General features: G+C 38.9%; 1 protein-coding gene, 1 long non-coding RNA gene and 1 pseudogene across 5 annotated transcripts; 2 read left to right on the plus strand and 1 right to left on the minus strand.

Annotated features, from left to right (window-relative positions):
- Window positions 1–10127: 10127 nt before the first annotated feature.
- LOC102972299 lies at window positions 10128–10858 on the plus strand (annotated as a pseudogene).
- Window positions 10859–24468: 13610 nt separating this feature from the next.
- On the minus strand, window positions 24469–33384 carry LOC122235442. Of its 3 annotated transcripts, XR_006213521.1 has the most exons (5): window positions 32584–32812; window positions 31124–31213; window positions 28207–28313; window positions 27161–27458; window positions 24469–25684 (listed from the first exon to the last, which is right to left on the minus strand). It is a non-coding gene; the product is annotated as an uncharacterized LOC122235442 (long non-coding RNA). The 3 variants fall into 3 exon arrangements; XR_006213522.1 differs by lacking the exons at window positions 24469–25684; window positions 32584–32812 and adding an exon at window positions 33212–33384 and having other exon boundaries at window positions 25696–27458; XR_006213520.1 differs by lacking the exon at window positions 24469–25684 and having other exon boundaries at window positions 25696–27458.
- Window positions 33201–39172, plus strand: NUDT11 (nudix hydrolase 11). 2 transcript variants are annotated; one of them, XR_006213519.1, is made up of 2 exons: window positions 33201–34084; window positions 38459–39172. XR_006213519.1 is itself a non-coding variant. In XM_042974941.1 (2 exons), coding segments are annotated over exons 1-2 (495 nt in total). In that variant the 5' UTR covers window positions 33203–33350; the 3' UTR covers window positions 38460–39172. The 2 variants fall into 2 exon arrangements, 1 of the variants encoding a protein (XP_042830875.1); XM_042974941.1 differs by having other exon boundaries at window positions 33203–33844.
- Window positions 39173–72089: the final 32917 nt, after the last annotated feature.

Here is a 72089-nt window from a genome sequence, read left to right on the forward strand (position 1 = left end):
GATATTAATAGACATTTCTCCAAAGGAGACATCCATATGGCCAATAAACACGAAATGATGCTCATCATCACTTATCATCAAGGAAATACAAATCGAAACCTCACATGAGTTAAAATGGCTAAAATAAAAAAAAAACCACAGGAAACAACAGGTGTTGGTGAGGACGGGAAGAAAAAGGAATCCTTGTACACTGTCAGCCATAAAAAAGAATGAAATCTTGGGGCACCTGGATGGTTCAGTCAGTTAAGCATCTGACTCTTGATTTCAGCTCAGGTCATGGTCTTGTGGTTCATGAGATCGAGCCCCACATCGGGCTCTGTGCTCTCTCTCCTTTCTCCCTCTCTCTGCCTCCCTCTCAAAAGAAAGAAAGAAAGAAGACAGAAAAAGAATTTTAAAAAAGAACGAGGGGTGCCTGGGTGGCTCAGTCAATTAAGCGTCAATATGGCTCAGGTCATGATCTCAAGGCTCATGAGTTTGAGTCCCGGGTCAGGCTTTGTGCTGACAGCTCAGAGCCTGGAGCCTGCTTTAGATTCTGTGTCTCGCTCTTTCTGCGCCCCCACCCCCACTCACACTCTGTTTCTCTCTCTCTCTCAAAAATAAACATTAAAAAAGTTTTAATAAATAAAAATTAGAAAGGAATGAAATCTTGCCATTTGCAATGACATGGATGAAGCTGGAGAGTATAATGCTAAGTGAAATAAGCCAGAGAAAGACAAATGCCTTATGATTGCACTCATATGTGGCATTTGAGAAACAAAACAAACAAGCAAAAGGGGAAAAAATGAGAGAGCTAAAGCTGGAAACAGACAATTATAGAGAACAAACTGATGGTTACCAGAATGGAGGTGGGGTGGGGATGGGTAAAATAGGTGATAGGAATTAAGGAGTACACTTGTTGTGATGAGAACTGGGTGATGTATACAATCATTGAATCATTAGATTGTACACCTCAAACTAATATAACAATTTATGTTAACTAACTGGAATTAAAATAAAACTTTTAAAAAATTAAAAATATCTATCAGCTTCATGAGCAGAAGAGTTACTTTTTCCTCACTATTTTCTAAGATATCCAGCGGTGACTGACCAAGTAGTTGCTTAATAGATATGTCCTGAATCAATTAATACTCCAAAAGCAAAATGGTGCAATAACTATGACACACTGTGGAATACTCTGCCATGAAGGGAGTAAACAAAATGAGGTAGTTTTATTTGTATTTGAGAGTGATAAACCCCAAACTGTACTGTTGAGTAAACAAAATCAAATTATTCCAGAATCATAAGTGTAATTTTGGAAGGAAAAACACTCTCTCATTTCCTGCCCCTAAAGTTTTAAGAGTTCTGTATATAGGGGATTTTGACGTTTTGTCATTATTTATGTTGCTAATATATTTTCCAGGTTAATTTTAACTTTATTTATTATGGGTTTTTTTTTGCCATGCAGAAATTGTATTTAAAAATTTTTTTATGTAGTCAAATTTCATTCACCCTTATTTGCCTCTGGCACTGCATGGTATTTGTTTACATTTAAATTACTGATCTATTTGAAGTTTATTCTATATGGTGTGAAGCATTTAATTTTATCTTTTCTTTTTTTTCCTCACATGGCTATCCAGTTGTCCAAGCACCATTTATTTTAAAAGTCCACATTTGTACTAGAGTATTGACATCCCACCTTTATCATATACCAAATTCTATTCCATTTTTATCTAGGTCTATGTCTGGATATTCTATTCTATTTCACTGGTGTGTCTATTCATAAGCTAGTTCCACATCGTTTTAATTATAGAGGCTCTACGGTGTTTTTTTTTTTTTTTTTTTTTTTTTATTTTTTAATATATGAAATTTACTGTCAAATTGGTTTCCATACAACACCCAGTGCTCATCCCAAAAGGTGCCCTCCTCAATACCCATCACCCACCCTGCAACGGTGTGTTTTAATATATAGTGGGGCTAGCATCCGGTTTTAGCTTTCCTTTTTTAGTGTTTTCTTGGAGATGCTTGAATGTTTATTTTTCCAGATGAAGTTTAGTATCAATTTGTCTAATTCCATAAAGCATGTTGGTATTTTTATTGATATGGCATTAAATTTAAAAATTAACTTAGGGTGAACTGACTTTTTTAAATGTTTATTTTTGAGAGAGACAGAGAGACAGTGAGTGGGGGAGGGGCAGAGAGACAGGGAGACACAGAATATGAAACAGGTTCCAGACTCTGAGCTGTCAGCACAGAGCCTGACGCAGGGCTCCAACTCACAGACTGTTCATGGACTGTGAGATCATGACCTGAACCGAAGCCGGGCGCCCAACTGAGCCACCCAAGCACCCCAGGGTGAACTGACATCTTTATGATGAGTCTTACTATCACAAAGGATGTCTTTCTATTTGTTAGAGTCTCAGTGCCTTTTTTTTAAACATTTATTTATTTTTGAGGGAGACAGAGCATGAGGAGGGGAAGAACGGAGAGAGAGGAAGGCACAAAATCCGAAGCAGGCTGAGACTCTGAGCTGTCAGCACAGAGTCTGATGCGGGGCTCGAACTCACAGACCGTGAGATCATGACCTGAGCTGAAATCCAGTCAGATGCTTAACCCACTGAACCACCTAGGTGCCCCTCAGTGCCTTTTATGAGGGTTCGAAAGCTTATCTCATATAAGTTTTACACATTTTTTGTTAAATGTATTTCTAAGTATTTTATTTTGCTACTTTTGTTAATGAAGTTTTCTCTACCATGGTATATCCTCTAATTATTTGTGTAAATTAAGGCTATTGACATACATATGTCAATTTTATAGCCTGTTCCTCTAATGAAATGTTATTATTTGAATTATTTTTACCATTGGCTCTCTATAGAGTTTTCCAGGTACGTTTGTTTTTTAGGTGTACTTTCATATTATCTGCAAATAGAAATATTATATCATCTTTTCTAATCTATAAGCCATTAATAAATTTCTCTTGTCACTGCATTGGCTAATACTTCTGGTAAAATTTTGAATGACAGAGAAGAGTGTTAACAACCTTAACTTGTTACTAATATTAGTGGAAGTGCATCTAGATTTTCTTCCATTGAAAAACTATTTACGAATTTCTATTATATCAAGAATGGGTGTTGAATCATACTGTTTTCATCAGGGTTAAATATTAAAGTTAGACTTGCTTTATCTAAAAAACTAAGCAGCTTTCCTTAGTTTTAAATACTATGAAATACTGTAAAACAATTATACATCAATAGAACAGTCTGGTCTTTGAAAGTTTGGTAGAATTCCCCTGTGAGGCCATCTGTACCTTGAGTTTTTTTGATGGAATAGCTGATAACTTTATCTTTCTTCTAAGAAAATTGACATGTTTAGGCATTATATCACTAATAGTGCAAATTTTGTTAACAAGATTTCCCTAGGAAATTTTTCATCTCATAAAGTTTTAAAGTGTACTTTCATAGAAGTCTGCAAAGTAGAATGAATGATTTTTTTAACATGCTAATTTAATAGTTATTTCCCCCCTTGTAATTTCTTGTTTTGTATTGTCTTTGTTTTCTCCTTTTTTTCTTTATTTTATTTTATTTTATTTAAAAAATTTTTTTTTCAATATATGAAATTTATTGTCAAATTGGTTTCCATACAACACCCAGTGCTCATCCCAAAAGGTGCCCTCCTCAATACCCATCACCCACTCTCCCCTCACTCCCACCCCCCATCAACCCTCAGTTTGTTCTCAGTTTTTAAGAGTCTCTTATGCTTTGGCTCTCTCCCACTCTAACCTCTTTTTTTTTCCTTCCCCTCCCCCATGGTCTTCTGTTAAGTTTCTCAGGATCCACATAAGAGTGAAAACATATGGTATCTGTCTTTCTCTGTATGGCTTATTTCACTTAGCATCACACTCTCCAGTTCCATCCACGTTGCTACAAAGGGCCATATTTCGTTCTTTCTCATTGCCATGTAGTACTCCATTGTGTATATAAACCACAATTTCTTTATCCATTCATCAGTTGATGGACATTTAGGCTCTTTCCATAATTTGGCTATTGTTGAGAGTGCTGCTATAAACATTGGGGTACAAGTGCCCCTATGCATCAGTACTCCTGTATCCCTTGGGTAAATTCCTAGCAGTTCTATCGCTGGGTCATAGGGTAGGTCTATTTTTAATTTTCTGAGGAACCTCCACACTGTTTTCCAGAGTGGCTGCATCAATTTGCATTCCCACCAACAGTGCAAGAGGGTTCCCGTTTCTCCACATCCTCTCCAGCATCTATAGTCTCCTGATTTGTTCATTTTGGGCACTCTGACTGGTGTGAGGTGATATCTGAGTGTGGTTTTGATTTGTATTTCCCTGATAAGGAGGGATGTTGAGCATCTTTTCATGTGCCTGTTGGCCATCTGGATGTCTTCTTTAGAGAAGTGTCTGTTGCATCCATATTCATCAGGGATATTGGCCTGTAGTTCTCTTTTTTTACTGGGTCTCTGTCTGGTTTAGGAATCAAAGTAATATGGGCTTCATTGAATGAGTCTGGAAGTTTTCCTTCCCTTTCTATTTCTTGGAATAGCTTGAGAAGGATAGGTATTATCTCTGCTTTAAACGTCTGGTAGAACTCCCCTGGAAAGCCATCTGGTCCTGGACTCTTATTTGTCAGGCGATTTTTGATAACCGATTCAATTTCTTTGTTGGTTATGGGTCTGTTCAAGCTTTCTATTTCCTCCTGATTGAGTTTTGGAAGAGTGTGGGTATTTAGGAATTTGTCCATTTCTTCCAGGTTGTCCAGTTTGTTGGCATATAATTTTTCATAGTATTCCCTGATAATTGTTTGTATCTCTGAGGGATTGGTTGTAATAATTCCATTTTCATTCATGATTTTATCTGTTTGGGTCATCTCCCTTTTCTTTTTGAGAAGCCTGGCTACAGGTTTGTCAATTTTGTTTATTTTTTCAAAAAACCAATTCTTGGTTTCGTTGATCTGCTCTACCGTTTTTTTTAGATTCTATATTGTTTATTTCTGCTCTGATCTTTATTATTTCTTTTCTTCTGCTGGGTTTAGGCTGCCTTTGTTGTTCTGCTTCTATTTCCTTTAGGTGTGATGTTAGATTTTGTATTTGGGATTTTTCTTGTTTCTGGAGATAGGCCTGGATTGCAATGTATTTTCCTCTCAGGACTGCCTTTGCTGCATCCCAAAACATTTGGATTGTTGTATTTTCATTTTCATTTGTTTCCATATATTTTTTCATTTCTTCTCTAATTGCCTGGTTGACTCATTCATTCTTTAGTAGGGTGTTCTTTAACCTCCATGTTTTTGGAGGTTTTCCAGACTTTTTCCTGTGGTTGATTTCAAGCTTCATAGCATTGTGGTCTGAAAGTATGCATGGTATGATTTCAATTCTTGTGAACTTATGAAGGGCTGTTTTGTGACCCAGTATATGATCTATCTTGGAGAATGCTCCATGTGCACTCGAGAAGAAAGTATATTGTGTTGCTTTGGGATGCAGAGTTCTAAATATATCTGTCAAGTCCATCTGATCCAATGTATCATTCAGGGCCCTTGTTTCTTTATTGACCGTGTGTCTAGATGATCTATCCATTTCTGTAAGTGGGGTGTTAAAGTCCCCTGCAATGACCACATTCTTATCAATAAGGTTGCTTATGTTTATGAGTAATTGTTTTATATATCTGGGGGCTCCGGTATTCGGCACATAGACATTTATAATTGTTAGCTCTTCCTGATGGAGAGACCCTGTAATTATTATATAATGCCCTTCTTCATCCCTTGTTACAGCCTTTAATTTAAAGTCTAGTTTGTCTGATATAAGTATGGCTACTCCAGCTTTCTTTTGGCTTCCAGTAGCATGATAAATAGTTCTCCATCCCCTGACTCTCAATCTAAAGGTGTCCTCAGATCTAAAATGAGTCTCTTATAGACAGCAAATAGATGGGTCTTGTGTTTTTATCTATTCTGATACCCTATGTCTTTTGGTTGGCGCATTTAATCCATTTACATTCAGTGTTATTATAGAAAGATACGGGTTTAGAGTCATTGTGATGTCTGTATGTTTTATGCTTGTAGCGATGTCTCTAGTACTTTGTCTCACAGGATCCCCCTTAGGATCTCTTGTAGAGCTGGTTTAGTGGTGACAAATTCCTTCAGTTTTTGTTTGTTTGGGAAGACCTTTATCTCTCCTTCTATTCTAAATGACAGACTTGCTGGATAAAGGATTCTCGGCTGCATATCTTTTCTGTTCAACACATTGAAGATCTCGTGCCAATCCTTTCTGGCCTGCCAAGTTTCAAAAGAGAGATCAGTCACGAGTCCTATAGGTCTCCCTTTATAAGTTAGGGCACGTTTATCCCTTGCTGCTTTCAGAATTTTCTCTTTATCCTTGTATTTTGCCAGTTTGACTATGATATGTCGTGCAGAAGATCGATTCAAGTTACGTCTGAAGGGAGTTCTCTGTGCCTCTTGGATTTCAATGCCTTTTTCCTTCCCCAGTTCAGGGAAGTTCTCAGCTATTATTTCTTCAAGTACACCTTCAGCACCTTTCCCCTCTCTTCCTCCTCTGGGATACCAATTATGTGTATATTATTTCTTTTTAGTGTATCACTTAGTTCTCTAATTTTCCCCTCATACTCCTGGATATTTTTATCTCTCTTTCTCTCGGCTTCCTCTTTTTCCATAACTTTATCTTCTAGTTCACCTATTCTCTCCTCTGCCTCTTCAATCCGAGCCGTCGTTTCCATTTGATTTTGCATCTCGTTTAAAGCGTTTTTCAGCTCCTCCTGACTGTTCCTTAGTCCCTTGATCTCTGTAGCAAGAGATTCTCTGCTGTCCTCTATACTGTTTTCAAGCCCAGCGATTAATTTTATGACTATTATTCTAAATTCACTTTCTGTTATATTATTTAAATCCTTTTTGATCAGTTCATTGGCTGTTGTTATTTCCTGGAGATTCTTTTGAGGGAAATTCTTCCATTTGGTCATTTTGGATAGTCCCTGGAGTGGTGGGGACATGCAGGGCACTTCCCCTGTGCTGTGGTGTATAACTGGAGTTGGTGGGTGGAGTCGCAGTCAGACCTAAAGTCCCACCGCTGGGGCTACAGTCAGACTGGTGTGTGCCTTCTCTTTCCCTCACCTGGGGGCGGGATTCACTGTGGGGTGGCGTGGCCCGTCTGGGCTACTTGCACACTGCCAGGCTTGTGGTGCTGGGGATCTGGTGTATTAGCTGGGGTGGGTAGGTAAGGTGCACGGGGGCAGGAGGGGCAAGCTTAGCTGGCTTCTCCTTAGGTGATCCACTTCAGGAGGGGCCCTGTGGCAGCGGGAGGGAGTCAGACCCGCTGCTGGAGGGTTGGCTCCACAGAAGCACTGCGTTGGGTGTTTGCACGGAGCAAGCAAGTTCCCTGGCAGGAACTGGTTCCCTTTGGGATTTTGGCTGGGGGATGGGTGAGGGAGATGGCGCTGGCGAGCGTCTTTGTTCCCTGCCAAGCTGAGCTCTGTCCTCCAGGGGCTCAGCAACTCTCCCTCCCTTTGTCCTCCAGCCTTCCCGCTTTCTGAGCAGAGCTGTTAACTTATGACCTCCCAGATGCTAAGTCGTGATTGCTGTCGGAACACACTCCGTCAGGCCCCTCCGCTTTTGCCAGCCAGATTTGGGGGCTCTGCTTGGCCGGCAGGCTGCCCCTCCTCCCCGGCTGCCTCCCGCCAGTCCGTGGAGCGCGCCCCACCTCTCCGCCCTTCCTACCCTCTTCCGTGGGCCTCTCGTCTGTGCTTGGCTCTGGAGACTCCGTTCTGCTAGTCTTCTGGCGGTTTTCTGGGTTAGTTAGGCAGGTGTAGGTAGAATCTAAGTGATCAGCAGGATGCGCGGTGAGCCCAGCGTCCTCCTAAGCCGCCATCTTCCCTCCCTCCCCTCTCCTTTTTTTTTTGACTGTGTTAGCTAGTGGTATGCCTATTAATATTTTTCAATAAACCAGGAAAAACAATGTTTTTCTCTTTTACATATCATTACTACTTTATACTTCCTTATTTTATATTTATTATGTTCTTCCTTGTAGTTTTTAATTTTACCTTACTGTTTTCTTAACTTTTTGAGATATAAAATTAATTCACTTCTTATTACTGTTTGTTATTGATAAAAGAGTAAGACTGAATTCTCCTCTGACCATGGTTTTCATGTATGACAAAGATTCTGATAGATATATACTAATTTCACTATATCTCTTTTTAAATTCCATAATTAGCATTGTAGTCTCCCCATACCCAAGTGTTGTTTAGTAGGTAGTCAATTAATTTTTAGGAGTAATGCCATTTAAAAGAAAACAGAGGCTTGGAGATAATATCGAAGGCCTAATATTCATGTCATTGGAGTCCCAGAAATAGAGGAAAGAGTACAGTGTTGAAAGATTATTAGATAAACTAATGGCTGAAAACTTCTTCAAATTGGTAACAATAACAAACCAACTAATTTAAGAAATCAGGGAATACATGCCCATACCCACAATAATTAAACTGCTGAAACACAGCACAAATAAAACATATTAAAGCACACAGAACAAAAATGACACACTACCTATAAGAGAATGGCTAAACTCAAAAATACAAGAAACAAGTATTGGTAAGGATGTGGAGAACAAGGAACCCTCTTGAACTGTTGGTTGGAATGCAAACTGGTGCAGCTGCTCTGAAAAACAGTATGGAGGTTCCTCAAAACTTTAAAAATAGAACTACCCTACTATTCAGTAACTGCACTACTGGGTATTTATCCAAAAAATACAAAAACACTAACTCAGAAGGATACATGCACTTCTATGTTTATTGCAGCATTATTTACATTAGCCAAATTATGGAAACAGCCCAAGTGTCTATCGATGGATGAATGGATAAAGAAGATGTGAGATACACACACACACACACACACACACACACACACACACACACACACAAAATGATTAGTTTTTAACATAGCTCCTTAAGTAGTTTTTACTTTTTTGCTATAAGAACCAGTTGAATGTGTCTGATAATTACATTATTTTATCTCAAAGTGTAAAGATATATTTTACTCAAGTTTATACTCACAGAATCAAGAATATGATTTCAAAGATGAATGTAATAGTCACGTACAAGTGAATACATCAACCTCAGCAAGGAACAGACAGCTCTCTGGCTCCGATTTACATTTTGGGATATTCCTGCTCTGTGCATTTCTGTGGTCCACTTCCCCTGTGCCCCTCCATAGTATTCCCACTATAGTCCCATTTTCATTTCAGAGCCTACAGGTTGTTTTTTGTCTTTGTTATTTTCAAAATTTTATTTATATACTAGTTAGTTGACATATAGTGTAATATTGGTTTCAGGAGAATTTAGTGACCCATTACTTACATATAACACAAAATGTTCATCATAACTAGTGCCCTCCTTAATACCCATCACACATGTAGCCCATTCCCCACCCACCTCCCTCCATCAAGCCTCCATTTGTTCTCTATTGTTAAAGTCTCTTGTCGTTTGTTTCTCTCTCTCTTTTTTTCCCCTTTCCATGTGTTCATCTGTTTTGTTTCTTAAATTCTACGTATGAGTTTGGTTTTATTTGTCTGCTTCCAACATGAAGTTGTGAAATCCATGATTATGACAAAAAATGTTTCTTTCATCTGGGCATATCCAGGGTCCAGAACACCTATGGAAATATGGTAGGCAGAAATAATTTCTCTCATAATAAATTAATATTTTATAGATGAGACAGATCGGGAAAATGTGCACTTGCAATAGGACTTAATATAGTGGGTGATATTTTTGTAGGTATAGTTTCTTCTCAAGCAAACTTGTAGGGTACTGTGAGGCTTTCTGGGATAATCTCATTAACCAAAAAAATTTTTTTAGCAGCACCACCTGCTATCTAGTAAAGCTCTCATTATAAAGCCTGACTTAGAACAGTGTTTTCCCAACACCTCAATCATTCATGTGATATAAATTTAGTACTTAAAAGATATACTCAAATCCATATTAGTATTTCTTAATACTTTCATTTATATTCTATCTATCATCTTTTAGTCAAACTCAATGTAAAGGAAATTTTATATCACTACTGAAAATACAAAACATGCATTATATGCTATGGTAAATATGTTCAGAAATTAATTCCATGAGAGACAGGGGCCAAACTATGGTGGAGAAGGATGCAAAGACAGTGAAATTTGCTCTTGGAGCAGTTGTGTGTGTAGAAAGTGAAATGTGGGTGATGTAACTATAGGACCTAGGACAGTGATCCACTCTAAAGCACAAATTATTGCAGAAGCCAGGCCAATAGGTATTGGTGAGGGTTACCTAATAGAAGAACAGGTAGGTGCTTATCATAAATGCTCGACCTGATAATATCACCCCTAATGCTGAAGATCTGGAACTAAAATATCTATGATCATTGACACTAATAATGTGTTTGAAATTGGCTGCTATTCCCAAGCCATGAAAATGGAAGACAATAATGTTATTGAATCAAAAGCCAGTGTGGGCAGAAAGGTAATATTGAGAAGCGGTTGCATCATTGGGACTTGTTGCAACCTGAATACATTTGAGGTCATCCTTGAGAATACAGTGATCTGTGGTGCAGATTGCCTTCACGGGGTGCAGACTGAGCAACCACAGCCCCAGATACCACAGCTGGATTTCCTGAAGATAACCTTGCCAACCTACCACAACCTAAAGAAGACTATGAAAGGAAGGTCAACACCAGTAATGTGTGAAGACAACAGTGAGATACCTCCTAAAGACTTGGTAATAAGATACCCCCAGAGAGTTAAACTACTTAAGTCAACATGTGGCAAGGTAGTATCAGTTTATCTATCAAGACTTACAGTACCTCAAGACTCACCACTTTTGGTTCAATTGCAAGCTTAACTGAACCACCTTCTGATTTGCTAATATGGCCTCCAAGCTATCATTCAGAGAAAGGAGGAACTCTGGATGAGAGCACCAGAATTCTACTCTGCACATAGTAAATTTAGAGAAGCTTTCTTATTTATACATTAGTCTAATATGAATATGGTTTGTATAGTTTGGCCCCCAAGTCTGCCAATTGTCTATGAGTTCTAAATATTCTGATAAAATAGTTTCTGACTCTTTAGGACAAAGAACCAATCAAAGTCCAGACAGTGTATTGTGCAGACATCACTCTTTGGGGCTTCTCCACAGCCAGACTAACAGCCTTCTCTTACCAACTATCTCACTGAAACTGAACTCAAACTTCATCACAGACATTCTAGGCAATTATGCTAAGCGGTAGGACAGACCCTGACATGCTTGTGACATAAAAAGCAGCAACTGGCAGGAAGATAGAAATGATTTTATCAATAGCGACTTAACTGCAATGTGGCCATAGCTCTTGCGTCAAGATAACAGACTTTCACCAGGTGAATAGTATCAAGTCTAGAAAGGGTACTTCACACTGTTCTCTTATTCATCCATGAACACACAGTATAGTAGTTATCTATGCTGTGTAGAAAATTACCCCCAAAATGTAGAAGCTTATTATCTTTTGAGCATTTACTATCTTACACAGTTTCTGCAGATCAAATATCTAGGAATGGCTCAGCTGGCAGTTCTGGCTCAGTGTGCCTCATGAGGTTTCTTTCAAGAAGTCAGTCAGACCGGTGGTCATCTGAGGACTTGAGTGGGGCTGGATGGTCCACTTACAACATGACTGCCTCACAGGGCTGTTGGCAGGAGGCCTCAGTTCCATACCAGGTGAGCCTCTCCACAGGGCTGGTGGGTATCCTCATGACATGGCAGTTGGCTTCCCTCAGCTTCCTTCAGATCCAAGTGAGGAAGGACTCAATCCCTAAAGTTGCACACCATCACTTCCACTTCATTTTATTTCTTAGAAGCAAGTCACTAAGTCCATCTCACAGTCAAGAGGGAGGGGATTAAGCTCCACCTTTTCTACCTTTAGAAGGGAGGAGAATCTAAGAATTCATGTTCATATACTAAAACCACCATCACAAACACACATATCCATTTATACCTGGTATTCTCACTAGTGCACAATCAGCACCTCTCAAGGGTTTCCACATTGAGGAAGATGGGTTCAGGAAGGACTTCTCTTTATTAATGGGAATGGTACATGACATCATCCGAGGTCTTCACCCTATAACGTTCTGTAAATACCACCATCTTAGACATTTAAATTTTTGTCCCAAAATATACCATATATTTCATTAAGCATAATTTAACTTCTCTAGACTTAACAGAAATTATTATAAATAAAATCATGAGGGATAAAAAATTTAACTCCATGAAATAAAAATTATAAAAGTTTAAAATTAAGAATGAAATATAAATAATACATGTAACTGATTTCCCTTTTACTAAGCATTCTGTAAATGCTGTGTCATTTAATCTTCCTAATAGCCATTTTGTGTACCACTCAATTGTTCTTGGTTTCCACCTCTTGCCTGAGTGCCACTTTTAGAAAATAGAAAAGGGCGCCTGGGTGGCTCAGTTGGTTGAGCGTCCAATTCTCGGTTTCAGCTCAGGTCGAGATCTCACATTTCATAAGTTCAAGCCCCACATCAGGTTCTAAGCTGACATCATGGAGCCTGCTTGGGTATCTCTCTCCCTCTCTCGCTGCCCCTCACTGGCATGTGCTGTCTCTGTCTTTCTCAAATTAAATAAACTTATATAGATATAGATATAGATATAGATATAGATATAGATATATAGATATATAGATATATAGATATATAGATATATAGATATATAGATATATAGATATAAAGAAAATAGAAAAAAGAATGCTCAAACAAAAGAACAAGCTCTTTGAAATTAGACAGGATTTAATCCTAATACCTGCCATCTACTGCTATCCAACATTGTAAAGTATGAAAATCCCCACTACTGTTCCTCATAGAGGAATAAATAAATATGTAAAACAACTAGCACAGTGCCTAACAAATAGCAACACTCAAAACTACCAGCTATAATTATTGTCATTATTGTTTAAAAACAGAAAAGAACATTAATGATTTTAGATTGGAGCTTTACACATTTGTCACACATTTTCTCAGATGTTTAAAACCCTCTTTTCTTGTCAAAACCACTAGGCCCAGAGAAGTTAAGTGATATTTTCTTGTGGATTCTACTTTCTAATTTCCTTCCTGAACCCTCAGCCTGTATCCTACTCTACTTCCAGCCATTACAAACTACTCCAAGTTCCCTGAAACCAGCAAGTTCTCACCTCCACATTCACTCTTTCTTCTGTACACACACATGCTGGATGATTCTCTATTTGTTAATCAAGCTTTAATTTCTCCACCATTCTAAATTTTATGAGTCCCTTTGTTCATTGTCTCTCCCCCTAGAACCAAATATTGATGAAAGCAGGGGATCTGACTATTGTGCTCTCAGCTGTACCCCCAAACCCTGAAAGACCTATAGTAAATGACCACCCATAAATATTTAATGAATTAATTATCTGTCCCTTGAACCAGTCTAGGATACACAGTTTGGTGCATATGGGGCTTCCACTTGAACTCTGGGAAACATGGAAACTGGGGAGGGTTATCTTTCTGGGAACGCCTATCATCCAAAGAGGCAATACAACTAAGGCTTCAGGCTTCTAGGCTCAGACCAGTATGGAATAGGTCAGCCTTTATCTCCTCCTCTTGTTAGTTATCATGACGAGCTATTAGAAACTGCTCAACACATTCATTCATTCATTTATTTATTCATTTATTCAGCACACACTTCTTGGATGTCTCCTATACTGATAGGCACTGATTTAGGGGTCAAGGATAAGTCATAAACAAGTTACTTCTATGAGGCCACAGGTGAATGAACGGGCAGACAAATACCTGTCTGCTTATAACACGGTGCTGTTAGGACCATGACAAGGAAAGTACTGGGTTCTAGTATCAGGTTCTAGGAGTGGTTGATGTTCTTCATTTCATGTTGTTTGTCTCTAATACTGAAGCCTCAGTCATCAAGTCCTGAGGCATCCTTCTGGAATATTCTTCATGTTTCTATTCTTGCAGGCTCTGCAATGCTTGATCTGGCCTGGATTTCACAAGACAAATACTGGAATCCTGAGGTTTTTTGCCAGAGGTGGATCTTATCAACATCCAGAGTATTTGATAATAATAATTAAAAAAATAATGATAATATCAGCTACCGCTTATTTTCAAATATACTTATAGATTCTTATTTTATTCATTGGTTTATAATCCATTATTATTATTATTCATTGTGATGCTCAACATGTCCCATTTTAAAACATTACCCATGTGGGGCTCCTGGGTGGCTCAGTCAGATGAGCATCCAACTCTTTGGTTCGCTCAGGTCATGATCCCACAGTTCATAAGTTTCAGCCCCACATTGGGCTCTGTGCTGATGGTGCGGAGCCTGCTTGGGATTCTCTCTCTCTCTCCATCTCTCTCTTCCCCTCCCCTGCTCATGCTCTGTCTCTGTCTGTCTGTCTGTCTCTCTCAAAATAAATAAATAAACTTAAAAATAACGTAATAAATAAATGAAACATTACCCATGTGCCAAGCACAGTACTAAATGCTTTCTTTACTATGTCTAAACCTTGCCACATACCCATTAAGAAATTCCTATTTTTTATGCCAATTCTACATATTGGGTAACTGAAGTTAAGGTAAATGTAGGGAATTGTCAAGTTATAGTTCCAGTAGAAAATGGTGGTTCAAAGTGCAGGCTCAATTCTAAATACCATTCTATACTAAAAGAAACCTGGTCTCCTCGGAAAAATGGCTGATTCCAGGGCTGGCACAGCAGAAGTACAAAAAGAGGCAGGAACATCTCGCTGCACCAAAAACGGTTTCAAAGAAAAATAGACACATATCAAGAAGACACAGGAGCAGGAATCAAGGGGCTTTCACTGGCCAAATCTGGGGAAATTCGAGCATCAAAATAAATCATGATTGTAATGGGTTATTATACACTGAATAAAATATATATCCATGAACCAATACTGAAACATATGAAGACATGAATAATTAATAAATGACGGAGAGAGAACAGCTCTTCGTTGCAGAAGAATCCTCACCAGTAAAATGGGGGGGAAATACTGGAGTTGGAAACACACACCTTTTACACCATCATATATTAATGGATTCAGTCAAGAATCGTCAATGGGTCATAGAACACAATATTACCATAGCCTTCAAGTATCTCCACACAAAATATTTAAGTGAACAATGGGAAAATATTAACTTTACATTAGAGTAATCTGATGAATACTACCTTAGCCAAGAGATCAAATTTAATATTGCCAATTACAGAATAAATGGATATTATGTGCCAACTTATATAATGCACTGCGAAGGATATAGTATCACTTTGTGGTATTCCTGACAGAAACGCATACGTGGAATCTAATCATAAGCATAGAATCATGTAAACCCAAGTTGAGGGGCACTCTAGTAAATGGTTTATACTTCTCAGAATTGTTATGGTTGTGCGAGACAATAAGTTTGAGGACTTATTCCAGAGGGAATAAGAATAAAGTGTAATAACAATGAAATAAAATGCATGATAGTAGACTGGAGAGAAGAATGGACAAACCATAAAATTTATAAAATTTTCTACAAATAGCATTATTGAGATAATTGGTCATATTTGAATAAGGTCTATAATGAGATGTATAATACAGATATATAACCAATGTTCATGTGTTGATTTTCATAATTGTAGTGTGTTTATGCAAAAGGATGTCCTTGTTCTAAAGTATTTAGAATACCAAATATTTAATGTATCTATAGCTTACTGTCAAAGAGATTAGAAAAATTTGTATGTATGTGTATCTTTGTGTAGTGTGTGCAAGGAGAAGAAAAAGAGGAGGGGAAAAAGAGAGTGAAAGACAGGGAGTGAGAAAGATAGTGAAAGATAAAAAATATGCAAAATATTAACAATTGAGGTATTTGGGTCAAGTAAAAACAGGAGTTTCCTGGCCTATTATTTCAATGTTTTGTAAGTTTGTAATTATTTCAAACTAAAATGTATCTCCCCCACAAAAAGCATGTGGGTTCTGAATACCGATGGGATAAACGCCTGGCTCCTTCATTTATTAACTCTATGATCACAGAAATGTTACTTGATCTCTGATTCAAAGTTTTTGACCTGTAAATAGGGATAATCATTGACCAATTGCAATTACATGAAATGATACATACAATATGTTTTGAGCAGTATTTTGGACCTAGGGAATACTCAATAAAAATTAAATCTCTCTACTATTTTTGATTTAAAAAAAAAAAGTCTGAAAAGTACATCATTAACCTAACATTTCTGGTTCCAAGTACTCAGATCTAACCATGTCACTGAGGTGCCCACCAGCAGTCAGACTCTATGGGCTCCTGGGGCATTTAGAGCTCAGTAAAAGGTAGCTTTCATCACGATTGGAACTATTAATCCCAGCACTTCTGATCTTAATGCCTAGCCTCTTACCACTCCACTTAGCTGCCTAAGTGTGTTCTTGGGGGGTCAAGAAATCCTCACGTTAACATCTAGTATGTACTAAACTCACTAGACTTGTATATATGCCTTCTACATTGTTCAGGGAGAGCTGAATTATTTTTGACCCTTCCTTCTGACTAGTACAATGTATTACAGTAACAGGATCTACCATTTATTGGCAGCCTCCAAAGTACCATACTTGACAACCCTGGGAGCAGGTTTTAAATATCTCTGTCTCTTTAAGGATTAAATACACAGGTTCAGAGAGGTAGAGACTTGCCCCAGACACAAAGCCAGTAAGAAGTGGCACATAGGATATCTCACCACAATACGCATGCTCTTACTACTATCCTGAGCTGTCTTCAGTCCTAACAATGTACCCTATCAATTAACCACCACCTTCCAAACAGACTATCCTATCACTTAAGGTAAAGAATACCAGTTGGCCTCACGTTTACCCTGGCATCTAGTTTGCTTCTAAGCACATAGTAGGTCCCCAAGTACCTACCTGGGAAGAGGATTTCTCTCTAACCTGGGAAGAGGGAGTACCTTTAAACATTTAAGGAGTCTCTAAAAACAAGCTTAAAAAAGGGTGGTTTGCTAACTGTACAGTAAAAACTCAAAGCAGAGATGTGATGCCATAAAGCTGGAAAGAACTCAACTAGATATTTTAGCATTGTTTATAAAGATGGTGAAGCTACAATAAGCAGCAAGGAAGAGATAGTGAACATTTGTCAGGATGGTAGATATCTTGCTCAGGAGTTAAAAAGCTGGAGTGAGGGAGGGGAGCATCATGCACTCTGGGGGTATAATAATATATGATTTTATTGGTTTGGGTGGTGATTACATAGGTTTTTACTTTATATTGTTCATCATCGATATCTGAATATATATTCTATGCACTTTTTTGTATGTATGTATATGGTATTTCAAAATTGAAACCAAAAATTTAAAAAATAGATTAGGAAGGTCCCAGCTCAGAGAAACACCAAAAATTGAATAAAGGTATTTATATGGCTACATGAAGAATGTGTCAGTCAGGAGGAGTGGTTGGTCATCCATGAAAGGAAATGCTTTTTTAAAAAATTTTTAAAAATGTTTATTTATTATTTTTGAGAGAGAGAGAGAGTCAGAGTGCGAGTGGGGGGAGGGCAGAGAGAGAGAGAGAGAGAGACGACAGAGAGAGACAGAATCTGAAGCAAGATCCAGGCTCTTAGCTGTCAGCACAGAGCCCGACACAGGGCTCGAACTCATGAGCCATGAGATCATGACCTGAGCTGAAGTGGGACTATCAACCGACTGAGTGACCCAGGCGCCCCTGAAAAGAAATACTTTTAATGCCTATCTAAGCACTGTGTAAAAATTGTCTCTACCAAGTGAGTGGCATTATTTCTGGCCTCCTTGTTAAAGTATTACTCAGTGTGAGATGCACATACTGGATGATGTTAGCTTCATGCCTTGACAGAGAGAGTTTTCATGCAAGATGTCTACTCTTGCCCCATCTTCTGGATCCTAAATTACATTAATTTGTTTCTTTTCACTCTGCAAGAACTGAGTACCAGAATGCATCTCCCAAGCAGGTACACAAACACTCACACGCACACATACATCCTATCACACCAGTGCACTGATGTGTTTCAGGGGGACATTGTGGTGACTCTACATCCATTTGATGTTGTATTCATCTAAATCAGTCACAACATATCTAATATTTTGATAATCACTGGTTTCGAACTGGCCATGTGACCAAATTCAGTCCCATATACTGGGGACGATGGGGGTGTATATCTTCTGGAAAGCATTTTGTCACAGCTTCCTGTCTCACAAAAAAGGGACACTGGAAGAGATTTTTCCTTTCTGCCTAAATACCACCATGCCTAGATATGAGGCCTGGAATTGCTACAGACATCTTGGGACCAGTCTGGTGGGACACTGAGGAGGGCAGAGAAAATAGAGGGAAAGAATCTGAAGCCTGATGAGCCAGAGGCCTCCATGTCTAGAACCCACCCTATTTTGATTTTCAGTCTATTTGGCAAATGGACCGAATATTTAATAAGTAATACCTAACTTCCAGGTACTACTACTGGCCCTAAAAATGCTGTTGTAGACAAAGAGACAAATGTCTTTGCCCTCATAGAATTTATATGTTTGGATAATTGTACAAACAATAAATAAAATAAATAACTAAGATATACTACATGTAGGAAAATGATAAAGCTATGAAAAACATTAGAGTAAGTTAAGAAAGATCTGGAGTGATGAGAAATTGGATTTTTTTTTTTTAAAAACGGTCAGGATAAGCCAACCTTGGAAGGTGATATTTGCGAAAAGACTTGAGGAGATGATGGGATGAGCCATTAAATACATGGAGGAAGGACACTTCAAGCAAAGAAAACAGCCAGTGAAAAAGCTTTTGTGTAAAAGTGTAACTATTGTAGCTAATGTAGACATGAGAGATCCTGTGGGAGTATAGTTGGATTTTACACAAGTAACACAACGTCAAATCATGTACAAACTTCTAATCCATGTAAATACTTTAATTTTTGCTCCTCTCAGTGAGATGGAGAACAATTGCATAACAGTGGCAGGATCTGACTTGGATTTTAAAAGGGAGGTGGGTGTGGGGTGGGCTAGATGGCTGATGGGTACTCAGGAGGGCTGTTGGTATGATGAGCACTAAGTGATGAATCACTTGCAATTCTACTCCTGAAAACTATATTGCACTGTATGTTAACTAACTAGAATTTAAAGAAAAATTTGAATTGAAAAAAAAAGAAAACAAAGCAAAAAAAAATATTTCTACACTGGTTTACATGGATATTCATTACATTCTGAAATATCTCAGAATAAAAGGATACCTCTGGTTGGTGTGATTTAGACTATACATCAGAGACAAAGTTATAGGAAGATAAACCAGTAAGGATGCTATTACAATAATCCAGGCAAGAAACTGTAGTGGCCTTGAGTCAAGTGGAAGCAGAGGAGGTGGCAAACTTGTTCACATTCTCAGTCTATTTAGAACACGGAATCAACAGGATTTCTGCGTAGACTTAATGCTAAAATTGACCCCAATATCTTTAAGTGAGCATCTAGAAGCATAATGTTGATGGTAACTGAGATGAGAAAGAGCTAAAGGAGATGAAGTGAGGGGTGAAAAAAGAATTTGTTTTTTCATGGTTAAAACCAAAAGGTCTATAAGACACGCCAAGTGGACAGTTGGATATAGACTTTGGCATTTAAGTTGGAGATGTAAATTGTAGAGAGAAAAGGGCATCGATGGCATATAAAGTCACAATACTGGATGAGATCACCAAGGGAATGAGTATAGGCATAGAAGAGACAGGGATCGAGGATTGAGTTCCCAGGCAGGTCAATGTCAAGAGGTCACAGGAAAGGAGGAGACCCAGCCAAGCAGATTGAGGAGGTCAGAGAACAACCAGGAAAGTACCGTCCTGGAACCCAGGTGGGTATATGTCAAGCTGGCTTTGTTTCGCTGGAGGGCCCTGAATGGTACACCAGGAAAGAAGGTCCTTCCAGGAGGAGTGAGCGATCAACTCTGTCCAAAATTATTGATAAGTCAGCTGAGGAGAGGACTGTGGGATAGCCATTTGATTTAGAAATACTGATGACATTGCTACCTTGACCACACAGTTTCCTTTTCATAGAAGTTGTATAAGCCTGATTGACGTGTGATTAAGACAGAATGGGAAAAGTGGAAGCAGTGAGTGTAGAAAACTCTCTCTCTGGGAGGTTTGCTATCAAGAGGAGGATAAAAGGCCCTGCGGGTGGTGGAGGGAGTAGGTAAAAAGGTTTTTTGATTGTTTAGTTTTGGGTTTTGTTGTCTTTTGTTTTTAAGAGGAAAATAACACCAGTTTGTATGCTGACAGGAATAATCTAGCAGAGGGTGGAAAAGTGATGAATATCATACAAATGCCATGAGATCATGGATTTCTTTTTTGATTTAGCCAATCTACATGAGAATTCCCTGATACTTGCAACTGAAAGAATATTCACTAAGCGAGTGAGCAATGTACTGGTATGTCTAGGACTTTGCTATTTTATGCTTATTGAGCAGGTATAATTTATAAAAGTACTCTCTTTCATTCTGGCTCAGACGATAAATATTATGAACTAGTTTGGATGACAAATTACATAGTCACATGAATTAGTTAGGAATATCGGTACTGAAGCCATAGATTCCGATCACTTACAAGCTGTCGCTTACAAGCTGTCATGACAGAAAAATTACTTAATGTCTGTGTTCAGGTTCTTCATATGAAAATGGGGCTACTGATGACACATATGTCGTGGCATTTTGCTGACCAAATGAGGTAAAACACCTATGGAGCTTACAAAAAGGATTTGCCAAATATGGTAAACATGTCATAAATATAAGGTATTATTAAATTTGCATGCAGCATGATGCAAATTTCCCCTTTGCAGTCAAGAATGTAAACTGCTCATGGATCAATTTTCCCTTTCATACATATAACCTTAAAGGTAATTAACATGCAACTAAATGTGAAATCATTAACAGATGCATTTTATAGTTAGGAAACATGGAAGTAGAGTATTTAACTAAGATACAAAGGAAATTTAAAAAGAAATGTTAATCGATGGACTGTGTCAAGAGGCTTCGTGTTATGTATAAATTTATATGTCAACATGACTCACCCAGAGGGTGGCCAGATATTAGGTCAAACACTATTCTGAGTGTGTCTGGCAGGGCATTTATAAATGAGGGTAATATTTGAATAGGTATACTGAGTAAAACAGTAAAAAAAAAAAAAATTGCCTTCTCTAATGCGGGTGTCCTGTATCCAATCAGCTTAAGGCCTACATGGAACAAAAAGGCTGACTTTCCCTCAAGCAGGAGGGAACCCCTCCTGCCTGACTGCTTGAAGTGGGACATTGGTCTTGTCCTGCTTCTAGACTCAAACTGAAGATCAGAATTCATGACACCTGATCCCAGCAGCTTTTGGACTGCAACTCACATCACTGCCTGTCCTGGGTCTCAGGAATTTTGACTTGGACTGGAACTACTCCTGCTCTCCTAGCTCTCCACCGTGCCCACAAACGTGTTGGGTCTTCCCAGCCTCATAATCTTGTGAGCCAAATTCTTATAACAAATCTCTCTCTCTCTCTCTCTCTCTCTCTCTCTCTCTCTCTCTCTCTCGACAGATAGACAGATAGATATAGATGATATAGATATAGGTATAAGTATAAATATATAAGTAATCCTATTGAATCGGTTCATCTGGAAGACTCTGATTATTACACTTTGGAAGGTACAAGCCACTTGTTGAAGTACAACTACATGATGACATGATGTAACTCAGTAAAGAGTGGGCAGTATGTTCACAAGACTCAGATCATCAGGGTCACAAAAAAGGCCTTCATAAGTAATTACCTCATGGTTATTAAAGGTTGTGGTAGGTAGAATTCTAAGAATGGTCTCCCAAGATTTCCCATCATAATCCCAGGTACCATGAATAAGACGAGTTATCTTGTACATATTTGTGTTCGGTTACATGGCTAGAGGGATTTTCCAGTTACAATGAAGGTTATTAAACAACTGACCTTAAAGAGAGATTATCCAAAAGAGCCTAATCTAATCACAGGAGCTCCTTAAAGGCACACACTTTTCTGTGGCCAGCAGCAGAAGGGAAGCAAGAGAGATCTGAAGCACAAGGATTTGACACACTATTGCTTGCTTGAAGATGGAGAGAACCACATGAGGAGAAATACAGGCAGCCTCTAGAATCTGAGAGCAGCCCCAACTACATCCTGCACCACAGGAGCTGAATTCCTACAACCACCTGGATGAGCTTGGAAAGAGCTTCCTCTCCAGAGCCTTCAGGTAAGATCCCAGCCCAGCTGACACCTTGATTTCAGCCTTGTGTGACCCTAAGCAGAGAACTCGCTGGATCTACACATGTCTGACCTATAGGAACTGTGAAATAATACACATGGGTTGATTTAAGATGCTAAAGTTGTGGCAACTTGTTATGCAGCAATAGAAAACTGGTATCAGGCACTTAAGTTATTAGTGTATTGAATCTGTTGTGGTTAAGGTAATTCTCTATCATCCAACTTTCTGGAGAGAATGAGAAATAATTTCTCACCCAGCCATAACCGCATGTAGCTCTAAGGTGCAAATTAAAATAAGCACAGCCAGAGTCACAGTGCAGAGAATTCTAATTCTTGTGTAGTGAAGACTAATTGCAATTTAGAGGCAAGAACAGACAGCTTGAAGTGTGACAGTAACAATGAGGACATTTCCTGGTAAGATGTGTGCCATACTCGGTGTGAAGGACTTGCACGCTAGAGCTGCCCATTCAGCCCCTGCCCTTCAGATAAGGCAGAACATTAAGTTCCAAGGATCTCTTATGGGGCAACAACAGACATGCACAGCCAGGGGAATTGCAGGTAGTGGCTCTGAATTAATTTCAAATAGATTATTATGAAAAAGGGTCTCATGTCATAGACATTCTTTGAGGCTTTAGAGTCAGACAGACTGGCTCCAGCACTCTGTGATCCCAGCTGAGTTCCAGAATTCTAATTTGTTAGGTGTGTGTGTGTGTGTGTGTGTGTGCATGTGTGTGTGTGTGTGTGTAAAACACTTCCTTGATAAACAATGTTGACAAATCTTTACAGATCCCTGGGGTTAAGATCTGCCTGCATGATTTTCTGTACTAAGACAGCTGGATCAGCTTGAATGATCCCTCTAATCCCAGAGCCTTCCACAGTGTGTGGGACATACGGATTTTCTGACTTTCATCCCAGTTCCCTATGCTCAATAGCTTCTAGTACTAGTGTATGACCTCCCGGCCTTATAATCAGTGTCGGCCTTTCTAATAATCTCTCAGTTTCTGAAACGTCCTCTCGGTCGGAGAAGTTCTGCAATTCCCCTAGGCTTTGCAAATGCAAACTGATCTATACACAAAAAACACACATATCAAGAAATTTAACTGAAGAAATTAATCAATAAATATAAGACTGGTAATGTGATTATTGTTTTGGTGAAAATTATGTACATTCAGGAACATGGAATCAAGTCTGTGAGTCCCCAAAGACTGCAATTTTCAGCTACAGGCATGCATGTTCACAGTCACAAGGACTCAGTTCCCCTGATCGGACTCCTGCTCCTATTGCCTTTATTCTTTCTCAGTCCAATTCTTTGTCTCCTCTTCCTCTTTTCCTGTTCCGCACTGCAAATGTACCCTGTGGTGACTTCTAATTCACAAATTACATTCCACTTTTTGTTTTTTATCCTACAATGTACTTAAGTGCTGGAACCATGTTTTATTTCTTCTTTGCATATCTTGTATGAAGCACACTACATGAAACATGGTAGGCATTGAAGGTTTGTTGAATTCATCTATTTCACACAGAAACATTGACAGCAAAAACACCCACTTCCAGTCTGGATGTAGTGCAGTAGATGTTTTCTGTATCAGTACCATATGTGTGGCTTTTGAGTATCAGGTGCCATGCAAACCCTTCTAGAAGGTGGGATGTGTTGGGGGAATAGAAATCTGGTCCATCTGTCCATGTGCCTCTACATAGCACATAGCATACTTTTCATCACACAATATAGCTTACAGCAACAATTCCCAGGACTTAGTCATGTCTACGCCTTTCCATATCTGCCACCCCCAACTGTAATGTTATAAACTTAGTATTTCATGTAAAGGAAAAGTATTACTTGCAAGAGCAAAACTCTAAAAGTAAAATAGAGTGATAATATCACAATAGTAGAGAATGTTTTCATTAACGATGACTTTCACAAACACAAAATTTTTTTTCCATTTTTTTTTAAATGTCAGGATACGCTGACCAATGCAGTCAATGGATTGTGACTGCAGTCCTAATGTCAGCTCTGCCACTCTACTCACGTGTCAGGGCCAACGTATCTATCTTTCTGGGCCTCAATATCCTCAATTGTGAAATTGGAGTAACGGTACTTATGTCATAGGAATTGTATGACAATTATCAGCAAGATAAGCAAAAGACCTGAAACATGGTAGGCCCTCGAAGAGCTTTTATTGGGTCTTCTGTTATAGTAGCTAAGAAACAAAGAAACAAAAAACCAAGTAGGATTCCTTTATGAGGATTTTAAGAATTATAGACATCAGAAAGTTCATCCAAAGCAACAAATCCAGGATACTTCCTTTGAGATGTAGGCTGGTAGAAAAAGCTATTTGATCAAAGTTAAAGTGAACTTCAGAAGCTAAGAGTCTAATTGGTGTCCTCTACTAGGAGATACAATATTGTACTTTGGGAAAAAGAACAAAAGCAATAATTTTTGAACTTGCCTTGAAGTAAGTAACCCAAAGGAAGATGGAAAAAAAGAAAAGGAAATGCTGTTTTCTTAACAATATCAAATTTCAGAGAAAGTGCTTGGCTCAGAACCCCTGGTCATAGCTACTCTACCACAGTGCTCACTAACGGTGCATCTTTCCACACAGGCTGATTTTACTGGGGGTACTCAAAGCTTTTACTCTGAAAGAAGGGATGCAGCTGTTTTCCTTTTCCCAAATTGATGCCAAACATCATTTGCATGTGCCTTGTTATCTTTATCTAAGGAGCCTATGAAATTTGTGGAACAGCTCGGTGACCCTGAGAAACCTGTTTTGCCTCTGAGGGAACTGGTCTAGTGGTGTCCGGGCCTGTGGGTGCTCAGTGTCATTGATAAGGAAACTATCTTTCCTCCTGGGCAGGTCTGATACCTTTGTGGAAGAGAAGGGCGTCCTGCCAAAAATAGGGTTTTTGTTTGTTTGTTTGTTTGTTTGTTTGTTTTAAGAATAGGGTTCTTGCACAAAGAAACCAGCTCTGCAGCCGAGGACCTTCCTCAGGATCCACAATCATCAAAAGTCATGAAAGAGTTATAAATCACAATTACTCTGTTCCTTCAGAAGGACGCAAAACAGTCAACTTTCATCTGCCACAACCAGAACCAGTGTTGAATATACCAACACTGTGCCAAAGAAGCAGGGGACAGAATCCTGGGAAGAGAGCTTCTGAAATGCTGGCAGACACGATGAAATGGTGGATGAAATGGTGGAGGTGAAACAGCAGAAAATGGAAGGGGAACAAACAGGACTGCTGGGGGCAAGTTAAGCAGGGTCGGCCTCCACTGCAGACTTTCTGGGGTGTTATCATCAATGAGCCCCAAGTTTCCACCTCATGTAGCTACCATTAGCTTTCAGATCCTGGGCAATTTCCACTATGTCCTTGATCTCAATATCTTCCCTGAAGAAAGAGAAATAGGAATGAGGATATTTCCTTTGAAGCATTTTTTTGTAGGATCAAATGAAAGATCAATGAAGAGCCTAGTGCAGTGGCCATCATTATGTACACTATTACTTAACATGAACCTCAACATTTATTTCAACTACATCAGTTCATTGCCTTCATTTTGTCTGTTTAATTATATAATTATCTTTTATTCCCAAAGATACAGTTTTATTTTGAAACATATTATGTAAATTATGGTACACATCCTGCACAGATAAAGCCATCCAGTGATGAATGACAAAGATCTGGAAACACCACTCTACATCCTGCTGTGCAGGAAGAACGGTGCTAGCCCTATGAGGGATCCACAAAAAATGAGGCAGACTTCTAGCCAGCAGACATCTCCCAGCTGACTAGCCTAGTTAGCATGGCAGCTGATCCATACATGGTGCTGACACCAATGGCACCTACTAGAATAACTGCAGTTTGGAAACAGAATGTTTGCCCTACCAGTGTCACTTTCAAAGGATCAACTAACTAATTAATTCAACAAATATTCAGCGATGCCTTTCCACTTGTATCAGAAATTGTTCTGGATGGTGGACTGACAAAGAACAATGAAACATGGCCCGTGCCTTCAAGGGTGTCACAATGTAGCAAGGGAGACAGATAGGTCCAGTATACCAACAGATAGGGTCCGGACGACTACAATGTGTGCTCAGCAATGTTCTGAGCTGCTCTTGCCCAGTGGGCAAGAGACAAAGATTCCTAAGATCAAGAGGTTCTAGTCAAGCAGGAGCTATGGTGGGGGGGAGGAGAGAGAAATAAGCAATCAACATAATAAACAAGTAAATAACACAGTGTTTTAGGTGATAAGTGTAACTAAGAGGCAATTCAGGCCAAGGTAAAGGGGATCAGGAATATGGGGTGGCGGGGGGGAGATGAATGCACTTAGCAATATACAATAAGGGTGGAGGGTGCTTACAGTTCCTTCCTGAGGATTTAGCATTCCACTCTGACATGTGACAGAGGAACACTAGAAAGGGTTTAGGTGCTGAATGAGAAGAATGCACAGGGACAATGTCAGTGAAAAGGAGAGACAGAGCAGTCAGGGAACTAGAGGTAGTGACCAAAGAAGCAGGAGAAATAAAGGAGTGCTGCCTCTTGGAGAGAACGGAAGGACTCACCTGGATTTGACATCCATTCATCTTTGTGTTCACGCCCTTGGTTGCCCATCTGTGCCATTACTCACAGAACACAGAAGTAAAAGTCCTGTATTTACCCTGTGATACACTCATGGATCAAAGGGAAAAATTTGAGAGGTATTTTTTGCTCAGATCACTTTGTATTTGGGAGATTTTACTGAATTTTCGAGCACAGACACCATATGAAGCCAATTCTGTATTTGAGGGAAAAACAGAGCATCCAAGATACACAAAGAAGCAAAGACTCTGGGAACACATGGGGAGTGATTTGAAAGACACAACTCACCCAACCTCTGCATGTGGAGATACCTATGTTCACCCATCTTTCACTTCCTATCACCGATAAAGAGTTAACAGGTACAGTAATAACTGGCCTTTGATCCACGTAGCTTCTGGAACACTCTCTCGCTCAAACAATGTATTTTGAATCCCTCCTGGACACCAAGTTCCAGGCACTGTGCTGACTCAGGGGCAACAGGTATGCTTCAGGCTGGCTCCCAGTCTTGAAATTTCTTACAAACACACAGGCCAATCATTACAGAGCTCCTTGATTAGAGTGATGACAGAATTAACGTCAAGGGAGCCTGGAAAGGAAGAAAAAGAGGGAGATAATTTAACCCCAGTGTAAAGGGAGGGTGAGCACACATGGTCAGGAATATCTTTCCAGGCAATGTGAGGTTGGTAAAGTAGGTACTTTTGTAATCCCCACTTCCCAGACGAGAAATAACATAGTCAGAAATAGTCCTTTGCTAAAGGCTGCATAACTACTCGAGAGAGCCAGATTTAAAATTCTAGGTCATTTGATTTCTAAAACACTGTATGTTCTCTCATTGACTACTACTAAAATCACTGAAACGATTTACTTTAGTACATCTTTTTTTTTTTTAAGTTTACTTATTTATTTTGAGAAAGACAGAGACAGCGCGAGTAGGGGAGGGGCAGAGATAGAGGGAGAGAGAGATTCTTAAGAAAGCTTCATGCTGCCATCACAGAGCAGGACTCAGACTCAAACTCTTGAAACCGTAAGATCGTCACTCGAGCCAAAACCAAGCGTCAGACACTTAATCAACTGAATCATGCTCCTCTCCCTTTAATACATCTTGCAATCTTTTCAGGTATATTGTGGTCACTCTCCTGAAAGCTGGTTCCAGCTGTGGGTACTAAAAGGCTCTGGGAATGTCTGTAACATTCTCTATCCCAGGAAACAGCGGGTCTGGAGAGCCCATCTCTCTTAGAATTGTAATCTATCATCTCACTAAGTAAGGTGCTCGACTTTCCACAACGATGCTTCTTGTGTTGCTGTCACTTTCCCATCTGCCTGCTCCTTCCTACCTGAGAAAAAAGGCAGAAATATGTATCGGACTGTTGGTCTCAGAACAGATCCCTCCAGTGTTAGAACATTACAGAGAAGCTATGTTCTCCTGGGTGCCTGGGTCTTCCTGGCAGGAAAAAAAAAAGGAGAGAAGAGTAAGTCTGTACCACAGGAATGGCACGTACTGTGCATCTCAGCAACTCTCAACACACGTGAAATTTGTCACAGTGAAAGGAAGGGGATTACCTCTAGAGTCAGACAGACCAAGGTGTGAACCTTGGCTCCCTCACTTACTGTCTTACTGAAACCCATCTCAGCCTGTTTCTTAATCTGTTGAAGGGGAATTTTGATACTCATTGTTCAGGTTTGTTAGTAGATAAATATTAAGTGTGTAAAAACAATCAGACCATCAATAAATCAAAAGCAATGTCTAGAGTGATGACAAAATAGAATATCTTCTATTCTGTATCACTTAATTCCATTTTCTGTGTGTAGAAGTTATCGAACTTCAAGTTGTCAAGTAACATGTCAAGGTGACACATTTGATTGCTGGGAGTGAGGTAGGCACTCAGGTGTTCTTTTCCGTATATTGTGCGGGAAATGGAAAATACCTTTCTTTGAACCCAGTGACTCTTAGCAAATGAACACCTTACATAAGAAGTCAACTCTGAACATCATCAAAAAATGACACAACAAACCATAGCTCTTGGCAAAAATAATCCTTTTGATAAGACATGGTGATGTTGTGAGAGCATAGGCTGTAGAGACACGAAGACTTGAATTCAAATACAAACTGCACTCTAAGTCTTTCTCTTCTAAGAATTGCAAATAGTAACCTCCTCTTTAAGATTTAATGGGCTGTTAGTTAAATAGGATACAGAGATCAACACAGGGCTTGGCATACAGACTGTCCTCGACAACTATCAGGTTTTAATTCATCCCTTTCCAGGGCAAGTTCACTGTCAACCTTTCCAAGCAGAGGTTAAATTTCCACTATGAACCTTATTTTCCCTCTCTTTTGTTTTTGGTTGTATTTTGATGGGTGGCAGTTACTGGTTGTACCAGCCAGTTTCTGCTGCACAACAAACCATCCAAAATCTAGTGACTGTAAACAACCAATTCTTTTGGTCACAATTCCGCAGCTCGACAATTTCAGCTGGGCTTAGCTGAGTGGACATTTTGCTGTTCTCAGAAGGTGTGTTTATGCATCTGTGGTCAGTGCCCTGTCTGCTAGAAGGCTCTGCTGGGGGCTAGATGGTCTATGACGGCTTCACCCACCCACATTTCTGGCAACTGGTTCACTGTCAGCTATGGTGAAGGGGATGCATGGGCCCCGGGTCTCTCATCACCCACCTAACTCATGCTTCTTGTTATCTTGTGTCAAGAGCAGCAAGAGAGGGCAAACTCCGGTGTGCAAGCAGTTTTCAATTCTCTGCTTGCTTCACACTTGCTATTGTTCCATTGGACATAGCAAATTTCCTCGCCAAGGCCAAGGACAATGTGGGAGGAGATACAGGCAGGCATTCACATATTACAGTTGTTACTGTAACAGTCTACTGTTAAAATAGTTTGTGAAATGACCATGTTTATCATCAGAAAAATAGTTAACTATGGGTACACCAGATACTAGAATGCAGTCTCTCGAAAAGGATTTTTATTCTTCCATAGAAAAAAATCAAAGCTATCTTGCCCTATTCTCTAACAGGTGAATAATAAAATCATTGTATGAAATTCTTAAAAAAAACACATTTGAAAATATTCTCGAATTGTACTAAATCTGTAAGCTGTGGATCTCTTTATCCGGAAGTGTGCTATGACTTTGCCAGTAGGAACCCAGCCTGTACCTCTCTCCATACTATAAAGTTGCTCTACTCTCCCTTCCAAAAAAATATGCCTCCAACAGAAGCCTACTGCATAGGCACACTCTGATGTGCAAGTTATGGACTAGACTAGAAGGCAGCACCTCTGCCGAGACAAGGACAAGGAGATAGGTACTGGTAATAGTGAAGGAACTTGTGATGTGGCTGGGGCCGAGTTGGGCCACCCCTTCCCGCAGACACCAGCCCAATCTCCCAGCTTTGCTAGAGTTCCTCTTGATTCATTCAAATCATCTTTCAAAGCTGAGTCCAAGTTCTATCATTTCCTACTACAATGTCTTTACCTACACTGTTCAGGATCCCTTGGTATTTTATTTATTGTGTGGTGGCTGATAACTGCTACTATGAATGCCATCATTTCCCCATTATATTTTCTATATGATTATTGCTGGCATACATGAAAGCTTTGGTATTTTCAATATTAGTATTTCATTCTACCACTTAAAGGAATTCACTCTTATATCATTTCTTAGGCTTTTCCCAAGAATATATTCCCATCGCTTGGAAATAATGAAAATGTTGTCTTCTTTACTAAAACAATACTTTTTTTTTTTCTCTTTACAATCTAATTGCACTGGAACGACCATCTAAAGCGAGCTTTAATAATATTGGTGATAATAGGTATATTTGCCTAAGTCCTGATTGTGATGGAATTTTTTTCTAGTTGTTCAACACCACTGGTGTATTTGTGTATTAGACACACTGAGGACTACAACCTTCTAATATCTATTTTCCCAGTTTGTTTTTAATTACGGGGTGTCACATTCCTTCAAATGTTCTTTCATCGTCCATTTATCCTTAAAATATGGTCAGTAGTAGTAGTATCTCTATTGGTTGAAGTCATTCTCTTTATGTCTCCATTCTATCATTTTCTTCATATGCAACCCACACATTTGTGTCATATTATGCTCTAGATATCACAGGTGTCTGTTGCCACTGGGAACAGGATCGTTTGTATGAGCTATTCTGGGTATAAATGGAGTAGAGCAGACCCTGGGAAGCTGATCTAACTTGTTATTTAAAACTGGGGCTGTATGTTTCCTCAGTACTTTGCACTTACATTTCAGATTCAGTTTCCCTTTGATGCAGGGATTCTTTCGCTGGAAAAGTGAGTTTTCAAGATCCTGCTTGCTTGATGCCAGCAGAGGGTCTGTGGGTAAGAGAGAGGCAGAGATGCCTAAGTTGCAGTATGGCAAAAGTTGGGGGACATCAGAGGCCTTCTCCATAAGGCTACTGTTAGAGCAGGGAAACAGTAAGAAAAAATGAAAAAGTGGGGGAAGCCTTTGGGGTTGTTACATATTGGGCTGCGAGGGGCCACTTCCTGGCCAAGAGGACAGCTTGAGCACACAAAGAGGTGACAGAGCACCAAGTGGCCTTGTTGGAGGCCCATCCCAGAAGGCTTGTAAACATCCCACTGTAAAATGAGAAGGGATTTCCATAGGCATGTTTTCCAAAACCCCAAGCCGTACTTCTCAATGAGAAAGAGAGAGGAGGGTGGAGTGGGTGGAGGGTGGAGACTGTTGGCATTTAATAAAAGGCTAATTGGGGTGGTTCTGCAGCTGTTGGGTGAATAGGACTCCAAGTACAAAGGGCTGAAACAAGTAGGAGAGAAGTTTACTGATAGGAAACTGAGGAAAGATGTCAGTAGGGGTTCAAGAAAAGTGTTAAGTGATGGGCTGTGCCAACATGCCAGGCAAGGTGAAGAACCTGCCACGCTGAATAAAGGAAACCTCATTTTGGAAGGTGGGGGGGGGAGTGCGGTGGGGGGGGGGGAGCAGGGCAGAGGGAGAGAGAGAGAGAATCGTAAGCAGTCTCTACACTCAGCGCAGAGCAAGACTGTGGCTCGGTCTCACCATCTTGAGATCAAGACCTGAGTGGGAATCCACAGCTGGAGGCTTAACTGACCTTGCCACCCAAGCGCCTCAAGGAAACCTTATTAAAATGGGAGTCCATAGGCCAGCAGGGGGAGCTTTCACACCCTACCGCTGCAATCAATTGTGGACCCCAACAAGGACAAACAGTGCCTTGCATTCCCAGCAGGAAGAAGTTTACTTTCCTACTCCAGCAGGAGGAAGGAGGAATTTCTCCTGCCCCAGCAACAAGCTCAGCCAATAGGAAAATACCACAACTCTGCCACTTGAGAAACTGTCATCACTCTGAACTGTCGTTTTCCTGCAATGGACTTTTCCTTCGCAGGAATCCCTCCCAACTTCCTCTTTTTCCTACAAAGGAAGGTTCCCCTGCTCGGATCTCCAGACTTGTCCAAGGTGTGCCACGCTTTGCGTGTCCCGAATCGCAATTCCTCTGCTACTCCCAAATAACCCCATTTTGCTGATAAACGAACTGGCTGTTTGACCTTTAAGGTGGACAAACCCGTTGAAGAAATAGAACGGCATGCTATGACTCAGCAAAGATTAGGTACTGTTTTGCCAGGAATACTGAGGGTCATTTAGACAACCCTGGGCCCTCCTAAAACGTAAGGAGGTACCATTTGTTATGGACAGTGATGATGCCCTTTACCTTATCGCGGGTAAAATAAGTGCACGTGTTTCATGCAACCTGCTGGACAGGGTGAGGAGAAACGTCTGGCCGCGCCACGGCCAAGTTCGACTCAAAAGGCACACGTGGAAACGATCCCGGCCCAAGTCAGGGTGCAGGGATTGGCGAACCGAAGTCCCGGTGGCAGGAGATTCCCAGCCCGCGAGGTGCGGGGCGCCTGCGCAGTGGGCCCCCGGCGCCGCCGCGCGCGCTGCGGGAGCCACGAGACCCCCGCCCCCGCCCCTCGCCCTCCAACGTGAACGCGCACGTGAATGGGGACACGGACGCGCACGCGAATGCGCCTCACCTCGCTCAACCCCTGCCCGGCGGCTGAGGAGGGAGGGGGGGCGCGCGCGGGAGTCGCGGGTGGGCTCTGTGCGGAGTGGCGGACCCGCTGGCGGCGGCGCGGGGCCGGGGTCGCGGGCGCGGGCGCGGGCGCGGGCGCGGGCGCGGGCGCGGGCGCGGGCGCGGGCGCGGGCGCGGGCGCGGGGGCGGCGGCGCCTCGTCCAGTCAGGCGGCGGCGCTCGGGACCCTCTGGCCGCACGGGGGGACGAACTGACTGACGTATCTCGCCCGCCCCCGTCCCCGCCCCCGCCCCTGCCTCATCTACCCGGGGCTCCTGGCCAGAGCGCTTTCTCTCGCTGCTCCTCTCTTCGGCCCTTTCTCTCTCTGGCACCTCGGGCGGCTGCGGTGGCGGCGGCGACAGCGATCCCAGCAGCAGCGAGCGGCGGGAGCGGGCGGCCGTGACGATGAAGTGCAAGCCCAACCAGACGCGCACCTACGACCCGGAGGGGTTCAAGAAGCGGGCGGCGTGCCTGTGCTTCCGGAGCGAGCGCGAGGACGAGGTGCTGTTAGTGAGTAGCAGTCGGTACCCGGACCGCTGGATCGTGCCGGGCGGGGGCATGGAGCCCGAGGAGGAGCCGGGCAGTGCGGCTGTCCGAGAGGTGTTCGAAGAGGCGGGAGTCAAGGGGAAGTTAGGCCGGCTCCTGGGCATTTTCGAACAGAACCAAGACCGCAAGCACAGAACGTACGTGTACGTACTGACCGTCACCGAGATTCTGGAGGATTGGGAAGATTCGGTTAGCATTGGAAGGAAGCGAGAGTGGTTCAAAATCGAAGATGCGATCAAGGTTCTCCAGTGCCACAAGCCCGTGCATGCCGAATATCTGGAGAAACTAAAGCTGGGCGGCTCCCCAACCAATGGAAACTCGGTGGCCCCGTCTCTGCCACAGAGCGATCCCTAGTATGTACCGCTCCTGCACAGACTTCTGCTTTCCGCCTACTTTAGAATAAATAGTGCCCGGAGCACCTCTGCTGCCTAGTGCGGTCTCTCGGGGAGGAGGGGGGCTTCTTTTGTTTCCTTGGCAGACCTCTGAATCACGCTTGCAAACTGTCTCAGTTGCCAGGCACTGTTTTCAGACAATTTGCACGTTTTTCAGATGCCTTGAAAAATCGCTGCTTCGTAGGACTGTAACAGATTTCGGTAAGCCTAAACCACGTGGGTTTGTTTGTTTGTTTGTTTGTTTGTTTGTTTTTAAAGGTGCCTTAACTGCTTGCTCAGCTCTTAGTGTGTGTGTGTTTGTGTACAAGTGTGTTCACGCTGTGGGTTGTTCTTTTCTTTTACGTTTCCACACACGTGTGTATGTGCACGTGTGCATTTTTGGTACCATAGCCTTGCGGTTTGTTTTGTAGTGAAGGCCTTTTAAATCTGAACATCTTGGTGGTGTGGCATCTTTAATTTTTTTTTTTTTTCTTAACCTCCTTTCTCATTCACAGCATTAACGCCAGCCCTTCTGTGATGGCAATTGGTTTAAAGATCATTGATGGATTTTTTTTTTTTTAATATTTAAGAAATTTCACATCTTGTGGTCTTTCCTTACTGGGCAATAATTTTGTGTTCAGTGATGTGATCTAATTTGGCCTTTTCAGAAGTTTCTTTACTCATAGGTACATAATTTGATTTTCAAAAAAATTTCACCAGTGGTAATTTTTTGCTGCTTATTTGAAGTGGCCATTTCCCATACAGCCCAAATGTACTTTAACAAATATTACTTTAGACAGTGAATGTCTTCTTGGATAAGTATTGTTAACCAAACACATCCTGATGTGTACATGTTATCATGAAAACTGTGTTCGTAGGGAGTGATTTCGTGTTCAACTTGCAATTTCATTGCCCATTTCTTAATACCCTAGAATAACCATGGTTCTCCCAATATTAACTAGTTTTTGAAAGAAAGTTAATTCACGTATTTGAATTGAGTGGACATTCCAGTTAACCTTCCTGACTACCAATAACCATAGGCATGGAATTTATATGGTGATTACATTCCAATCCAGTGATGTACCTTTCTTGATACTTGGCTGGTACAGACTTCTTAAACTGTCAGGACACCTGTACAATCTCTATTAAAGATTTAGGATTAAATGTTTTCTGTCACAGGACAAACTTTTTTTGAGATATCTAATTAAAAGCTCTTGCATTTGCTTCAATATTTGTTTGAAATCAGGAATCTTACCTAAATTCCAAAGCTCTCTCTTCTGAAACTACTTTTATTCTCATAGCCATTCAGCAGTCAGGTAAAAGTACAACCTCCTTTGTGAAGAGGATACTAAGGGTGGAAAGGTGATGGCATATATAACACTTAAACATTTTTAAAACATTCCAGTAGTAAATAATGAGTATAAAATAGAAAAGAATTTAAACATTTACATAATTAAATAATTTTAACATTTAAAATATTTGTTAAAGCAACCTGTTTTCAAAAACAATTACTGCTAAAAGTGTAACAGGTACCTTTTGTTAGAAATTCATATTTTACTGTTTTACATCATACAGAGCAATGTACAAATTCCAACACTACAGCTTAATCAGTTTTTACATAGTGAATACATGCATGTAACCAGAATCCAGTTCAAGAAATTAACATTACCTGTAACTCAAAAACCCATTGCATTTCTACTCCTGATCAGTACTCTGATTTCTTTTAAGACTATAGAATAGTTGTGTTTTTGAACTTTATATGTTGACTTATAGAATGTATACTTTTTTGTGCTGCCCTCTTGTGTTCTTTGTGTGTTTTACTCTTCAAAATACTCAAATACTTTTCTCCATTTGGTTTGCACTGTACTTCTACAAATTAAAATGTTTATATGATTGCTATTAAAAAGTGGGTTCTGGGGCGCCTGGGTGGCTCAGTCGGTTGAGCGTCCGACTTCAGCTCAGGTCACGATCTCACCGCCCGTGAGTTCGAGCCCTGCGTCGGGCTCTGGGCTGATGGCTCAGAGCCTGGAGCCTGCTTCTGATTCTGTGTCTCCCTCTCTCTCTGCCCCTCCCCCGTTCATGCTCTGTCTCTCTCTGTCCCAAAAATAAATAAACGTTGAAAAAAAAATTTAAAAAAAAGTGGGTTCTGTTGCACTTTCTAAAGTTTGGTGCCACTGTTTTGGAAACAAATCTTCCTACAAATTTAAGCACAGATAAAGTACAAGTTTCAGTTCACAAAACATTTTTGGCACTAATGATCTCAAAGTAAATTTAAAAATGAGTTTTAAGGGGCGCGTGAGTGGCTTGGTCGGTTAAGTGTCCGACTTCGGCTCACGTCATGATCTCATGGTTCGTGAGTTCAAGCCCTGTTGGCTCTATGCTGACAACTCAGATTCTGGATCCTGCTTCAGATTCTCTGTCTGCCTCTGTCTGCTCCTCCGATGCTTGCACTCTGTCTCTCACATTGTCTCAAAAATAAATAAACAGTAAAAAATGTTTTTAAAGATGAGTTTTTAAAACCAGCGACATTTTCATTTGAATTATATAGTTTGATCAAATATAATTATTGAATATTTTTCTGTTTTCCCTTAAAAGTGATATATATTGTATATCTCTTTGAGCACTTTTAATTTCAAACAAGCAGACTTTCACTATTCATAAAATCTCATTTAGACCCAAAGATATCTTTTCCCAATAACCTAGTTTTTCAACAAGATTCTTAAATACCTCCTTAACACATCAGACATATTGGATCTTTATTTTATAGATAAGTTTGTTGATAAAAATCCCTTCCACCTGAAATTCTGTCACAAATACTTTGGAGGCTTAACTTGTTATTCTTAGAGGTAATAATGCATCATTTTATTTGGTTCTTAAGTAAGACAAAAATGCACAGTATTCATACTAACCTATTACTAAGAATTATTAGCCTGTAAATATGTTGTGGGCTTTTTTTTTTTCTTTCCTTTTTTTTTGACAGAAACATCTAGAATAAGTCATGATATTTTCAGCATTGACTGTCAGGTTCGTTTAAGTAGTTTTTGTGAAATATTCTCTGGAGCCTAGCCTTGTCAGAATAGTTAAAAGGTCCAAGGAGATACTCTTTTACTCTTTAAGACCAAGAGTCTGAGGCCAAAGCAGGCAACCAGAGGTAGTGTGTAGAAAATTTCTATCACTTCAGTGCCCCAAAGATTGATGCACAGTTGGGATTTTTTTTCCTTCCAAGAGTGTTAAAAAGTCACTTGTAGGGGCGCCTGGGTGGCTCAGTTGGTTAAGCGTCCGACTTCGGCTCAGGTCACGATCTGGCGGTCCGTGAGTTCGAGCTCCGCGTCCGGCTCTGTGCTGACCGCTCAGAGCCTGGAGCCTGTTTCAGATTCTGTGTCTCCCTCTCTCTGACCCTCCCCCGTTCATGCTCTGTCTCTCTCTGTCTCAAAAATAAACATAAAAAAAATTAAAAAAAAAAGTCACTTGTACATTATTTGTTTGGTTTTTCAGCCCTCCCCTTGGTAAAAAAGGGAAAAGAGTACTCTCCACAGATAATTAAGGTTTGCAGACATGCATCAGAAATTTCTTTTCTGTATGTTTTATAAATAGCTTACATTTCCAGCTGGTCAAATAGTTTATTCTTCCTAATGTATAAAGAGAAAACATTAGAGGTTAATGCAAATACATAAGTATACTGGAAATAATGGGTGCTCTGTCTATAATGTATATTTTTTTTCTAGAAATGTCTGTATGTACACACACACACAGAGACATACACACAAGATATATTTGACCGAGTAAGGGCTTTTTACTTTCAGATGTCCCATGGGGGAGAGCTTCCAGAGAAAACCAGAGTTTTATCAATATTTTCTTGGTAGTTGTTTCCTTATAAACTGTTATACTGTATTTAGCAGATTTTAAATGTTCATGGGCAAACAGTACTATAAGAAGTGGGAAAGTCACTATGGTGATAGAAGTAAAACATGACGTTTCTATGAGACAGTTTGGTGTGATAGAAACTACAGTTAGGGCTTGAAGTCAGACAGACTTAGGGTTGAAAACTGGCTCCAGTTCTGGCTCACACTGACTTTAGCCAAGATATCTATCTGATGCTCAGGTTTTTTTAAATATATAATTTATAAAAATTTGAGACAATAAAAATAGATACTTTATAAACCATGAGAATACTTTCCTGGCCACTGGGATAAGATACTTTCTTCTGTGTCATGGTTCTAACAGTTTATTGTACTTATTTGCATGGTTGTGCAGCTAGACCATAAACCCTTTGATGGGTGAGAACTAGCCTGAATTATTTCCATAAGCCTACAGTCCAGAAAATGGAATTTAGAATTTTTTATGTCTTACATGACCACCCACCTTTTTGCAAAGTTTGTAGTATCACTGCTTTCCTGCATTTTTTATTTCATAATATAATAGGTAACTCCTTCAGCTGCTGATCTAAACTCACATTGCATCTGCATTAGATAATTCTGTGAAGGCTTTCCAAATGCAGAGTGATGCAGATCATAGACTCTTTGTAAATTTGTCAATTGGAGGAGTTCTTAAATTAGTATATAAGCCTGCTAATTATACGTTGGTTTCCTTTTCCAGATGAACAGCAAAGATCTTCAGGATGGCTTTGAAAGAATCATTGATGTGAACCACTGATCAATGGAATTTTCAAGTGGAGGTGAGCGTTTCTGAAAATGTTTCCAAGGAGACAGCTCATCTGATTTCCCTCCTGTATCTTGGGACACTCTTTACCTGTCTATGCCACTGACTTTTCTTGCCCTGGTTGTTGTACTATTGTACATGAACAGACTCTGATTTCAGCACCTATAGCCTATTGTTGCGCTTTTTTGATGTATCTGCCTTCTCCATTAGACTGTGATATCATTGAGAGCAAAGACCACATTTCCTTACTGTTTGCATATTCTGCATATGAAACGCTACTTGAAATTTGATTGACATCTCTGAAGGTTCTTTGAATTCACATTTTGTAATCACTATGTGGCAAAACATTCCCCTTTCGATTGGTGCTAGTAGAATATATGCTGTGTGGGCACCAAGTGTGAGGCTTTCCCATATCAGGTGTTTCAGAAACTTTTCAAGGCAGTTTTAAGTTGTTCAAGGACAGAAATTATTACCCATAATTCTCTGTCATACCACAAAGTGGCTAGCACCATTTTGAGATTTACCCCATCATTTAAGGACAACATTTTGTAGAACCGGTCCTTTGTGTAACAGCTTTAGTGTTTTTGTACTGTTGTTACTTTGCTGAAAATTTTATTCAAAAAATATCACTTGCTATAAAACTATAAAATAAATACAGTAAACACAATATAAACACAATATAATGTGAATTTTTATAAAAAATAAATTTTAAAATGATATATTTGATGTTTTTGCAATGCCCTAACTACTTCTTTCATGTGATCTTACCATCCCTTTGAAGATTGTTTTTCCCAGTTTATAGGTTCAGGATACTGTATTATTTGATGCCAGAGCTAACAAAAACTGTGGTACAGGCAGTTTCCAAAGTTAATTATACCACTTTGCCTAGGTTTATTCTGCCTCTCTTACTGATACAGTTGGCCAATTTTCATCCCCTTTTCTGACACACTCAGCTGGCTTCTCATTCTACCTGGCTTCTGCATATGAGAATGTGGAGGAGAGTCAGCTAAATTGTTGTCACTTAGAAAAGGCATTGAAGAAAAAAATCTTCTGTAGGGGGGAATAGAAGATGAAGAATTTAAATAGAGAGGACTTGGGTCAACTGTGTCCAGGAGAGCAACTTTAAGAAAAATGACAAAGATTTTTAGAGATAATTTTATGGAGTTTTGCCATGGGGTTTGTAATGTCAACACTCTTACCCAGCTTCATACAGAGGCCCCAAAGTAGCTTTAATATGGTAGTTTTCTTCTTTTGCATTTATAAAGCAATTACATAAGCAAAAAATGTGAGCTCCGTTTTAGTGTTATACCTTTACTCATGGTACCAGTGAAATAGATTGTTTCCTTAATCCTTACAGAATTTGAAATTGCACATCTCCCAATTTATTGGGTTTTTTTAAGATGTGATATGGTACTGTGGTTATGTTTTTTTAATCCTTATCTTTTAGAGAAATGTACTGTAAATTTTACAGATGAAATGATTATGCTACTGATATTTGCTTCAAAATAACCTGGGGGTGGGGTAGATGAGCATATAGATAAAATGAGATTGGTAATAAATTGATAATTTTTGAAGCTGTGTGACAGATATTTGGGAGTTCATTATACTCTTCTCTATACTTTTGTATATATTTGAAACTTTCCATAATAAAAATTGAGTAACAATTTCTCTGTTGTTTATTTGTAGGCCCCTGCAATCCCAAAGACTTAAGTAGGGAAGGCTGGTTAAAAGACAAATCTACAGCCCAGATAAGCACTCATCCCTCCTCACCAAAAACCTAGGTTTTCTTCCTGCTAAACCTATTGGCAAACTTGCTCTTCCCTCAATGTGAATTATTTCCTTGAAGGTCTCCCAGTTCCACATGTAAGAAGACTTTTAGTGTCATCAGCATGCCAGACATGACCAGAAAACTTTGAACCTCAATGATGGACATAAACTTGGGTTCCTGATGAGACAACACTCCCATTCTACAACTTATCTTTAAAAAATTATTTTTTTCTGATTACAAAATTAATTTTTTCTTAATTTCATAAAATTTGGAAAATTCCCTCTAAAACACATGAATAAAAAAAATCACACATGATCCCCCTACCCAGAATAACCATATTTGAAAAATTTGTATGTGTGTATATGTATACATATTCCAACCTTTTTCTTTTCAAATATAAATATATGTAACCTAAACAGATGGCACAGGTGAGCCTCTTCCACCAGAATATTTTCAAAAATCCATGACCCCTTTTATTGTTAAGCACCCACCACATAGGTACCTTGCTGTTCCTCAGAATTTTTTAGGCTAATGCTCAGGGCCATTATGGAATTTTTGCTACTTCTGTCCTGCATAAGTACAGCAGGCATAGCATGAAACTTGGGTCTGAAATCCAGACCATGCCCTGTACTCAGCAAGTCATAATGCAGGACACAATAGCCCTGTTTTGTTTTTGGTTGTTTGTTTCCTAATTCCCACACAAACTTTCTACTCAACAAGCTGGTGGCAATGGCGGTGCGGGGATAGGCATCGATTCAGAGGAGGTGCCCCTTTAATAAATCACACAGTTGTAATCTGGCTAAAAGTAGGCTTGCTGCTATCTTGTTTTCCAGAAAGTTCCTTCTGTCTTCTCTGGATCCTCAGCAAGCTACTGTATCACTCTCTCTCTCTCTCTCTCTGTATCCTCTGATCCTCATGAGGTTGCTGCACAGTGGTTTTCAGCTGGTAAACAATGACACCACTACTCTGGACTCTAATAATGAAATCCTGTTCTGCCTCTTGTACCTTTTTACTCCAGAATGTGCCCTCATCTTTCCCCAATTTCATATAATACACAAGAGACCAGACCATAACTTCTAATAAGATTTTACTGAAGATTACCAGATTGCATGAGGAGCATGTAGTAAACACAATTTACAACTATTTCACAGGTCATATATTTTCTAGGTTCCCATGTTAAACTGGTTCCCTACCATAGGCTGACTCCAAATGAGCTAGGGATGTCCTTCTACCCTCCACCATTCCCCTCATCACTACCAGAAACTGAGAGTGCAGTTTTAAATCATGTACAGTGTTTACCATACCCATGGAGAAAGGAAAGCTTTTTCTGCAACTTAATCTCCAAATAGTATTTAAGGTATCTCAAATTTATAGTCCCAGAATCAAAGATGTGAATCTGAAATTAATAGAATCAAAAGGTTAGAATGCGATTGGCTGGGGGGATAGAAATTCAGTTTTATATTACTCCAAAACTCATGCTCTATATTAAGACAAAGAACAACAGGACTGACCATATATAGTGAATTTAGTACTCCACCTTTTCCAAGATTGTAAACATGGGGAACCAAAAAACCCAGCCATGGTCCAACAAGACTTAACACCTTTCCCTATGTAAGCCTAAACAACAGTGTGAAGATGCAGGCCAGGACCTCTGGAAGTTTAGACTTATTTGGGGCCAGTACTGAGGGTATAGAGGACTTAGAACAAGATTGGTAACAATTCTCCCTTTCCCTTTTGTCTACCCACTCAAACTTAGACCTTATTTTTTGGCTGTTACAAAGACATAAATAGACTGCGAGTCATTCTTAGTACAGGTATCCTCCACTTTTAGTAAGTTCACATTAGGCCACTTCTCTCTTATGAAAGACATAATTATTACAGTAGTCCCCCCATTATCCATGGGTTTGCTTTTTTTTTTTTTTTTTAATTTGAGAGAGAGAGATCGCGTGTGTGAGCAGGGAAGTCTGAGCTACCCAGGCTCCCCCATGGCTTTGCTTTCTAAAGTTTTAGTTACCCACAGTCAACCACGTTCCAGGAACAGATGATCCTTCTGACCTTCATCAGAAGGTCCATAATAGCTGAATGCTACATCACAATGCCTACGTAAGTCACCTCACTTTATCTCATCCTGTAGGCTTTTTATCATCTCACATCATCACAAGATGAAGGGTGAGTACAGTGCAATAAGATATTTTGACAGGCCATATTCACATAAATTATTGTAGTATATTGTTATAATTCTTGTATTTTATTATCAGTTATTGTTCATCTCTTACTGTGCCTAACTTATAAATTAAACTTTATTATACGTATGTATGTATAGGAAAAAACATATATATATAGGGTTTGTTACGATGCATGGTTTCAGGTATCCACTTGGGGGTCTTGGAACGTATCCCCTCTGGATAAGGAGGGGCTATTGTACCTGTTTTTGCTAAATGAAAGAAATCTGAAGAGAATTCTTGCTTTCATTTTTTTTTAAGGAAAAAAAGCAAAAATAGTGTTCAGTGTTTGTTTTGCAGCAACACCCTATAGGGCAGCGTGCACCCCAGTAGTGAGAGTGGCCCCATGAAGTTCCTTCCCCAGGAACTATGGCATCTCTGCATCAAAATACCATAGCTTTGAACTGTGTCTGTGAGCAGCTGTATTTTATCTCCATTACATCTATTAGCAAGATGTGTCTTAAGGTATCAGAAAAGCCTAAGAGAGGTTATTTTTTGGGTCTGGGAACACTCAAAATTTTTTCCATATAACTTAATTGTAAATACCTCTCCACTTTTTGCCAGCTTAGGAAAGGTTTCATAGGAATGCTCTACTTTCAGATAGTGAGGGAAACTTAAATATGCTATATATGGTACCAGCAATGGCATCTGTCTCCCTAGTGGACATTTTAGGAATTACCCAACCCTGGATGTATTCTTATTCAGTGCAAGGAAACCCTTCCCAGGAACACTGTGCTACCCAAGAACATTCCACTGTCCAAATCTATTTATTATTACCTTTTTCTAATCCTGAATTAAATATTAATATGTTATATATGTGAAGAAAAGATTCTCTATCATGTTCCAATCAGTAAAATTTTTAGTTGTGTTTTTTCATCTAGCCTGGTAGATAAATAGGAAAGTACTTATATTTATCTTAGTACCTCCAGCCTTACAACTGAGCTTTAGTTGTGATAAACTACTCAGAACTATTAGAACTTTAGGCTAAGAATTCTGTTAACGTCTAGAGATACATTAATTGGGCAAATCAGACATGGCCCATATCTTCACAGAGCTCTCACTGTATTGGGGAGACAGATAATGAAACAAGAAATCTCAGAAAAATGTACCAAGTGTTTTTTTATGATAGTGGGGATTCAGCGGGTGCTTCCAGCACATAGTAGGGAAACTAACTTAGTTTAGTGGGTTTGGGGAGAGATTCTCAGAGGAAATGCCATGTAACTTGACACCTGAAGGATGAATAGTCCTAGCTAGGAGAAATAGTTGGGAGAGTGTTCCAAAAAGAGAGAAGAGTAGATGTGAGCTTCTTGAAGCTGGATAAAAACATGGTACTTTTAGGGGTGCCTGGGTGGCTCAGTCGGTTAAGCATCAGACTCTAGATTTCAGTTCAGGTCATGATCTCATGGTTCTCAAGGTTTGAGCCCTTCATCAGGCTCTGCACTGACCATGCAGAGCCTACTTGGGATTCTCTCTCTCCCTCTCTCTCTCTCAAAATAAATAAACTTAAAAAATATTGTGCTTTTAGGAACAGGAACTTGCTTATTATGTCTAGAACATAATCTGAAGGTGGAGAGAAGAAAATATCTAGAGGTGAAGACAATGGGCTAAGAAAAAGCCAGATTATAGAGGGTCTTATGTAACTTGTCAGAGATTTGAGAGGAGACATGACATCAATTTGTCTGAAGAGTAGAAAATTGTTTGAAAAAAGAGAGGAGATTGTGGTAATTGTCCAAGTGAGAAATGATGGTGACCTCAACTAACATGTTGACCATGTTGATAGAAGTGAATACATTTTTGGGCACCTGGGTGGCTCAGTCAGTTAAGCGTACAACTTCGGTCATGATCTCACAGTTCATGGGTTCAAGCCCTGCATCAGGCTCTGCACCAGAGCCTGCTTGGGATTCTCTGTCTTTCTCTCTCTGCCCCTGTCCCACTATCTCTATCTCAAAATAAATAAACTTAAAAAAAAGAAGTGGATACCTTTTAGAAATGTATAGGGTTTAAAGGGACATGAGTTGATTAACTGGATGTTGAAAATGAAAGAGATATATCACTGATATATCTCACTAGAGCAAGAGGGTTGATGGTACCATTCCCTGGGGCAGAGAATAGATGAGTTAATTTTATAACTCTTAGTTTCCAGTAACCAAAGGATATTAACCTGGAGATATCCAAAAGGCCAGAGATGCACACAGATGCAGTCTAGGAAAGAAGAATGAGCTGGAGGTAGAGATTTTGGAGTCATCAGTAGGTGGGCAGTAGATGAAGAAGTGGGTATACCCAAGTTCATCTAAGGAGAGAGTGTAGACAGGACAGCAAAGAGATCCCTGAGGAGTATCAACATTTAAGTATGGGTTCAGGACTTCAGAATGGTTGTATGAGGATCTTGGTGGACCCATCCCCCTGTGAAGTACCATTTAATTGGTGACAATTTTACACACACACACACACACACACACACGCACACAAAGTTCCTAGAAGTTGTCATAAGGGCATACAGCAAATAATAAAGATTTGTTCAAGAAAATCTAGTAAATCTCTACAAAAATAGAGTCTGTGGCATTTGAGGTATTCCATCTCCCCCAGCTCCATGTACAAGCTCTACCTGAAATATAGATGTGCCCAAGAAGATGGGGGCTCCCTATCCCCTCAGTTGCTACTCTAGGGTTATGCCTTCACACCAAGAGGAGAAGGACACCAGGTGTCTCTGTACCCTTGCAGCCCCATGTTGCAGAAGTCCTATTACAGGCAAGCCTAGGCTAGAGGACTAACTTCCAATTACAGAGTGAGGTCTCAGCCTTAGGCATGACAGGCCAAGAATAGCAGGATTCCATTCTCCTCTGCCATAATACATTTGTAGGGTGAAGTAGGGAAAGCTGAAATAACCATGGACTGCCATCTCCACCAGTGCCCAGTTGGGGGTGTTACTGCAGGAGAAGCCTGCTATACCCACCTCTTGTTCCAGTACAGTTGTCTGGAGTTTCTGCCTAGGAAGAGAGGCAGCCCATGAAAACTAAGCACAGCAGCGTTGCTTGAAAGGACTGAATTTATTTGGAAAAGAACCTAGAAATATTCATGCCAAAAAGCATTGTTTAAAACAATGGGAATCTTAAAAGTTAGCAATTAGGAGGGGACTGGTGTTCCAGGATACTAGTAGCAACAAGGGAACAATACTATAAAACAAGTAAAGTAACATATATCTAAAGACCACTCCACCAAACAACAACAAAATATTCATTCCTGTCAAGTACACAGAACATTCCCCAAAACAGACCATATGCTAGGCCATAAATATTCCTCAATGGATTTTAAAGACTGAAATTATACAAATTATGCTCTCTAACCAAAATGGAATTAAATTAGAAATCAACCATAGAGAAAAATGTGGGAAACTCACAAATATGTGGAAATTAGGCAATACATTCCTAAATAACCAATGGGTCAAAGAAAAAATCACAATGAAAATTAGAAAAAACTTTGAGATGGATAGGATCAAAACACAAAAACTTGAGCTGCACCTAAAGCAGTACTTAAGTGAAAATTTGTAATTATGTTTCTATTAAAAGAAGACCAAAGTAAACACAAAGCAAGCAAAAAGAAGATGACATATGGGGTGCCTGGCTGGCTCAGTTGGTAGAGTATGCAACTCTTGATCTCAAGAGTTGTGAGTTAGAGCCCCACATTGGGTGGAGAGTTAACTTTAAAAAAGAAGGTAATACAAAAGAATGGAATTAAAACTAAATGAAGCATTATGAAAACAATAGAAAAAGTTGGCTCTTTAAAATGATCAACAAATCTGTTTCTTAAATTCCACAGGTGAGTGAAATCATACGGTATTTGTCTTTCTCTGACTTATTTCACTTAACATAATACCCTCTAGCTCCATCCATGCCATCGCAAATGGCCAGATTTCATTCTTTTATATGGCTGAGTAACGTTCCATTGTACATACCATATCTTCTTTATCCATTCATCAGTTGATGGACACTTGGGCTCTTTACATAATTTGGCTGCTATAAATATCAGGGTGCATGTATCCCTTTGAATTAGTGTTTTTGTATTCTTTGGGTAAATATGTAGTAGTGCAATTGCTGGATCGTAGGGTAGTTCTACTTTTAACTTTTTGAGGAACCTCCATATTGTTCTCCAGAGTGGCTGCACCAGTTTGCATTCCCAGCAACAGTGCAAGAGAGCTCCCCTTTCTTCACATCCTTGCCAACACCTGTTGTTTCTTATGTTGTTGATTTTAGCCATTCTGACAGGTGTGAGATTATATGTCATTGTAGTTTTGATTTATATTTCCTTGATGATCAGTGATGTTGAGCATCATTTCATGTGTCTATTGGACATCTGTATGTCTGCTTTGGAAAAATGTCTATTCATGTCTTCTGCCCATTTTTTAATTGGATTATTTGTTTTTTGGATGTTTAGTTGTATAAGTTCTTCAAAAATTTTGGATACTAACCCTTTATCAAATATGTCATTTGCAAATATCTTCTTGATTGAATACGTTGCCTTTTAGTTTTGTTGATTGTTTCCTTCACTGTGCAGAAGCTTCTTGTTTTGATGAAATCCCAAATGTTATTTTTGCTTTTGTTTCCCTTGCCTTAGGAGACATATCTAGAAAGAAGTTGCTATGGTTGATGTCAAAGAAGTTACTGCCTGTGTGCTCTTCTAGGATTTTTATGATTTCAGGTTTACATTTAGGTCTTTCATCCATTTTGATTTTATTTTTCTGTATGGTGCAAGAAAGTGGTCGAGTTTCATTCTTTTGCATGCTGCTATCCAGTTTTCCCAACACCATTTGTTGAAGAGACTGTGCTTTTCTCATGCATATTCTTTCCTGCTTTGTCAAAGATTAATTAACCATATAATTGTGGATTCATTTCTGTGGTTTTTATTCTGTTCCCTTCATATATGTGTCTATTTTAGTGCCAGCACCATACTGTTTTGATCACTACAGCTTTGTAATATAACTTGAAGTCTGGAATTGTGATGTCTCCAGCTTTGCTTTTCCTTTTCAAGATTGCTTTGGCTATTTGGGGTCTTTTGTAGAGTCATACAAATTTAAGAATTGTTTGTTATAGCTCTGTGAAAAATGCTATTGGCATATTGATAGGGATTGCATTAAATGTGTAGATGGCTTTGGGTAGTGTAGACATTTTGAGAATATATGTTCTTCCAATCCATAAGCATGGAATTTCTTTCCATTTCTTTGTGTCATCTTCAATTTCTTTCATCAGTGTTTCATAGTTTTCAGGGTACAGATCTTTCATCTCTTTGGTTAGGTTTTTTCCTAGGAATCTTATGGTTTTTTTGGTGCAGTTGTAAATGGAATTGATTCCTCAATTTCTCTTTCTGCTGTTTCATTATTGGTATGTAGAAATGCAACAGATTTCTGTACATTGATTTTTTATCCTATGACTTTGCTGAATTCATGCATTAGTTCTAACAATTTTTTGGTGTAGTCTGTCAGGTTTTCTGTATATAGCATCACTTAATATGTAAATAGTGAAAGTTTGACATCTTCCTTGCTAATTTGGATGCCTTTTATTTCTTTTTGTTGTCTGATTGCTGTGATTAGGGCTTCCACTACTATGTTAAATAACAGTGGTGAGAATGGACATCCCTGTCTTGTTCCTGACCATAGAGGAAAAGCTCTCAGATTTTCCCCACTGAAGATGATATTAGCTGTAGGTTTTTCATATATACCTTTATTATGTCAAGGTATGTTCCCTCTAAACCGATTTTGTTGAGGGTTTTTTTTTTTATCATGAATGGATGTTACTTTATCAAATGCTTTTTCTGCATCTATTGAAATAATTGTATGGGGAAAAAAGACAAAAGAGAGAGACAAATCAATAAACAGATTCTTAACTATAGAGAACAAACTGATGATTACCAGAGGAGAGGTGGGTGGGTGGATGGGTTAAATAGGTGATGAGGATTAAAGAGTGCACTTTTTGTGATGAGCACTGGGAAGTGTTGACACTATATTGTACACCTGAAACTGATATTATACTGTGTGTTAACTAAGTAGAATTTTAATAAAAACTTTAAAAACAATAAAATGATCAACAACCTGTATTGTATCCAGAATATTAAAGAACATTTACAAGTCAGTAATAAAACAAATAATGCAATTAAAAACTGGCAAAGGATTTAAAAATACATTTCTCCAAAGAAATATACAAGTGGACAATAAGCACATGAAAATATGCCCTAAATTATTAGTTATTAGGGAAATTCCAATTAGGATCACAATGAGAAACCACGTCTCACCCCCTAGAATGACTATAATAAAAAAGACTAAAAAATAACAAGTGATAGTGAAGATGTGGAGTAATTGGAGCCCTCATATGTGTAAAGTATCACTATCACTTTGGAAAATAGTTGGGCAGTTTTTAAAATGTTGAACAGCGTTACCACATGACCCAACAATTCTACTAGATATATTCCCAAGATAAATTAAAGCATATTCCACAAAAATATTTGTTCATGAATATTTATAGCAGCATTATTCATAGCAGCCAAAAAATGAAAACAACCTATATGTTTAACCACTGATGAACATATAAATAAAATGTAGTATATCCACACAATAAGATATTATTCAGCAATAAAAGGGAATGGAGTATTATACCATTACATGGGTGAACAAGAAGCCAGACATAATATATTAAATATGGTATAATTTCTTTATATATAATGCCTAGTATGAGAAAATCCATGTAATCAAAAAGTATATTAATTGTTGCCTATAACTGAAGGAAAGGAGAATGGAGGTTGATCTCAAATATGTATAGGGTTTCTTTTTGTCATATTGAAGATATTCTAAAATTAGGTTATGATGATGGTAGCACAACTCTGTAAATGCATTAACAACCATTGAATTATACACTTTAAATGGGTGCAGATTATGGCATATAACTCATATATTAATAAAACAAATTTTTGGAATGGGCATAGAGAAGAGTGCATACAAAAGGATCATTTAAAAAAGGAGTGGTTATCAAAATAACAGAGAAACCAGGAGAAAGTGAAGTCACAGAATTGGGTTATACAACATTTAAGGAGGGAGTTGTAAAGTGTGTGGAATAATACAATGATAGTGACATAGTAGAAAAGATTGTTAACAAGAACTGTTTTAATAGAGTGGCAAGGTGGGAAGACAGATGACAGCGAGTTGAAGAATGAGTGGAAGGTAAGGAATTAGATTCAGTGAGTCTAAATAATTCACTCAAGTAATGTAACTATGAAGGAGAAGAGAGAAATGGAATGGTAGCTCAAAGGCAACGTCAGATAGAAAAAGAGATTTTTTTTTTTGTTTTCAAGATGACAGACACTCGGGCACCTTTATTTGTTGAGGATCCATCCAGTAGAGCGGGAAATCCTGAAGACATAGGAAAATGTGGCAACAAGAGTCTGAGAGAGTTGAAGAACTTGTGATGGGAAGCACAGAGAAGGAATTTAGCTTAGATGGAGGGGAGGCTACCTCTTCCATTACACCCAGAGGGAAGAAGGAAAGGCTGGATAAGGGTATAAAGAAGGTTGTATGTTTGTGTTATGAAATTGAGATGTTACACTTGAGAGATTTGTTTTCCTTGGAAAGGTAAAAGTTGAGTCATCTGCTAAGTGTGAGGAGAAAACATATAAGATAAGAGGTTAGTAGAAAGGGGAGTAGAATTTGTGTAGCTCTATGGCAAAGAGGAAAAAGTACTGAGAAAACAAAGGCAACATTTGTAGGTAGCAGTGAAGGCCCCAGGTGTGGTTGCAAAACACCTGTGTGGTGACAAGTAGATATAGCCCCATAGAAACTCTAATGTGATCCCGTTTCTTAGAGTTAAATAAAAAAGGAAGCAATCATTCATTGATTTCACTCTAAAAACAATACCTTTATTTGAATATATTTTATTTGTTATTTGGATTTTGCAGTTTACCTCCTTCCAGAAGCTCCAAATCCGCATATTTAAAGTCTATCTCATGACTAGTCCTAATAGCACTTTGCTAGAGGATAGGACATTTATGTGCCTGGTGCCAAAGGGCAGTAAGATAAAGAGAAATGTCAGACAGGGGGAATATTAGGGGGAAGTTCAGAAGGAAAGGAGAAGAACAAACTGGGAGACCTCAGGTCTTATCATGAACCTCAGCATGAAGGCCACATCCTCAGCAGGGCAACTCATGGTGCCAGTGTATTGAAGTTGCTACTGATCTTCCCTCACCATAGGAAATGGACGCTTGTTGAGGACCATGTTTGAAAGATCAGATGCCTACAGATTAGTAGTCCTGAGTAAGCCATGCTACTATCTCTGTCAGTCACAGTTTAGTTGGTGAGTCACACAAGTACTTCAGTGAATTGTAGAATTCACAGCAGAATTCCATTTTAAAGTTAAAAGAATTTTAAGCTATGAAGACATGCCGTGACATTCTTTAATCCAAGTTAATTAACATATAGTGTAATAATGATTTCAGGAATAGAATTTAGTGATTCATCACTTACATATAACACTCATTACTCATCCCAACAAGTGCCCTCCTTAATGCCCATCACCCATTTAGCCCATCCCCCCACCCAACACCCCACTAGAAACCCTCAGTTTGTTCTCTGTATTTAAGAGTCTTTTATGGTATGCCTCCCTCTCTGTTTTTATCCTATTTTTCCTTCCCTTCCTCTATGTCCATCTGTTTTGTTTCTTAAATTCCACATATGAGTGAAATCACATATTTGTCTTTCTCTGACTGACTTATTTCACTTAGCATAATACAGCCTAGTTCCATCCACATTGTTTCAAATGGCAAGATTTCATTCTTTTTGATTGCTGAGTAATATTCCATTGTATATACATACATACATATATATAAAAATGTATGTATTCCATTATACACACACACACACACACACACACACACACACACACATATATACACCACATCTTCTTTATCCATTTGCCAGTTAATGGACATTTGGCTTCCTTCCATAATTAAGCTATTGTTGATAATGCTTCTATAAGCATTGGGGTGCATGTGCACCTTCAAATCAGCATTTTTGTATCCTTTAGATAAGTACCTAGTAGTGCAAATGCTAGGTTGTAGGGTAGCTCTATTTTCAATTTTTTGAAGAACCTCCATACTGTTTTCCAGAGTGGCTGCACCACATGCCATGACATTTTTAAAAATCAGGATTTTAGATGAGAGTATCATGACATAATAGCAACTACTATTCATCATTTTCACATATCCTATGAGATTTGCAATAAACTTTAAATTATGCATTTTTAGTATATTTAGCAAACATATAGCAGTTGCTGTATACCAGGCAGTGTTCTGGACTACTTAACATATTAAGTAGTTGAATTTTCATAAGAACCCTGTGAGGTTAGCATCATTATTTAATGCACCATTTTATAGATGAGAATACTGGAAGGTTTAAATTTGCTCACTCTCATATAGCAAGTAAGAGGTAGCACTGAATTTCAAACCGAGGCTATCCAACCCCAGAGTCTGCGTTCTCAACCACTGTGCCATATTATGTCTTATAATTTTTTTAAAATTTAATCAATGATGTTGGGAAAATGGAACATTCAACACATAAAAGTGAATTTCCCAACATCATAGAGCTAATGTACATCAGATCCAGGATTTGAGCTGAATTTGGCTCAACAAAACTATCTTCTTTCATAGTTATCTCATTCTAACTTCTTGCCAAGTATGAAGCATTAAACATCTTAAGATTTATACATCTACATCTGAACCTGCCACTTTGCAAAGAAAGCCCCCCCTTCCCTAATAATTGTCCTCCTTCTGGGTTCCCTGTCTTAGCAAATGACCCCACCATGTTCTCAGCAACTGAAGTCAGACATCTTACCCTACAAGTTCTCCATTGCCATCCCTTTCCAGTTAACTTTAAAATGAAATTCCACTGTGAATCCTGCAGTTCCTTGAAGTATGGTCTGTCTCACTCACTAAACTGTGACTGTGGCAGAAATGGTAGCATGGTTTATTTGTTGATGGGGAGGAGCCAGGAGAGACAGAGAGAGACAGACAGAGAGAGAGAGAGGAGAGAGAGAGAGTGAAAACACAGGAAGATGTGGTCATCAATGGAACAAGAGCCTGAGAGGATGAAAGTTTTGGGAGTACCTGTCTTTGTAGTTACTTGTTTCTAGGGTTGTTCCCCTACTAGACCATGAGTTTCATGGACCCTGTTTCATCCATTTAAATCTCAAGTTCTTAGTGTGATGTCAGGCATAATTTATTATGACTCCTGAATGGGTTAAGTTCACATAAACTCATTGGTCCAATAAAATATATTGAACACACACTGCTGTGTACTAGAAAATTGGCTAGGAAAACTGTTTCCTTTTATAAAAATTGCCTTTTCTGTGATTCATATGTGTAGTACACCAGAATGTTCCCAGGGAGCATATAACACACATATAACCCTTTATATTTCACAAAAATATTTCCATGTATATTACGGCATCTAATCCTCATATCATCTTTGAGAAGTAATTTTTTACCCAACATTTTACGTAAGCGGAAACCAAGAATCAGAGAGGATAGGTAATTTCTCTATAGATGAAAGTCATAAATGGTTGCAAATATATAATTCAGAGATCTTTTTTAAGACTTTATTTTTTTTAATTTTTAAAAAAATATTTATTTATTTTTGGGAGACAGAGAGACAGAGTGCAAGCAGGGGAGGGGGAGAGAGAGAGAGAGAGAGAGAGAGAGAGAGAGAGAGAGAGATACAGAATCTGAAGCGGGCTCCAGGCTCCAAGCTGTCAGCACAGATCCTGAGCAGGGCTCGAACCCATGAAGCACGGGATCATGACCTGGGCTGAAGTCAGACGCTTAACCGACTAAGCCACCCAGGCACCCCTTAAGACTTTATTTTTAAGTAATCTCTACACCCAGCATGGGACTCAAACTCACAACCCCAAGATCAAGAGTCATATACTCTACTGACTGAACCAGCCAGATATCCCAAAAATGTATCATTAGGCGATACACACACATTCACATTTGGCTATCACAGTGTTTCTCACCAAGGCCAGTGCGTTGCATAGAGGTAAACAAGAAATAAGAAAAAGAAGGGCTTAGTTTTAGCTTTAGGCTTTTCATTCTATGATACTACTACCAGGTACCAGATACCCAAAAGGGGAGGGGGAAATCATTCAAGAGTGACTAAAATCTGCCGTTCTGGAGTCTCATGTGAGGCATGTTTTTAATTGGCCATTTAAAATCTATACTTACTAGAAAAGTGTAATGGTTTAACATAGACTTTTGAACACGATTTTTATAACACTCCACGTCAAGTTTTCATTGATGTGAATAGTTGATTGGATGGTGTTTCAGAGGAGAATTTTCTAGGATCTTTATAAAAATCCATATTATTTTATTGGAATTTGAGAAGGCATTAAATAAGTTAAAATTGTTTAAGAGTGAATGAAACAGGAAAAATAGTTAAACTCAAGGTTGAAATAAATCATTTAGCATTTCACAGTCAGCAGAAAAGAACATTTAGTTCTAGACTATGCTCAGATATTACGTCTAGCATCATCAGGGCTTACTATTTAATACTCAGAGGACCTGTACTTAAACCAATAGATATAGAGTCTCTTTTTCTGAATTTCCTATGGCTTATAAAATGTATCATATTTTTGAAAAGTTTTAAAGCAAGCAGAAGGACTAAGAATCTAAGTGTGGCAGTCAAGTAAAATAAATGATGTTTGGGAATGCATCATATCAAGACTGAAAACTGGCTTAATAATTTACTATTCTTATGATCTTGGCCAAGTTACTATGCTTCCCTAATCTGCAGTTTTCTAATATGTTGTTGAGTATCATAACACTACCTAGTTTATAAACATTATTTCTTCTGAAAACTCTTTCATGGCTACCTAGGTTAAGGGGCCCACTTCTGTTTCCATGGGTCCCCTATACTTATGTCTGTCATAGCTTTCCTCACAATTTCACTGAATTATCTACCTACATGCTGCCCACTAGAACATGAAATATTGGCCCAGCTTGAGTCATTTCTATATCCCTAGAATCTAGCACAGTTCCTAATGAATATTTATTGAATGAATTACTTTAACACTTGTTACTTGCTCAATAAAGTATTGATATCATTGTTTCAGTTATGTTTTATTGGAAAATATATATATATAATGAGTTTGACATTGGGGCACCTGGGTGGCTCAGTCAGTTAAGTGTCTGACTCTTGATTTCAGCTCAGGTCATAATCTCGCAGTTCATGAGTTTGAGCCCTGCATCAGGCTCAACACTGCCAGTGCAGAACCTGTTTGGGATTCTCTCCCCCACCTCTCTCTGCCCCTCCCCTGCTCACTTGCTCGCTCTCTCTCTCTCTCTCTCTCTCTCTCAATAAATAAATAAATAAATAAAAACTTTAAAAAATGAGTTGGCATACAATAGATACATGTAGACTCAAAATTCTCGTTTGAGATTTTTTATTCTTTATCCCATGTTCCTACTTTTGGAAACTTCTGTTCCTGACTTCCTGACTTTATAAAGTACTTTGGCCAACCCATAAGTCCCTTTCCTTCAGATCTGATCTTATAGGAGGACTGTGTTAGATAATTCACTGAAGGTTTCCCTGATAAACAGTGATTCATGTACAAACTGAGGAGTCCCACAAAATACTATTTGATTGGATGCATGGTTAAATTAATGCAAACCTCCAAACTTGATCATTTTATTTTGAAGATGGATATCCATCAATATTTCCTGGAAAGGGCCAAGGATGTGAACCCAACGATGTGTTGAATTTTGAGTACAAGTAAGCACTGTTGCACTCAAAAGGACGTGGTGCCTCTGATTTCTCTTTTAATTTGTTGGCCGTTCTTCTATTTTACTGATTAATCTTTGACTGTTTGTTTGTTTCTACTTGCATTCTGAATACTTGCATATATTTCTAATTTCCAATAATGGCAATTTCTAAACCTATGGCATGTTTTGGTGCTTATCAATTCATATGTCTGTTTCCCTTACCAGACTATATGAAAAAGAAGCTTAAGAAAAAGACCAGGTTTCAGTGGTCTTCATAAATCCAACATCTGGGACAGTGTCTAAATCATGCTAGCCATCACTGAATTTTTAAACAATTTTAAAATAAATTAGGATTCACAAGAAATTGCAAAAATAGTTTAGGGGTGGAACTTCTGGAAGGGAAGTGTGAGGAGCTCAGTGAATCTTTTCCTCCAGAGAAATATCTTTTATTTTATTTTATTTTTTAAAAATTTTATTTAAATTCTAATTAGTTAATATACAGTGCAATATTGGTTTCAAGAGTAGAATTCAGTGATTCATCATTTACATACAACACCCAGTGCTCATCCTAACAAATGCCCTTCTTAATACCCATCACACATCTAGCCCATTCCCTAGCCACCTCCTTCCATCAACCCTCAGTTTGTTCTCTCTTATGGTTTGTTTCCCTCCCTCTTTTTTCCCCACTTCCAATATGTTCATCTGTTTTGTTTCTTAAATTCCACATATGAATGAAATCATATGGTATTTGTCTTTCTCTGACCAACTTATTTCACTTAGCATAATATACTCTAGCTCCATCCACATCATTACAAGTGGCAACATTTCATTATTTTTGATTGCTGAGTAGTATTCCATTGTGTAATATATTAATATATAGTCATATTGATATGACTATATATTAATAATATATTTATTATATATAATTATTAATATATGATAATATAATTATAATATAATAAAATGATATGATATATAATTATATATTGATATGTATTAATATTAATATATATATACATATATGTGTGTGTGTATATATATATATATATATTACACACACCATGTCTTCTTTATCCATTCATCAGTTCATGGAAATTTGGGATCTCTCCATAGTTTGGCGATTGATGATAATGTTGTTATAAACATTTGGGTGCATGTGCCCCTTCAAATCAGTAGTTTTATATCCTTTGGGTAAGTACCTAGCAGTGCAATTGCTGGGTCATAGGGTAGTTCTATTTTTAACTTTTGAGGAACCTCCATACCATTCTCCAGAGTGGCTGCACAAGTTTGCATTCCCACCAACAGTAAATAAGAGGGTTTCCCTTTCTCCACATCCTCACCAACATTTGTTGTTTCCTGTGTTGTTTCCTGTGTTGTAACATTTAGTAATTCTGACATTTGTGAGGTAATATCTCATTGTAGTTTTGATTTGTACTTCCCTGATGAAGAGTGATGTTGAGCATCTTTTCATGTGTCTGTTAGCCATCTGGATGTCTTCTTTGGAAAAAATGTCTGTTCATGTCTTCTGCCCAATTAGAATCACAATTAGATAACACTACACAGCTATCAGACTATGAGAATTTTAAAAAGACTGACCACACTGAGTGTAGGCAAAAATATAAAGCAACTGGAAATCTCATACATTGGTGATGGAAATGCAAAATGATACCACCACTTTGGAAACTATTCTGGCAGTTTCTTACAAAATTAAACATGTGTCTACTATATGACCCAGCCAATCACCTCCTTAGGTATTCACTCACAAGAAATGAAAGCATATACCCATTTAAAGATATACAAAGATAGCCACACTAGTTTTATTCATAATATCTAAAAATTGGAAAGAACACAAATGTCTTTCAACAGGTAAATAGATAAATCTTGGTATATAAATTTACTACTACTCATCAATAAAAGCTGTAAATTCTTGATACATGTAACAACATGAATAAATCCCAAAATATTTATGCTGAATCAAAGAAGACAAAACAAAAAGTATACTTACTATATGATTCCATTTATATAAAATTTTAGAAAATTCAAACTAATCTGTAGTGACAAACTACAGATGATTGATTGCCCAGGAACAGGGCAGGAGGATGGGAAAGAAAGGAGGGAGGAATTCTAATTAGACAGGAGGAAAATTTTGATTGTGGTGATGGTTTATGGGTGTATACTTATGTCAAAATATATCAAACTGTGTACTTTAAATATATATAGTTTGTTGTATCAGAAATTATACTTCAATAAAATTGGGGTATTCTTTTGATAGAAATTGGTAAATCAACTATAAAATTTATTTAAAAAATTACAAAAAGCTAGAATAGCCAAAAACAACTTTGAAGAAGAAGAAACTGTCCTCAAAACTTAGTGTAAACTAATAATAATCAAGATAGTGTGGTACTGACTCTTGGATATTCAATATAATAGAACAGAGAGTCCAGAAAAACACATACATGGTTGATTGGTTTCTAACAAAACTATAAAGGCAATTAATTCAATGGGAAAAGGTTAGTCTTTTCAACAAATGGTCCTGGAACCAGTGGTTACCTATATACCAAAATTCAAACTTAATGTTGATCTATACCTTATATCCCAAAATTCAAACTTAATGTTGATCTATACCTTAACAATACCCCAAAATTAACTCAAAATAGATTAAAAAACTAAATGTAACTGTTAAAACTATAAAATTTCTAGAAGGAAAATATGAGAAAATCTTTGTGATCTTGAGTTAGTAAATGATTTCCCAGATATACTAAAAACATTAAAGAAGAAATTGATAAACTGGACTTCACTAAAATTAAGAATTTATGCCCTTCAAAATACACTATGAAGAGTCTTTTGGAGTGGGAGAAGATATTTGCCAATGTCATATCTGACAGAAGACTCATATCCAGAATATATAAAGAACTCCCAAAGCTCAAAGTAAACAAACAGCCCAATAAATAATTGCCAAAAGTTTTAACAAATCAGCACTTGAAAAGATATTCAACATCATTAGTCATAGGGAAATGTATATTAAAAACGAAATGAAATACCACTACACACCTATTAGAATATCTAAAATTTAAATGTCTTATCTTTACCAAATGTTAGCAAGAATGTGGAGGAACTGAATTCCTGCTTCCAGAGGAAAATAAAATGGTCTAAACAGTTTGGAAAGTAATTTCACAGTTTCTGAAAAAGTTAAACATGTATTTACCATATGACCCAGATATTTCACCATTTGATATTTCCCCAAGAGAAAGAAAGCATGTCTATCAAAAAGGTTGTACATAAATGTTCACAGAAGCTTTACTTGCACAACGAAAACATGAAAACAAATTAAATATCCATCTACGTGTTTTTGAATAAACAAATTGTGGTATATCTGTACAACGGCATACCACTCATCAGTAAAAAGAATTAACTATTGATACACACAACAGGGATGAATCTCAAAATAATTATGCTGAATGAAAGAGACAAGATAGAAGTAAGATTATATTATATATTTTGATTTATATAAAACTCCAGAAATGTAAACCAATATTTAATAACAGAAAGCAGGCCAGTAATTGCCCATGAATGGGGCCTGTGGGGAAGGACATGAGGGAACTTTTTGGGGTAATGTATTTATTTATTAACTTGACTGTGGCGATAGTTTCAGGGGAATATACATACAGCCAACTTTACCAAAGAGTACATTTAAATATGCTCATTTGTTTTATCTCAATTATACTTCAATTAGGCTGTTTTTTAAAAAGACCTTAAAAGGAAAGGGAAAGCTCTGATAACGTTAAGAACAAGGAGCTCTGGGAACACAGAGGAAGAACCCTAAATCACGGATAGGGGTTGATGGATGGGCAGGATCAGGATAGGTATATCTCTCAAATGATGGATTAGTTGTAATACCATTATCATCCCCAATTTATATATGAGGTGACTGAAGGTCAAAGAAGTTAAATAATTTGCTCAAAGTCACACAATAAACCAGAGGTGTGGGCATTTTCCAAACCTAGGACTGTGTGATCCCAGTGCCCTCTGCAGTTTACATTAGCCTTGTTTTAAAATGTGGGTTTTGGGGCGCCTGGGTGGCTCAGTCAGTTGAGCGTCCGGCTTCGGCTCAGGTCATGATCTCACAGTCTGTGAGTTCGAGCCCTGTGTCGGGCTCTGGGCTGACAGCTCAGAGCCTGGAGCCTGCTTCTGATTCTGTGTCCCCCTCTCTCTCTGCCCCTCCCCTGCTCATGCTCTGCCTCTCTCTGTCTCAAAAATAAATAAAAACATTAAAATGTGAGTTTTATTACCATTCATGTATATTGAGGCCAACATATCAAGAGATAATTGCCATTGGAAAGACAGTTTGTTGCTCACAGTTCCCAAGAGGAGCAGGCACACCATGCCAAGCAGGGCCAAAGGGAGGCACCAGCATCACCAGCAAGAGAGAGGTGGGAAATCTGGGCAAGAGCCTTTATTATGGTTTTTGCAGAAAGGAACAGGCAAGGTATGGTAAGCAGGTTTAGGATTGGCTAATTTGAATAAGTTCAGTGGGCTTTGGGGCATAGAAGCTGTCCTTAGTTGTCTGATACCTGGCCTCCAGGTGATTAAGGCAGAAGAATAGTATCCCAAGCGTGAGAGCCCTGTAAGAGCCTGACAAAGGAGGTTGTTTGGGTGTGAGTTTGGATTGGCTGGTCTGCATGTCAAAGAAGCATTTTTCCTAGGAATGAGCTAACCCTGGGAGGGGCAGTCCCTTTCAGTGTAAGTAGGGCCCCAAGATGGCAAAGCATCAAAATAAAAAGATATGCTTGAATACAACCTTGTTCTCACTGTTATGGCATCATTTGTTTTAATTCAAGCCACCGGCAACATTTCCTGGGACTCTGCTTGCCCAGAAATTCTTTGAAAATCTATTTAATATGGTATTAGAACTGGATATGTATTTTTCAGGGCATAGTACAAAATGAAATATGGAGCTCCTTGTTTAAATATCATTAAGAATTTCAAGACAGTGGCAGTAGATCATTAAACAAATCAGGGGCCTATGCAACTGCACTGGTCACATGCCATGAAGTCAGCCCTGTACAGCATAGTAGTTGATAAGAAGAAATTTTCAGGGAAAGACTTCAGAAGGTCTTTTTGGTATTTCCTATTTTCTCACCAAAATAGAAGCCTGGGGTAAAACTCAGCCCAGCTCTGAGTGATGCAGGACCCTGAGATAAGCCTTTTACCTCCCTTTTCCCAATTCATGCTTTCTGGAGATTGGACAGCACTGGTATGCAGGGACACAAAGGGAAGCTACATCTTTTCATTATAATAGAGATGGCACAGGAATTCTCAAGAAGAGGCCAGTAATGTTGCTGTCCTGTTTCCTTTTCCTGATTCTAGGTAGATTAAATTTCCCTGCACAAAAAATTATAATTTATTGCTATGATCATTTTTACATGTGTCTTTGAATTAATGGTCATTGAGCTGGAATTTTTTACCTTCCATTCAAAGTTTAGGTGGATAGAGTAATTTTACACAATACAAAAACAACACCATTTCTAATAATAAACAGCAGCAGATGAATGTGTCTAAACTATCATTTTACACTTGGCAGAACAGTATTACTCTGTGTAGGAGCATATCATGCCGTTTATTTCACAAAGGAAGTTCATAACTTTGCAATGGACCATGATCATGACAGAGTTTTCAATGTGTTTTTCCTTCATATCTTATGTAATCTCTGTTCCTAAACTTGCTTATCTGTAAAAATGGGCTCAATATGAGCACCTATTTCCAAGGTCTATTCTGTGGATTAAGGATGTATGCATAAATATTAAAACAGTAATTAACATATAAATGTATGATGATTGTTATCTGGTATATCTGCATACCATATAATGTGCAAAAACAACTTGCAGTCAATAACATTAATCACAGGCACATTCTATTCAGCTATTAAAATGAATTAAGATGAAAATGGTGCCTGGAGGGGGGAGGGAGTTAAAATGGTGAAGAAGTAGGGGAACCGGGATTTTCCTTATTCCTTATTCACAGCTATATTGTGGTCAGATCACTTGGAACACTGAGGAAATCGATCTGTGGAGTGGCAGAAGGATCTCCGAAGTTGGAAGGAGACAGCTTGGCAGGACCGAGGTGCGAGTATGTGAATTGGGGGAGATAAAATGGCATAAAAAGGCACGGAAGGGAGGGAACCCTTTCTGTGGAGAGAAAAAGGGAGAGAAAGAAAGAGGGGTTGTGGAAGTGTAGCATCGAGTTAGCACAAGAGGAAAACCTCTCTGGGCAACAGACCGGGGAACAAGAAATACAGAGAGTACCAGTTTCTTGTTTACAGCCTTAGGAAGTGTGCAACTTTCTCTGGAGCAACCCGGGAGCCATGGCATGGACTCCTGGGGAGGACGGAGTCGGCTGGAGTGTATACAGCAATGTAGCCATCTCAGGGGCAAACCTGAAGAGAACAGTCCCCTTCCCGGAGTACTTTGGGAAGAGGGTTTATTGCCTCTCCAAGGACAAAAGACCCTGTAGGTGCCAACCAAAGGCCTTTTATCAGTAGGCCAGGCTGGCACTACTCCAGAACAGGGGAGAATAGCTGCATCGAGCTGGGTCCTTTAAGACTTCAGGTTTTGAATCCCAGCCAAGTGCCTAGAAGGTTCTGGAGAAGTGTGGAGCAGGGCAAACTGACTGCTCTTGCTATTCGGTGAGGGCTGCCTGAATAGCGAGGGTTGAGACACCCCGTCTGGGGAGGAGAGATTAGGGTGATGCCATGTTTTCCCCCAATACCAACATGGTAGGGCTTCAGAGAGGAGCACAGCAGCTTCCAGTGGAGGTGGGACAAGTTTACACCAAACCGTTCCCCTTTGTACCTGGCAACTGCTTACTTACTAGAGCAAAACTGACAAAACCAACAGAGCCCCCTCTCCTCCAGACCAGCACAGCCACCACTCCTGGGCACTAACAGACACTTTTTTCTCTTTTATTATTCTTTCCTCCATCTTCTTTTTTTTCTTTTGGAATCAGGCTCATAGTTTCTGATATAATATATATAAATCTTTATTCTTTTTCCACCTTTTCTTTTTCTTCTTCTTTATTTTCCTTTCTCTGTCTCTCCATTTAGCTTTATAGTTTTTTGAGTCTCTGTTTGGTTTTCTGTTCTCACTTTCATTTTTCTCTATTTATGGGATAAGGCTCCCCCCCTTTCCTTTTTTTCCCAGGGTTACTACAACAAACGAATCACAGCACACCTGGTTGAAGGTCCAAACACTCCACCACTACAAGCAAGGAGGAACTCTGCAGAGGACTGACCAGTGGGATAGAGCAGCCAAAATGCAAAAACACAATTAACACAACATACACCAAAAACACTTCTGGAAGTGCCAGGCCCATAACAGTGTATGACCCCTTTTTAATATAGTAGTACTTTCAGGTGCAGGAAACATAACAAGCCTTTAAAACATTCAAAAGAGAGAAACTTAGCCAAAATGACAAAATGGAGGCATTCTCCCCAAAAGAAAGTTCAAGAAAAAATCATAGCCAGAGAATTGCTCAAAACAGATATAAACAAAATATCTAGGGGCGCCTGGGTGGCTCAGTCGGTTGAGCATCTGACTTCAGCTCAGGTCATGATCTTGTAGTCTGTGAGCTTGAGCCCCGCATTGGGCTCTGTGCTGACAGATCAGAGCCTAGACCCTGCTTAGGATTCTGTGTCTCCCTCTCTCTGACCCTCCCCCACTCATGTTCTGTCTCTCTCTCCCTGTCAAAAATAAATAATAAAAAAAACTTAAAAAAAGAAATATATCTAAACAAGAATTTAGAATAACAGTCATAAGACTAATAGCTGGGCTTGAAAAAAGCATACAAGACACCAGAGAAACTCTTGCTGCAGAGATCAAAGACCTAAGAACTAATCAGGATAAATTAAAAAATTCTATAACTGAGATTCAAAATAAACTAAATACAGTGACAACAAGGTTGGAGGAAGCAGAGGAGAGAATAGGTGAAACAGAAGATAAAATTATGGACAATAATAAAGCTGAAAAAAAAGGAGAGGAAATAACTACGATGATGAGGGGAGAATTAGAGACGTTAAGTGATTCTATTAAATGAAACAGTATCTGAATCATAGGAGCCCCAGAAGAAAAAAGAGTGAGATAAAGGGGCAGAAGGTATATTTGCAGAAATTATGGTGGAGAACTTCCCTAATCTGGGGAAGGAAACAGACATCCAAGCCCAAAAGGCACAGAGAAATCCCTTCAAAATCAACAAAAGCAGGTCAACAGCATGACATATCACAGTGAAACTGGCAAAATACAAATATAAAGAGAGAATTCTGAAACCAGCTAGGGACAAAATGTCCTTAACCTACAAGGGTAGACACATAAGGGTAGTAGCAGACCTGTTCACTGAAACTTGGCAGGCGAGAAGGGAGTGGCAGGGAATATTCAATGTCCTTAATCAGAAAAATATACAGCCAAGAATCCTTTATCCAGCAAGGCTGTCATTCAGAATAGAAGGAGAGATAAAGACTTTCCCAAACAAAAACTAAAGGAGTTTGTGACAACTAAACCAGCCCTGCAAGAGATCCTAAGGGGGACTCTATAAATGGAATGCCTCAAAGACTACAAAGGACCGGAAAACACCACCACAAACATGAAATCTACAGATAACACAGTGGCATTAAATTCGTATTTTTTAATAATCACGCTGAATGTAAATGGACAAAATGCCCCAATCAAAAGACACGGGGTATCAGAATGGATTTAAAAAAAAACAACAACAACAAGATTCATCTATATGCTGCCTGCATGAGGCTCATTTTAGACCTGAGGACACTTGCAGGTTGAGAGTGAGGGGATGGAGAACTATCTATCATGAAAATGGACACGAGAAGAAAGCCAGAGTAGCCATACTTATATCAGAGAAACTAGATTTTAAAAAAATACTGTAACAAGAGATGAAGAAGGGCATTATATCATAAATGAGAGGTCTATCCATCAAGAAGAACTAACAGTGTAAATATTTATGGACCCAATGTGGAACACTCAAATACATAAATCGGTTAATCACAAACATAAACAAACTTATGCATAATAATACCATAATTGTAGGAGACTTTAATACTCCACCTACAACAATGGACAGGTCATCTAGGTGGAAACATCAGTAAGGAAACAACGGCTCTGAATGACACATTGGACCAGATGGATTTAACAGATATATTCAGAACATTTCAACCTAAAGCAGCAGAATACACATTCTTCTCAAGTGCACATGAAACATTTTCCTAAATAGATCACATTTTGGGTCACAAAGTAGCCCTCAACAGGTATAAAAATGATTGAGATCATACCACACCTATTTTCAGATCACAATGCTATGAAAGTTGACATCAACCACAAGAAAAAATTTGGAAGGCCCCCAAATACATGGAGGTTAAAGAACATCCTACTAAAGAATGAATGGGTTAACCAGAAAATTAAAGAAGAAATTACAAAATACATGGAAAAAATGAAAATCAAAACACGACAGTCTAAACACTTTGGGATGCAGCAAAGGCAGTCCTAAGAGGAAAATACATTGAACTCAGACCTATCTCAAGAAGCAAGAAAGGTCCCAAATACACAACCTAACCTTACATCTCAAGGATCTAGAAAAGGAGCAGCAAATAAAACCGAAATCCAGCAGAAGAAAGGGAAATAATAAGAGTAGAACAGAATTAATTATATAGAATCCAAAAAAAAAAAAAAACAAAAAAAACAGTAGAACACATCAATGAAAGTAAGAGCTGGTTAGTTTGAAAGAATAAACAAACTTGATAAATCCCTAGCCAGACTTTTCAAAAGAAAAGAAAAAGGACCCAAATAGATAAAATCACAAATGAAAGAGGAAAGATCACAACCAACATCACAGAGATACAAACAGTTAAAAGAGAATAGTATGAAAAATTATACACCAACAAACTGGACAATCTGGAAGAAATGGACAAATTCCTAGACATTAAAACATTATAAGTCTCATACAGGAAGAAATAGAAAATTTGAACATACCCAAGCCAGCAAAGAAATTGAATTAGTTATCAAAAATCTCCCAACAAATAAGAGTCCTGAGCCAGACGCCTTCCCAGGGGAATTCTATGAGACATTTAAAGCAGAGTTAATACCTATTCTCCTCAAAGTGTTCCAAAAAGTAAAAATGGAAAGAAAGCTTCCAAACTCATTGTATGAAGTCAGCATTACCTTGATTCCAAAACCAGACAAAGACCCCACTAAAAAGGAGAATTACAGGCCAATATCCCTGATGAATATGGATGCAAAAGTTCTCAACAAGATACTATCGAAGCAAATTCAACAGTACATTAAAATAATTATTCATTATGATCAAATGGGATTCATTCCTGGGTTGTATGGCTAATTCAAAATTTGCGAATCAATCAATATGATATGCCACATTAATAGAAAAAGGGATAAGAACCATATGATCCTTTCAATAGATTCAGAAAAAGCATTTGACAAAATACAGCAGCGTTTCTTGTTAAAAAAAAAAAACCCTCAAGAAAGTAGGGATAGAAGGAATATACCTCATCATCATAGAAGCCATATACAAAAGGCCCACAGCTAATATCATCCTCAATGGGGAAAACTGAGATATCCCCCTGAGGTCAGGAACATGACACGGATGTCCACTATCACCAATGTTGTTCAACATAGTGTTGGAAGTCCTAGCTTCAGCAATCAGACAACAAAAAAAATAAAAGGCACCCAAATTGGCGAAGTAGAAGTCAAAGTTTCACTCTTCACAGATGACACAATACTCAATGTAGAAAACCTGAAAGACTCCACTAAAAAACTGCTAGAGCCTATACATGAATTCAGCAATGTCACAGGATATAAAATCATTGTACAGAAATTGGTTGCATTTCTATGCACCAATAATGAAGCAACAAAAAGAGATATCAAGGAACTTATCCCATTTAAAATTGCACCAAAAACCATAGAATACCTGGGAATAAACCTTACCAAATAGGTAAAAGATCTGTACACTGAAACCTATAGAAAGCTTATGAATGATATTGAAGATGACATGAAGAAATGGAAAAACATTCTATGCTCATGGATTGAAGGAACAAAAATTATTAAGTCTCGATACTACCCATAGCAATCTACACAATAAATGCAATCTCTATCAAAATAACACCAGCATTCTTCACAGAGCTAGAACAAACAACCCATAAATTTGTATGGAACCAAATAGCCAAAGTAATGTTGAAAAAAAAAAAAAAAACAACTAAAGCTGGAGGCATCACAATCCCAGATTTTAACCTGTATTATAAAGCTGTAACCATCAAGACAGTATGGTACTGGCACAAAAACAGACACATAGATGAATGGAACAGAATTGAGAACCCAGAAATGGACCTGAAAATATATGGCCAACTAGTCTTTGACAAAGCAGGAAAGTGTATACAATGAAAAAAAGACAGTCTCCTTAGCAAATGGTGCTGGGAGAACTGGACAGCAACATGCAGACGAATGAAACTGGACCACTTTCTTACACTATAGACAAAAATAAATTCAAAATATATGAAAGACCTAAATGTGAGATAAGAAACCATCAAAATCCTACAGGAGAAAACAGGCAGCAACCTCTTTGACCTAAGCCGCAGCAACTTCTTACTTGACATGGCTCCAGAGGCAAGAGAAATAAAAGCAAAAATAAACTATTGGGACCTCATCAAGATAAAAAGCTTCTGCACAGCAAAGGAAACAATCAACAAAACTAAAAGACAACTGATGGAATGGGAGAAGATATTTTCAAATTACATATTGGATAAAGGGTTGGTCTCCAAAATCTATAAAGAATTTACCAACTCAACATCCAAAAAATAAATAATCCAGTAAAGAAATGGGGAAAAGACATGAATAGACACTTTTCCAAAGAAGACATCCAGATGGCTAACAGACACATGAAAAGATGCTCAATATCACTCATCATCAGGGAAGTACAAATCAAAACCACAATGAGATACCACCTCTCACCTGTCAGAATGGCTAAAATTAACAACTCAGGCAACAACAGATGTTAGCGAGGATGTGCAGAGATGTTGGGAATGCAAGCTGGTATAGCCACCCTGGAAAACAGTGTGGTTGTTCCTCAAAAAATTAAAAATAGAATTATCCTACAACTCAGCAATTGCACTACTAGGAATTTATCGAAAGGATACAAAAACGTTTTTTCAAAGGGGCACATGCACCCCAATGTTTATAGCAGCACTATCAACAATAGCCAACAATTTGGAAAGAGCCCAAATGTCCATCAACTAATGAATGGATTAAAATGTGATGTGTGTACACACACACACGCATACACACACACACACACACACACACACACTGGATTACTACTTGGTAATAAAAAAGAATGAAATCTTGCCGTTTGCAATGACACAGATGGAACTGGAGGGTATTATGCCAAGTTAAATAAGTTAGAGAATGACAGATATCATATGATTTCACTCATATGTGTAATTTGAGAAATTCAACAGATGAACACAGGGAAAGGGAAGGAAAAAATAAGATAAAAACAGAGAGGGAGACAAACCGTAAGAGACTCTTAAATATAGAGAACAAACTGAGTGTTGCTGGCGGGGGGGTGGGTGGGAGGGTAGGTTAAATGGGTGATGGGCATTAAGAAGGGCACTTTTCAGGATGAACACTGGGTTTCATATGTAAGAAATGAATCACTGGTTTCTACTCCTGAAGCCACAACTACACTGTATACTAACTAACTTGAATATACTTAAAAAATTGTGCTTGGAAGAAAACTACTTTCCTTATAAGCATTTATATAACTACTTCAAGTTCAAATTTATTAAATTCCTAGAGTTTGTACCTTGGAAGCTAAACACTTTGTTTTTTAAGTTTGTATGCAGTGACTTCTGGCATTGGCAAAAATTTTGCTCAATAGTCTGTGGAAATGTGTTCATATTATTAAGTAAGTACAATAATGATTTGTCTTTTCCATTTTTAAAAAATGTTTATTTATTGGGGCGCCTGGGTGGCTCAGTCAATTAAGCATCCAACTTCAGCTCAGGTCATAATCTCAAGGTTCCTGAGTTCGAATCCCACGTGGGATTCTGTGATGACAGTTCAGAGCTTGGAGCCTGATTAGGATTCTGTGTCTCCTTCTCTCTCTTCCCCTCCCCCACTTGCTCTCTCTCTCTCTCTCTCTCTAATATAAATAAAACATTACAAATAAAAATATTTATTTATTTTGAGAGAGATAGCGCGTGAACAGGGGAGGGGCCATGAAAGAGCGAGAAAATCTCAAGCAGGGTCCACACTCAGAGCAAAGCCTGATGTGGGGATCGATCTCTGAGAGATCACGTTCTGAGCTGAAATCAAGAGTTGGACACTTAACTGTCTGAGCCTCCCAGGCGCCCCTGTCTTTGAAATGTCTAATGTCTAATGTCTTTGAAATGGATAATGAGAGCCAGGATTGGATCCTGTCTTTTTTTTTTTTTTTTTTGTAAGTTTATTTTTGAGAGAGAGAGAGAGCAGGGGAGGGGCAGAGAGATATGGAGACAGAGGATCTGAAGCAGGCTCTGCACAGATAGCAGAAACTCTAGTGAGGGGCTCAAACTCATGAACCATTATATCATGACCTGTGCTGAAGTTGGATGCTCAACCGACTGAGCCACCCAGGTGCCCCTGTGATTTTAAAGTATTATTGATTGGTGGGGTTCCAGGGTGGTTCAGTCAGCTGTGTCCAACTCCTGATAGCGGCTGAGTCCTGATTTCAGTGCTGTGGGATTGAGCCCTGCATCAGGCTCTGAGCTGGGCCTGGGAGTCTGCTTGAGATTCTCTCTCTCCTCTGCCCCTCTCCCCCTCTTGTGTTCTCTCTCTCTCTCTAAAATTAAAAAAGTAAAGGGGCGCCTGGGTGGCTCAGTTGATTGAGTGTCCGACTTCAGTTCAGGTCATGATTTCATGGTTCGCAGGTTGGAGCCTGGAGCCTGCTTCAGATTCTGTGTCTCCCTCTCTCTCTGCCCCTCCCCTGCTTGTACTCTGTCTCTCTTTCTCTCTCTCTCTCTCAAAAACAAATAAACATTAAAAAACTTTTTTTTAAATACAAAAAATTTTAAAATAAAAAATAAAGTATTATTGATTGGGAAACATCAGTAAGGTGTTAAAGCTGTTGGAGTCAGAAGTATCTGGGTACATTATCATAATCCTAATCAGAATAAGATCTTTACCAGTCACTCACAATATGCCAGACACTGTTAGAAACACTTAACACACACCACCCATTTTAATCCTTACAACAATCTAGGGGAGATGCATTTTTATTGTTCCTAACTGACAAATGAGGAAATTTAGGATCTCAGGTTAACTAACTTGTCCAGGAACAACAGTGAGTTAATAGGAAAACCAGAATTCAAATCTAAGAATTCTGACCCCAGACCCAACCCTACTAGCAATGAGATCTCAAGAGTCACAAAAGTTTCTCTGAGCATTAATTTCCACATCTTTAAAATGGGAATAAATGGGGGCACCTGGGTGGCTCAGTTGGTTGAGCATCCGACTTTGGCTCAGGTCATGATCTCCCGGCTTGTGGGTTCACGCCCCGCCTCGGGCTCTGTGCTGGCAGCTCAGAGCCTGGAGCCTGCTTCAGATTCTGTCTCCCTTGCTCTCTGCCCCTCCCCCACTCGTGCTCGTGCTCTCTCTCTTTCTCTCTCAAAAATAAATAAACATAAAAAATTTTTTAAATGGTAACAAATGTAGTCTCTCTGATATCAGGAGATTATGAGAATTGTTGCAGTAAAATTGTCTACTTCTTGTTCCAGTATTTGGTCATCTGTAGAATTTTTCGAGAATAAGTGTGTTGGACGGGGTAATCAAGAGACCACTAGCTGACAGATGAGCTGGTCCTGGGAAATCAGAGGCTCTTCACCCCCACCCCGTCCTTGGAAAATATGTTTTGCCTACGATTCCCATAGCTGGAGGCGTTTCCAAGACTGCAGCCTTAGAAGGATGTCTGGGTGGCTCAGTTGGTTAAGCTTCAGACTTCGTCTCACGTCCTGATCTTGCGGTTCGAAAGTTCAAGCCCCTTGTCAGGCTCTGTGCTGACAACTTAGAGCCTGAAGCCCACTTCGGATTCTGGGTCTCCCTCTCTCTCTGTCCCTCCCCTGCTCTCTCTTTCTCTCTCTCTCTCTCTCTCTCTCTCTCTCTCTCTCAAAAAGATAAAAAAAGAATGCATTTTTTTAAAAAAGAATGCAGCCTTAGAGAGCAATGTGTTGTTGAGACCAACTGGCCAGCATATGTGACTGAACCCAGTTCAGGCTTCTATATAAACTACTAAGATTCCTGTGGGCAGCTGAGGAGATATACTCACCTTGCAGCTGCCCAAGACCAGCCTCATAAGTAAGTTCCCTTGCTTATTAAGACTGCCACTTACCAATCTGGAGTGGTCTTCCTCGTTCTTCTGTCTTGTGAGTCAACAAAGTAAGATGACAAAGTTAAAGCTTTTGAAATGTATTTCCAAAAATGTTTCCTTTAGTTCTAAAGATTTTTAGTGGCATGCGCAATAGGTTTTTGTTCTGATTCCTAAATTTAAGTTTTTTTTTTCCTTTTACTCCAGTTTAGTACAGATGATGATTCCCATTGTGTTCCTTTGAGAGCCACCAAAGGGTTGACTATACACATTGTTATCAGCAGACATTGCAGCAACACCTAAGGAGGAGGTGACATATTTTTCAAGGAGTAAGGACACTTGGTGGTAGAGGTTCTGGGAAGATGGTGGCAGCGGTGGCTATGTAGTTTTTCAATCTCTCCAAACACATAAAAACAGAGCAACTGGAGAGAAAAGCAAAATGAACAGATAATATTTTCAAAAAATCTAGGTTACAAGACATCCCTTAAAAACCCCAAACTTCAAGTAGATGAGGACAAATCACCACCAGTCATATTACCTACATCGTACCAGTGTCTGTGCAGGAGGAAAAGGAAGTGATGGCACAGCCTCTAACTAACTTGATAATAGAACCACAAACTAGCCAACTCACCAGAAAGAGCAGCAGAAACTCACAGGGTCTTTGCCCTTTTTATATCAGGCAAGTGCAAGGGGCCCAGCTCAAGAGGCACTAAAGGTGCTAGAAGCATCATAGCCTTTGTGAACCCTCAAAACTGACACCTCAGGGCTCTCTTGATAGGATGCCACAATTATGAGAAATTGCTGGAGGTGGAATCATCATTCAACAGGAAATGAACAAGAGAGGCTAAGGAAATTAGACTGTGCTGTACACAGATGTCCACACTTGTTGCTATTTTGAGCACCTGGAATGTGGCTGGTCCGAACATAGATATACTGTAAGTGTAAATTACATATCAGCCTTTGAAGATTAAGTAAAAAAACATCTCAATTTTTACATGTTGAAATTATTGAGATTTTTTTAGAAAAAAATAGATAAATAGATAGATAGATATAGATAGATAGATATTGGATAAATAGAATTAAATAAATTATTAAAGTTAAGGTCATGTATTTCTTTATACATTTTTTAATTTAGCTAGTAGAAAATGGTAAGTTACATGTGTGGCTAGCATTCTATTTCTACTGGACATAACTCCCTATTACTGAAGTTTGATATGCCTTTTAGCCATCTGAAATGGAAAAGTCGATTAGGTAGCTGTATATACATGACTGGAGTACAAGGGAATGGGTGGGAATAGATATACAATATTTTGATTCACCAGCTTAAAACAATATTTAAAGAATGAGACTAGATGGGATCCCCTAGGAAGTAGATGTATAC

Source organism: Panthera tigris, chromosome X (assembly GCF_018350195.1).
Source record: "Panthera tigris isolate Pti1 chromosome X, P.tigris_Pti1_mat1.1, whole genome shotgun sequence".
Taxonomy (NCBI): Eukaryota; Metazoa; Chordata; class Mammalia; order Carnivora; family Felidae; genus Panthera; species Panthera tigris.

What these genes read in the sequence shown, in the direction of transcription:
- NUDT11 (XM_042974941.1), top strand. Translation starts at nt 33,351, where the DNA reads ATGAAGTGCAAGCCCAACCAGACGCGCACCTACGACCCGGAGGGGTTC.